This window comes from Apium graveolens, chromosome 2 (genome assembly GCF_009905375.1).
Source record: "Apium graveolens cultivar Ventura chromosome 2, ASM990537v1, whole genome shotgun sequence".
In the NCBI taxonomy this organism is placed as follows: Eukaryota; Viridiplantae; Streptophyta; class Magnoliopsida; order Apiales; family Apiaceae; genus Apium; species Apium graveolens.
In genome coordinates, this window is record NC_133648.1 from 315,721,991 (window position 1) to 315,794,079 (window position 72,089).

At 36.6% G+C, this 72,089-nt stretch overlaps 2 protein-coding genes across 2 annotated transcripts; one reads left to right on the forward strand and one right to left on the reverse strand.

The window, feature by feature from the left end:
* Positions 1-17,764: 17,764 nt before the first annotated feature.
* Positions 17,765-20,701, forward strand: LOC141708852 (uncharacterized). Its single transcript, XM_074512663.1, has 4 exons — positions 17,765-18,525; positions 19,220-19,290; positions 19,744-20,263; positions 20,378-20,701. The coding sequence occupies exons 1-4, from the start codon at positions 18,433-18,435 to the stop codon at positions 20,531-20,533; spliced, it is 840 nt and encodes a 279-aa protein (XP_074368764.1). The 5' UTR covers positions 17,765-18,432; the 3' UTR covers positions 20,534-20,701.
* Positions 20,702-21,490: 789 nt separating this feature from the next.
* Positions 21,491-26,391, reverse strand: LOC141708851 (shikimate O-hydroxycinnamoyltransferase-like). The gene is made up of 2 exons (XM_074512661.1): positions 25,872-26,391; positions 21,491-22,468 (listed from the first exon to the last, which is right to left on the reverse strand). Exons 1-2 carry the CDS (start codon positions 26,295-26,297, stop codon positions 21,584-21,586), a joined length of 1,311 nt encoding a protein of 436 aa, XP_074368762.1. The 5' UTR covers positions 26,298-26,391; the 3' UTR covers positions 21,491-21,583.
* Between the last annotated feature and the right edge of the window lie 45,698 nt (positions 26,392-72,089).

Here is a 72,089-nt window from a genome sequence, read left to right on the forward strand (position 1 = left end):
GACATATGAAGTATAATATATTCGCTAGACTCACAAAAAAATTCATTCAAATATATTCTTTAAAAAATTATAACGGACAGATGATTGGTGCAAGATCGTATTTGGTACCTAAGGCTGGACCTTTACAAAAACGCAAGTGGCCAGAAATTGTACATGAAGAGTACCAATTCCATGTATAAATGCTGTGTTAGTTTCAGAGTCTTTCGCTTAAATACGATTTATCTTGATTCACGTAGTTTGTAGGTTATTCAGTTAGATTTACTCAGCGCGCACCCAAAGATAAGGGTTACGGGTTAACTACGATAAAAAAAACATGTATAAAACCGAACAAACAAGTTCATTTTCTGACGTTTGCTTTCACCTGTTCTGTTGATTTAATATTAGCCATCTCTCTTCTTGGTAAAAAGAGCTAAGAACAGTTGAGACATTCATGTATTGAATTGAATTAAATAAAGTGGGCAGAGATGCACTTCACAAGTCAAGCACTACGAAATATGACAGTGTAGGCCGGCCTATATTTTCTTCACGAACTGGGGTCAAAATTTTCGGTCCAAATTATCTCAGCAAATATTTCTATATTACTTGCCTGTTTCGGACACCCATGGAGTATTTGTTGGGAGTTGTCCATATCGTTGGATGAGGGCGGTTTTCAGGTTAATAAGCGGTCGATTAACTCTTCATTAGTATGAAAATTTTTGCAATGTACCCAAAAATAAATTTGGACGGATTACATTTAGAGTGGACAATATAATATTATTGTGGAGTTAAACGTCTGTTTAGTAAAACCAACAAGTTTATTAACCAAAAACCGATTGACCATCAACTCCCAACAATTTTATATATAGGAGTATTTTCTAATTGGATTTTTCTATTATGTGCTCATGGATAAATACTACTCCCTCCGTCCCTAAAAACGTTTCCTCTTTGTGTTGGACACGTTTGTCAATGCACATTTTTTATCGTTAATATCTTTAAATTCGTATTAGTATTAAATATAAAAATTTCACTGTATTAAAGTACTGATAAATACGAATCTAACGAGATCACTCATGACTATGTTTGATATTATATATTAGACGTAAATTAGTAGTCAATCGCTTACCGTCAACAATACCGAAAGTCAAAAGAGGAAACGTATATTGGTACGGAGGGAGTAACAACTAGTGTTTGATGAGGTGTCCACAGAATATTGGTGAATAGCTCATTAATAATAATGAACCCTGCGTGAAGAAAAATCTCCACCAATAAAATTTTTACAACTCATCAATCACATTTTTTTTTACAACTCATCAATCACATTTTGTTATCATGTGCACATGGATACACGCCAGACAAACCATTTCTAATATATCGAACAGAAACTAACAACAAATAATTAGTAAATCTTTAAAACTAGTTTATCATATCACCCTACATTGATTTCAGTAATGACATGCATTGTTGTTTGATTTCAAGTCTTGAGCTTCCAGAGTGACAGAGTAGATCAAATATATTAACTCAGATCTAAATGAAAGCTGGCCATGATCTTCGAACGTTGTTCCTGACTTCCTACTTCTCCTCCTCCTCCTCCTCCATGTAATTTCTCATACAAATGAATGCAATATGCCATTACGTTGTTATGATCCCAAACTCCATGTGCATTAATTGGAGTATATACACAGTAGTTGTAGTAATATCTTGTTATTCAATCAAATCATTAATTATGTATACGAGAGTTGGGTCATGTACTCGTATATTGTATTAGTCAACTGAAATTAGGATAGATCAGAGAGATGCGTTTCTTCTTATCCTCCTTTTGCAGACCTAGAGCATTTCCTACTGGGTTATTAAAATAATACTTGCTTCGTGTCCCACAATTCTTTATATTATTTTGGATTGCGCTGGATTATGCCCCATCACGCGCTTTACGTCCTATTAAATATAGTTGTTTAAATTATTCTTTTTTAATTTTTTTATAAATAAAGTATAATTTTCAAATTTTTAGATAAAAACTAAAATTTTCAATATAAATTATAAAATTATAGTTTATAATAATTTTAAAATGTGTCATAGCATAGATAAAAAATTGAAAAAAATGAGTGAAATGGAGGGAGTATAGGATAATAATCGGGAAAAAAATTGCTCAACTTTAAATTAATATATTTCAGTAATTAATTACATTTTTGCGATAGTATGCGGACTTTTTTTAATTAAATAATACAAATGTAATGAGACAGAAGATTATGTGAGCTTGTTAACGAACCGAATCGTTCTTGAGCTTAATCGAACCGAAACGAGTTGAGTCGAACTCAAGTCTTTAACTACAGTTCACGAGAAATGAAGTTCAATTTAAAAAAATGTTTGAAATGCACTTGTTACAACCTATTATTAGTTTCGACATTACCGAAACTCTAATTTTAATCTATTATCCTTAAATAAAATATATTAATAGTAAATTAAATATTTGAGTGTAATTTAAGATTTTAAATGTTATAAATAATATTAAAAATTATAATATATTTATGTTTTTTTTCGAGTTTTAATGAGCCAAACTCGAGGCAAACCAATTCGAGCCGATCTTGAGTGGAGCTCAATCCACACATCTATAACTCGGCTCGAGCTTGTTAATTTTAACAAACCGACCGAATTAAGCCCCTAACTAGCCGAGTTTGAACTGTTCACGAACAGTTCGGTTCGTTTACAGCTCTATTCCGGAGTAAAGTTGGCTGGGTTGTAGACATTTTTACAACCTAGCCCAATTAAATCATTTAAAAAAAATTTAACCCTACCTATTAAATATGAATTCATAACCCAAACCTACTCATTATATATTAGGTTGGATTGGATTGGATTGGTTCAGTTTTAATAAGTTATAATTTTATAAAACGTCAAACGTAATTAATATTATGCAATATCGTGCATTTCAAAAATTCTACGTAAAACTAAAATATCTATAAATTATGATTTAGTGCTAATATATATTATTTTGGACAAGTATTATAATTTTAGTAATATATTATTGTGTAAGTAATATGCATACACAAAAAATATAACTATACATTTATAAATGAAAATATAATATATTGTATAATGTTGAGTCGTACAAAATATATTTGTGTATATATATATATTAAAATTATCAAACTATTTAAAAATTAAAACAGGTTGGGTTAAATTGTGTTGACTTAAAAAAATTGAAATCATCGTCCAATATGTTTTAGTTAACTGGATTTATTTTTTAACTCAATTAAGTTTCAAGTTTTTTTTTATATTTGGTCAGCCGAAAAATGGGGCGGGTTGACCGTTTGATGGGGTTAGCAAATTCAAGAACACCTCAATCCAACATTGACAAGATCGACCAAGTTTTCAATTAAGAATAATTTTGTTAGCCTTAGGCCCATCACAAGTCAAAGACTAAAGGCCCAACGGATAAAAACCCAATAACCGAAAGCCTATTGCGCCGAATGATCAACCCGTCAAAGACGAACAAATGGGTCGACCATTGTGGGAACGCAATGAATAAAAACGCCCCTTTTTCTCTCCAACGTTTGTTCGTATTTTCAGCATAATGGATGAAAATTAATTCCTGGATCTGATATATATATATATATATATATATATATATCTATCAGGAGAAAGTAAGAAATGCACAACTCTCTTCACACTCATATACTATACTAATTTCTTGTCTTCTCAAACTTATTTGCATCCAAATTACTGATTCTCACATCGGAGGTGAAACGGGGGACAATCCCTCGTATTATCTTCCTTTTCAGGCTCAGCTGAAGAGTGTTCCAGACGACTGAAGTATGTTCCTTCAGCCGCTGAAATCTGGGCGTAATATTTGGCACCGTTTGTGAAAAATACGAGAATTATTGCGAGTTAGTGAGAGTGTGACGAACACAAACACAGATGATATGCCGCCTGGCTTCACCCCTTACGACTGGGGCTAGACGTCAAAATAATCGTAGGTCGACACTGACGGCGTACTCAAGTCGAACCTCGATAAAGAAGCCTTGCTTCTTAAAATCAGGGCTGAGAAATTGGCAGCGGAAAAGGGAAAAGAAAGGAAGACTGAACAAGCGGGAAAAAAAGCCCAAGTCAAGGCGGAATGAAGGGAAGTCGATGCACTCCGACTGAAAGCTCTACAGCTCCAAAGGGGAAAAATTGAGCTACATGAGAAGGCACTTCGTGAAGCACTAGAGGATTACTATACGGTGGTAATCACGAAATCTAGGAAGAACTGAAGGGGGTACAACAAATAATATGAGTCTGACTCTGATTCGAACCCCAAGAGGAAACGCTCGAAGACCTACTATTCTTCGGATTCGATTGGTGAACCCGATGGATCCAGAATCAGGCTAAGTAGGTTGGAGAAAACTATATTTGACGATAGGAGAGTTGATCTAGAGTCGATTGTGACAGAGTAAATTGAGCGGTATCGGCCTCTGTCGGGTGAAGAGAGGCAATTTTCAAAAAATGAGAGAATTTAATGGAAAAGGTGATCCCGAAGATCATTGTGACAAGGTACGAGCTACTGATGATGGGGATGTGTCACAATGACATCATATTGTGTAAGATGTTTAAAATGTACCTAAAGGGATCAGTTTTGATGTGGTACAAGTCCCTAAATCCAAGGTCCATCGGCTCGTACGAACAGCTGAAGAGAAAGTTCTTAGAGTACTACTATCATTTGTGTTGAAAGGCCAAAGACACCGAAGCCTTGGTCCATTATAGACAAAGGGCGGACAAAGAACTTGGGGACTATGTAGCTCGGTTTAAGGAAGAAGTTTAGATGGTTACCAACCTCGACAAGTCAAGGCAATGAGTTTTCTTATGGCGGAGCTAGACCCCTATAAAGGTAAAAAGCTTCGCTCATCTCTTTACGATCCCCCCCCCCCCCCAAATCCCTTAATGATATTTCTGTAAGGGGAGAAAATATCCGAAGGAAAATGAAAAGTATTGGGGTTATAAAGACTCCCAAAGGATGACAGAGCGAAGAGATCGAAAAAATATGACTCCCTCTCCAGGTCTGTCAATGACCGAAGAGATTTTAATATTTTTGCCCTCAAGATGACACTATTATGTTTTGTTTATAACATTTGGATTATTAATATTTATTTCCTATCGATTATTCTTTTTATAATTTATTATATCTTAATTTAATGTGATGTCGGATTAATAAATGTCCTTGAAATATGATATGTATTATATCTAAGTATGTGACTTAGAAATGAGATTATGTGAATAGTATCGATATTCTTAAATATTCCTAGTCGAGTATTATTATTAAGGGACAATAATAATGCATTAAGACTAATATGTTTGTTGATCACATCTCATTGATCATAGGTATAGTGATACTAAAGTCGAAAACACAGGCAGATGAAAATATACATGGTGCTGGATAGGCCCAATGTGAGATACTGAGATTCTACATGTTTGTTGTGTCATAAGTAATTCTCACATTGATAATGATGTAATGGTCCTTCGACTTGAAATTATTATATTTTTATACGATGATTAATATACTTTGATTATATTAAAAGTTGTCTTTGATCGGGTAATGATAAAAGTGGACTTCGGGTATATTAAGAATCGTGTGAGAAATATGAATGATCTAGAAAGGATTTAACCCTCATAAATTTGGAGTGATATTATCGACCTCTTGTGTGAGATGGACTATGAAATGTTTGGCGACGCGCATAAATGTTGATTTAAAATTATAGTCTACTCATTTATCAAGGAAACCTGGATTAAATCATGAAGGATGACACATAGCATGCCTTAAGTTTAATCTATAATATATGGTTAAAGGGATTAAATCACATTGTACATTATTCACGAAGATTTAATCAATCACCGATTTAATTATTATTATTTTGGTAGCAATGATGTATTATTAGATGTCTCTCATTATTTATAATTTAAATATGATATAAATTCTATCTAAGTATATGACTTAGAAATAAGATTATGTGAATAGTATCGATATTCTTAAATATCCCTAGTCGAGTATTATTATTAAGGGACAATAATAATGCACTAAGACTAATGTGTTTGTTGATCACATCTCATTGATCATAGGTTTAAAGATACTAAAGTCGAAAAGACAAGCAGATGTAAATATACATGATGCTGAATAGATAATTCTCACAGTTATAATGATGTAATGGTCCTTCGACTTGAAATCATTATATTTCTACACGGTGATTAATATACTTTGATTACATCAAAAGTTATCTTTGACCGGGTAATGATAAAAGTGGACTTCGGGTATATTAGGAATCGTGTGAGAAATATGAATGATCTAGAAAGGATTTAACCCTCCTAATTTTGGAGAGATATTATTGGCCTCTTGTGTGAGTTAGACTATGAAATGTGTGGCGCCACGCTTAAATGTTGATTTCAAAATGATAGTCTACTCATTGATCAAGGAAACTTAGATTAAATCATGAAGAGGATGACACATAACATGTCTCGAGTTTAATCTATAGTATTTAGTTAAAAGGATTATATTACATTGTACATTATTCACTAACGGTTTAATCGATCACCGATTTAATTATTATTACTTGGGTAGCAATGATGTATTATTAGATGTCCCTCATTGTTTACGATTTTAAATTAGATTTAAAATTGTTGCCAACGTAATAATAACCTAAAGGGTCACACAAAAAATGATTGGAGGATTATTTAATTTAAACTCATATTTAAATTAAATGTAAGTAATTAGAATAATTTATTATTAATTAAGTAAAATTTAATTTAATTAAATAAATAAGAAATTCGAATTTACTATTAAATCCGAAATTGAGTTATTGGGTGATTAAGTAAGACTTAATTAATAATAATTAGGATTTTCTGATTTATTAAAATTTAAGTTAGTTTAGGGTTAAAAGTCTTTTTCTCTTGCCTATATAATATATTTTTAAGCATCAACTAGGGTTTGACGTTTTTATAAGATAAAAACACAAACCCTGGCAGTTTGAGAGAGAAAAAGAGAGAGAGGGAGAGAGAGAGAGAGAGAGAGAGAGAGAGAAGGCGGCTTCTGATTTACGAGTGCTAGTACACGCTCATGCTCCGTTCAATCATTCGCGTGGATACCTTCAAGACGTAGATCGTTTCGCGACGGGATACATGGTGATTGTTGAAAACTTCGTCCTCCATTAGACAACATAAATCGTAAAACTTCATAAGTTAAACATCTTAACCATGAATTAAATATTGTCTTTTAGCATGGATCATGCGATGGATTTCTATTTTTTTGGGTTTTACAGTTTTAAACTTTATTTCCGCTGCATTTTATGTCTCGAAACCCAACAAATAGTGCATCAAATGAAAAAAAAAGTAAAGACATTTACCACTACCCCATAAGCTGAATAACCAATCTTTACTTCGATACTCATTGAAGGTAAACTTAGCCATCTCGACATTTAGCAAGGCCGCGTAAAGCTCATGTTTTTCCATACTAAGTTCAGGATCATGAAGCTTAACAGGATCAACCTCCCGCCAAATGGAGAACTGGGTCAGCTTAGGATAACCGATGAAACACCAATAAGTATGGGCCGTCTTGTTGCTAGAATTGGTGGATGTCCAATCCGGACGACCAGCCCTTCGGGCAATTGTATAAAAGCCCAGGCTTTTAGGGTTCTTCATAAAATTATAATGGTGCCAGAAAAGGCGTGTGGTCGGATTACCACCCTTTTGAAAGCACCTATTCAGGTAACAATTGATATGGATGAACCCATTTGGGTCCATCTGGCCTCGGACGATGCACATTTGTTTGAAGAGCTTTTTCAAAATCTTCATTAAGGGCACCCGAAATCCACACTTGAACGCAGCCTCCGAGATACCCACTGCTCTATCTTCATAACCCCTCGAGACACCATGGGTGTCAAAAATTTACAAATCGCTGGATGCTTTGTACACCCACCAGGCCCGTCGGGGAACCTGAAAGTCCCCATACAACTATCCTACCATATCCCGCATCATCTCCGAGTGATTGTTAGCGCGAGATACAAGGCAGAAAAGCCGAATAGCTATCGCCTTGTTACTTGGGCGCTGGGTGTTCGAAGGGCCAGCTGCTTCATTCATTCGATCCATGTCCCTGCATTCGGAAATGAAGAGACAATCAACCATATACTCGGACTAACACACCAGAATATCATAACAAAAAAGAGAATAAGTAGAGTTTCATATATTCCAAGTTTTAAAAAAAAGCGTTAAAACTTACTGATTTCAAGATGGCGTGCAAGAGAAATGAGATAATCTGGAAATGTGGAGTTAACATTGCCCGTCTTGACGTGTTTGCCAGAAATCATAGAAGCTTGAGAAGAGTTTTAGATGATGTGTGTAATAAAAGGACTACCGGTGCTTATATAGGCGCCCAAAAAAATTTTGAGTGCTAAAAAATCATCCATAGGCATTTTAAAATTAACGGCCCAGATGGCGACGGTTGAAATTCAATGACCAAGATGGAACGTGGATCTCGAGACTTGGACAACTGTCCACCATCATGACTCACACCTCCCTAAGCAATCTCCGCGTGGCCAACCACGACTCAACACCATCAATTGAAGTACGAAGCATGCCCTGGGGTTTTGACCCGGAGATGGGCCAAGCTTTGTGTCTATCGACCGACCGAAAGATAGGGACATGTTATCCTTAGGCACATCACATGCCCAAAGACTGAATGTCCAACGGACAAAATCCCAATAACCGAAAGCCTATTGGGCCGAAGGACCAACCCGTAAAAGACCCATAAACTCAGAACAAATGGGTCGACCGTTGTGGGAACGCATGGAATAAAAACGCCCCATTTTCTCTCCAACATTTGTCCGTATTTTCAGCATAATGGACGATCATTAATTACCTAGGTCTGATATATATCAGAAGAAAGTAGGAATTGCAAAACTCTCTACACACTCATATATTCATGCTACTTTTTTATATTGTCAAACCTATTTGCATCCAGATTAGTGATTATCATGACGGAATTCAATTGGGAGGACAATCTCTCGCATTCTCTTCATTTTCAGGACCAGTAAAAGAGTGTTTTAGACGACCGAAGGACATTCTTGCGGCCGCAGAAATCCGGGCTTAACATGTACTAACATTGATTGATTTTTTTAATAACAAAATCTTCAAGTGCATATTTAATTTACTTAGACGGCCATTTAGCAAATTAAGGGTAGGAAGTGTACATATCACTTCAATTAGAGCAGTTGAGCAACTTGAAAAATTCCAGTAGTATTTGTTTCTCCAGTCTTCTTTCTGTCCCACATTCCCACCTATAAAATATATGCAAGTATCTTTTTAAATGTTCGGTTATGCTAATCTCTTTGATTAGAAGGATCTTAAGCAATATCCAGTTGACTTGCCGCCTCTTTTCTGGAAGTTTACTGGTAGTCGTTGTCCAACTGTTTATTTGACCGGATTTTATCTCGTTATTGTTAATTATTCTACAATTTTTTGAATATATGTACATAATCACATAATAAGTGCAGAAATTTACAAATTTAATATCTTTTTATTAATTAATTTTGATAATAATAATGGTTCCCGTACCTACATCTACAAAGATTATATTTATCAAAATAATCTAAAATTATAAATTTTCATGCACACGATATTCTATTATCGACCCTCGTTTACGTATAACTTTGTTGGCAAGTATAAAATTTACTATTATATTATTTAAATTAAAAATTCTTTTATAAATTTTATTGTTCAACATGTTATATAACAATTTTTTTGTTAATTTGTATATATATTAAAATTTGCAGGATATATGAGCAATTTTTTTTACAGGAGTAAGAGACGGGTTAATGATTAGGTTTAAATTGTGATTTTAGTCGATGCATGTGAAGCAATGAACTCGGTATCTTATAAAAATATTATTTTAATAAATTTATTATCTTATTAGAAGTAAACAAGTTTGCAATAATCATAAAAAATATTAATTTAATAAAATTATAATTTTATCAATTATTAATTAATCGAGGTCCAATTAACAATTGTCTCCATTTGGACCCCAATTAAAAAAAAATGTATGATATGTCCCAAATTAATAGGATATTTTATGAATATGTCCCTTTTTATTTGATTTTTATATCTATAAATATTATTTAGTAAATATGACTTACCTCTGGCTTCTGTGTTCTTTCAATTACGAAAAAATTATGAAAAAGGAGAAGATGCAAAAAAGTATATCATCTAATGGTAAGGACAAATCCAACAGTGATCCAAATATTCAAATTTGGGTCACATTACTCCAAATTTCATTCCAATAGTGATCCAAATGGTGATCCAAATTTGGATAAGTGAACATGATCCAAATTTGGATCACTTGATTTAATATAAAATAATGATTTTGTTATTTGTAGTTTATGTGATTTTAAATTAATTTTTGATTATTTAATTATATAATTAATAATATAATATAATTAATAGTTAACAAAATTTATTTTTAAAATAAAAATTAAAATAATGAGAAAATATAATTTCATTAAAATTTAAAATAAAAAATAAAAAGACACATATTACACTTAGAGATACATTAATTGAGATTTGTGGGAAAAATATACTAATTCGGAAAATTAGTGTGTACCAATAATAATTTGTATGTTAATTATTGCAATAAATGTGTTTTTCGTGAATTAAGTGCACAATTTTAATATTTTAATGTGTATTAATTTTGTTGATTTAATTAATTTATGAAATTTTATATAAATTGTTAATAATGATTAAATAATAAATTTAAAATAAAATTGCTTAATATGATATTTATATATTATTATATGTAAAAAGTAATTTGGATAAGATATTTGAATCACATTTATCTTTACAATTTTGGATGAATACAAATGATCGCCCTTATATTTAAGTATTTGATTTTTATAATTTATTGTTGATTCTGCCGAATGATATTAGTGTGCATATCTAAACCTAGTTTGGTGACAATTTTGAATTAGCAAATTTCTATCTGGTTGCTTTAACATAGTTATATATAAATATAATATTTAAGTAAAATTGAAATAGAAAGGTTATAAATGTCAACAAAAAAAGTGAAAGAGTGAGGTTAACTATAGTTAATATTATATTATAAAAAACATTGAATATGGGATATATTTATAATTATAATCATAAATGGGATATATCTATACCCTATATTTATTAATGAGTTTTTAAGATGGGATGTATGAGAAAAAAACCCATAAAAAAGTTGAAATGTTGGTGGCAACAGCCCTGTAGGCTAATGGATAAAAGTACTTTGTGGGTAATTTTGTTGTTTGGGCCGGAATGCTGTGGGCTTTTTATTTGGTACCAACAAAACATGGCCTGTAGTTTTTTTTTTGACTAATTTTGGCTTATAGCCTTACAAATGAGTATCTGTTCTCAACAATTCTCGGGGTGAGCCAGGATCGAACTCAGGATCTGGGACGACAGAGGATAAGCCCTTTACCACTTGAGCTATCCAACCGTGCTCTGGCCTGTAGTTTTGATGTCATATAAGGGCCTCGAATCATGTACTTGTCTTGTAATCAAAACTTCTTTCATAATTAAGAATTTTAACCTCTAAACCTTGTCTCGTTATGCTTGATAATTTATTTGCTAATATACCAAACTAAGAGATTTTGTTCTAAAATCAGTCTACTACGTGTAGGATAATCTAATATGTTCACAAACTGAATAAAACAAAGGAGATGCTCTGAACTCACACTTTTTATTCCAGCAAAACATTACAATATAAAGGAGAAAACTTGCAAATAAAGTGGCTAAAAACTAGGAAGAAAATAAACTATTCTGCTAATCAAATCTCTACTTCTATGTTTATTCCTCTGATTTGCTGCAATCAAGTAACTACCTTGAGCACCACTCCACATGTTTCTAAATTAAATCAAATGCATATTTAAATAAATTTTATTAAAGTTTAGATTAAACCCAACAAATTCCCCCGTAATCTAAACTTATCCATGTAGATCCTTTATTCCGAGTCGCCTGCGCATTTTCTCAAACTTGACCATAGTCAGTGCCTTCGTCAATGTATCTGCTCATTGCATATTTGTGCTAACATGTTTCACGATGATCTCCCCCTTCTTAACACACTCACGTATAAAATGATAGTGAATGTCAATATGGTTGCTCCTTCCGTGGAATACAGAGTTTTTGGCCAAATCAATAACTGATTTGTTGTCAATATAAAGCACCATTGGACCAATATCCTCACCTGTTATTTGAGAGAGTAGATTACGTAACCAAATTGCCTGACACGCGGCTGCGGTTGCAGCCATAAATTCAGCTTTACAAGATGATAATGCCACGCACATCTGCTTTTGGGATACCCATGTTATAAGACTTTCATTTAAGTAGAAAACCATACCACCCATGTTTTTTCCGTCTTCAATTTGTCCAACTAAATCGCTATCCGAGTACCCAGTTAGCACATTATTTCTGCTGTTCTTCGAGTAAACAAGAGCAAAGTTCAACGTCCTTTTGATGTACCTTAGTATACGCTTTGTTGCATTAAGGTGCACTATAGTAGGTTTCTCCATAAATATGCTTCCTATGTCAACCGAGAATGCGATGTATGGCCTTGTGTGAACTAAATAACGCAGTCCTCCAACTAAACTTTTAAACTGAGTTGTGTCCACCATTACACCACCTTCATCTTTGCTGATAATCTCTTTGGGGTCCATTGGGTATTTTGTTGGATTACAACCACCCATCCCTGCCCTTTCCAAGATCTTCTTAACATATGCTGATTTTTTTAGTTCGATATATCCAGCTCTTTGTTTGACCTCTATCCCCAAGTAATGTGAGACTTTTCTCAAATCAGACATCTCAAACTTCTTCTTCATCTGTTCTTTAAATTCATTAATTACGGCAACACTTGTTCCCGTTATATGCAAGTCATCGACATATACTCCAATGATCAAAATTTCTCCGCTGGATCTCCTAGTGTAGACGACATGCTCATACGGGCACCTCTCGAAACCCAACTCCTCAAGACACGTGCTCAATTTTGCGTACCACGCCCGAGGTGCCTGCCTCAGGCCATACAATGTTTTTACTAATTTGTACACTAAATGCTCTTTTCCTTTCTGGACGAAACCTTCAGGTTGAGATACATAGACTTCTTCTTGAATTTATCCGTTCAAAAATGCAGTTTCACGTCCAAATGATAAACTTCCCAGCTCTTACTTGCAGCAAGAGCAAACAACAATCTCACAGTCTCAAGTTGAGTAACTGGTGCAAAGATCTCTTCGAAATCTACTCCCTGCTTTTGTACATATCCCTTGGCCACAATTCTTATTTTGTACTTCAAGACCTCCCCATTTGTGTCTCTCTAATTTTGAATATCCATTTCAGACCGATAACCCTTTTTCCAGGTGGTAACTTAGTGATTTTTCATGTGCCGTTTTTCTCTACTGCATCCATCTCCTTCTTCATAGCTTCTTTTCATTGATGATGTTTCACAGCCTTCCCATAACTCACAGGTTCATCGATCCCCATGAAGAATAGTTCATCATCTTCGAGTTCAACCTCTTCGGTGTTGGCATAAATTTCACTCAATGATCTGAAATTTTGAGGTGGTTCGCTGCTTGTTTCAGAGTCTGCACTAGATACGGATGAGCTCGAAGAGCGTATTGACTCATTATCAGTTTCTGTATCAAGTGGTATATCAATCATTTCTTCCATCAAATTCTCTTCTGTCCCAAAAACAGTGAATGTCTTCGACTGTTCTCCGTGAATGTCCTCATCTTCCTTCCATGACCATTATTTTCTTTCCTTAAAAATCACATCTCTACTGACATGTACTGTTTGATTAACTGGATCGTACAACCTGTATGCTTTTGTACCAGGTTCTTTTCCGAGATGGATAACCGGTTTGCTTCTATCGTCTAGCTTTATCACTTTCTGGCTTGGCACCTTCATATGAGCTAAACACCAATATACCCGTATATGTCCAATATGTGGTTTTTCTACTGACCAAGCTTCATACATGGTTATTCCAGACACGGCACGAGTGGGTAGTCGATTTAATATATAAATCGAGTGGCGAATGGCTTCACCCCAGAAAGTATTCGGTAGTTGCATCTCTTTTAACAAGCTACGAGCCATTTCAATCATTGTTCTATTTCTTCGTTTGACTACGCCATTTTGTTGTGGCGAGTAGGGTGCGGTATGTTGTCTTGCAATGCCTGTTTCATCACAATAATTCATGAATTCTGTTGAGCAAAATTCGCCCCCCTATCTGTTCTGCAAACTTTAATTTTCTTTTCGGGGTCATCTTCAACTTGTGCGCGAAATTTTTTAAATGTTTGAAATGCTTCATCTTTTGATTTTAATAAATATGCCCACATGACCCTGCTATAGTCATCAATTAGAAGAAATATATATCTGTTACCTGACGGGGTAGGTGGAGAGAGTGGACCACACAGATCTCCGTGAACCAATTCGAGTACCCTCTTAGCACTGTAACTTGATTGAGAAGGGAAGCATTTCCTTGTTTGTTTTGCCATTAAACACCCCGTACACACTTCTTTCGGGTGTGTCAGCTTTGGTAGACCATGTACCATCTTTGTAGAATCCATCAACAACATTGCCTTGAAATTTACGTGTCCCAAACGAGAGTGCCACAACCATGTATTTTCAACCGCCTTTGACAACATACACTGAGATTCACTGTGTACAAGAATGATTTTGTACAACCTATTCAACGGTCTTTTCACTTTCATCAATAACTTCCCCCGTTTATCATGCACCCACAATAAATTACCGTTGACAGTAACCTTATTTCCTTCTTCCGATAATTGACCAAGGCTAATTATATTATTGCAAAGTGAGGGAATATAGTATACCTCTCGTAAAATTCGTTATTCTCTTGTCTTGCATTTGAATACTACTGAGCCTTTTCCTTTTATATGAACTACTGAGCCATCACCAAACTTGACTTGTCCTGTTATTTTTCATCCAATTCTTTAAAATTTGAGCGCTGCCCGGTCATATGGTTACTTGCACCATTATCCAGATACCACAAATTAGATTCCACCTTCTTTTCGCTCCCTGTTTTACTCAGCTTTGGTGCTACTATTTCTTCATTAACCAACACCATATTCTCGATCTTCCCCTCACATTCGGTCAGTAGTAGTGTTGGCTCATCATCTGAAATTCGTACAATGTTCACCTCTTATTTGTTTTCTCTGTCACGCCTTGGCCTCCTGCATTCAGCAGCGTGATGTCCTAGAATGTTGCAATTAAAACATCTTATTCTACTTTTATCACGCCCAACTCGACCAATATCTCTGCCTCGAGTTCTCAGTTCTGTTCCACTCCTGCTCGAGCGTTTGATCCACTCGTCTGTAGTGAGTAATAGTTTTTCTCTTCCCTTTCTCTCTTCAACCACTCTTCCTCGGTAAGAAGTAGCTGCTGGCTACCACTTCCTTCGACTTGTCCTCGTAGCCTCTCTTCATGGGCTTTCAATGATCCCATCGTCTCTTCAACTGTCATTGTGTCCAAGTTACCGTACTGCTCAATCGTGGATGCTATTTGTAAGAATTTTGGGGGTACGGCTCTTAATAGTTTCTTAACTACATACACCTCCGTTACAACTTCTCTGAGTGCGCGTATATTTGTCACCAGTGCTGTGATCTTCAAGTAGAAGTCATCCAACGAGTCTGAGTCCTTCATGTTCATGGACTCATATTCAGTTTTGAGTGTTTGAATTTTTGCATTCTTCACACGATCTGCCCCCTGGCACATCACCTTTATTCCCTCCCAGACATCTTTTGCAGTCTTATTCTCTGCCATTGACAAGAGAATATCTTCAGGAATTCTTTGATAGATCGCTGCCATAACAATCTTGTCAATCTTAACATCGATTGCTGCCTTAGGATCTGTGGGCACCACTGCATCCCAAACACCATAGGCTTGCATATACACTTTCATCTTTAAAGCCCATTTCATATAGTTCGTTCTCGATAGCATGGGATAGCTCAGGCTGACGGTTCCTTCTTTGTTCTTTCCTGGATCCATTGTTGTTGCCCTGGGCATATACTTGGGCATCAACTATTGACTTGTGCTCTGATACCAGATTGTAGGATAATCTAATATGTTCGCAAACTGAATAAATCAAAGGAGATGCTCTGAACTCACAATTTTAATTCCAGCAAAACAATATAATATAAAGAAGAAAACTTGCAAATAAAGTGGCTAAAAACTAGGAAGAAAATAAATTATTCTGTTAATCAAATCTCTACTTCTATGTTTATTCCTCTGATTTGCTGCAATCAAGTAACTAATTTGAGCACCACTCCACATGTTTCTAAATTAAATCAAATGAATATTTAAATAAATCTTATTAAAGTTTAGATTAAACCCAACACTACGGAATATTAATGTGACTCAACTCAAACCATGATCGATGACCATTCCACTAACACCCGTAAAAGATTCTCGGTTGATAAAACGTTTTAACGCACGTAGAAACTTGTAGTCGAACTCATAACTTCACTTAAGGAGGATACGAACTTGATCACTGCACAGTTGACAAAAATAACTTTGTTTTTTTAGTAATCTATAATATACACATATATTAGGGGTCGAACTCTTGATTTCTCGCAAGAAATATAAGAGTTCAACCACTTCAACGACACTTTGTTGACCAATCAACTTTGTTGCATATAGAAAGAAACCAGATGAGCAGAAAATACCCCACCTCAGCCTCTTGTAGCTTCTTCTCTTATCCTGTATAGTTTGTTTTGTGTCGATGTCAACTGTCAAAATACTCCACAGATGTACCAGCAAACCCTTGCTTATTTATTAGTAGATGGGGAGGCATCTCATGCCTGATGGCATCTTTCATTTAAATTAGGCTGCACCATCACACCCAAGTCCCAACTACATGTTTACTTACAATTTCCTACACACATCCATGTTTAATCTTTAATTGTTTATACTTCTTTTATGTGTGTAAAGGCTATATTCTCTCAAGTCTCTTCTGGGTGCTGCAACTGTTCATTCATAGTGTATGTTGTCAACATTCAATATTGTTATTGTCAACATTTCAACCCCCAGGGAGAAATGAAGTTTTCAACATGACAAAAATATTGATTTTATTTTTTCAGTAATAAATGGGGAATTTCCAAATACAGAGCTGTTTTTAATTTCCAGAGCTCTGAATGCAGTTCTTTTTTATTACCATGTATATTTCTAAAGATTTTCAATTATAAATATGTTACTAGTGCTTGAGTCTCTCTTTGTATATGATTTCCCACCACCTAAGTTGTGTCTTGGAAGGTGAATCCTGAAAATGGCAAGCTAACAATGCATGCTTGTTAATTTACCATATTACCCTCCTCATCAAGATAAGGGATATTATGGACCATAGTCAAGTGTCATTGTGTCAACAATGAACAAATGAGCTCAAATGTCATGCTTTACACATGCAGAGACTGATAATACAGTTTCAAAGTTCAGTGTAAAAAGAGATCTTGATCAATACCAAAAAAGAAGACAGGGGCATTCTAGTACTTAGGTCAAATGTCATGAAAATCACAAAGCAAAAAACAAGAAAGTCACAAACCCAGGCAGGCCTAAAAACAAGGCTACAACAACCCAACTGAAACACATCACTGAACACCATCCCACTACTCTCTCTCTCTCTCTCTCTCTCTCTCTCTCTCTCTCTCTCTCTCTCTCTCTCTCTCTCTCTCCTTACCTTTTCAGCAAAGCTTGTTAATATATTTACACAAAGTCAGTACATATCACTTTCCCTCTTTTTCCATTTTCTATATCCATAAATCAATACCCTCTTCCTACTATTCAATCTTCCAAGAATGCAAAAAAATACAAAGAAAGAAAGAAGAAAAAGGTGTAGAAGAAGAAACATAGAAACACCACACGCACCACCTTAGCCCTCATCATCATCATCATCCAAAAAAAACAATCAAAGAGTCCACACCCAACCTATTATAAATCCTATCTCTTTCTTAATGGCCCATCTGGACCAAAATTTAAGTTTCGACAAGAAAATCAAAACCAAATTCAAAACAAAAACTAAAAAGCAAAAACACACCTCCTCAGCTTCTGATCCAACAAAACACACACCTCACACAATCATCATGTTTCCTTTTTTACCCTTCTGCAACCCCCCAAATTATTCCCATCTTCATCGCTTCTTTGTCTCTAAACAATTATGTGTCTCTTCATATGGGCTTTTTGGGCTTTCTGATAAATACTTACATTCATACCTATCTACAAGAAACTTCTCCCACCTTCCCCCTATTCACCCCTTTTACTCTTTCTTGGTCTGCCCGTCTCTTTTATTTTCTCTCCCTCTCCTTAAAAAACCATCTCTCTCCCTCCCTCTCTCTCTCCCTCTCTCTCTATATATATATTTCTTCAACAATTTCTTGAGATCTGAAAAGGGTTGATCAAGAATTCAAGATGATGAAAAGGGTTGCTTATGGTTCATATGGGGATGCTAAGACCATGTCAAAGATTCAATCTTTGAGTCAAGATTATCAAGACTTGCAAAAGGTTTGATCTTTTTAACATCTGTTGTTCTGTTTTGATAAATAAATATATGATCTTGGTTTTTGTTGCTGGATGTGTATTTAATCTTGTTCAAGTTTGTATTTTTTAATGGATCTGATGTATTTTCTTTGATTATTGGTTGTTCTTGATAGAAATTAGATTTCAGCTTTTATGTTTGAATTTAGGGGTTTTCTACTATATATATGTGCTCTACTTTAGATTTAAGGTTTGATGATTGGTTTTGTTCATAGTGATTGTAGAATATATATGTGCCTATCTACTTAAGATTAGGAGTGCTTGATAAATTTGAGTATCGATTTGTGTAGCTTGTTGGATTTTGTTTGAACATGCTTCGAAATAATAATCTTCAACATGTATGTGTGCCTGTGTATCATTAGCATCAGTTGCCATAGTAACCGCGTTTTCTAGCTCCTTGTTTACAAAAGTTTAAATCTTTATCACTTCATTGTTTTCGCGTATTATTGGCTGTTAGACCCTAGCTCGGAGAAGTTGTTTGCGGGAGTTGAGATAAATCTTGGGTGCCAATTTCCGCCTTTAATTAAATAGTTTTTGGCAATAATTAATTATTAGGAATATGCTGTTTGATTTCTAGTATAAATACTAATTGCTGGTTATTATGGTGTTACTCTATTCACTACTGAAATTTAAGTAATTTAACAATGTGAGCTTATTACAGGAGGTTGAGTCCTCAAGAAACAAGTTGGAGAATATGAAACAGCGGAAAGGCACATTACGAGCGGAACTACGGTATGTTGTTTTCCCACATTAATATGTATTTTGTTAGTATATAGGCATAAATATTATTGGACATGAAAACTAATTATTTTGCATGGCAGATAGTTGTGAAAAATGGTATGGGCAATTTGTATGTTATTTTCTTTAATCATTTGTAGGTAGAAATTATGCATTGACCACATACATTTGATCTTATTTCCAATTCTGGTTATGGATATCACGATCTTGTTCCAATAATGAAGAAGGTTTTGATCTGGCACATTTATTGATATAATGCCCTAGGACCGAGTTCCATTTTCAATTCCTAATGATAAACTGTGGCCCAATCGATTGATTGGTATAACGATCTACGAGGAAGTTATATTTGTTCGTGCTTGTATAATACTTCAATCTGAACTCCACTGTTTTGCTGCTTTGTTTTGAACACTCAGTAATTTGGATATCTTCGTTTTCATTTTTATACAGATTTCTGCGGCGGAGATACAGACAACTAATAGGGAGCAAGTATATGACCCAACAGCGGGGAAAGGAACTTGTTCAACAACATAGTCTGGAAGAACAAAGAAAAATTGTTGTGAAGGTTAAAAATCCCAGCAAAAAAGAGGCTGCTTTAAGAGGAGTGCCCCCGGTTTTTAAACCAAACAGAATAAAATTATATAGCGGAAACGAGACTTCCCTCCAGAATACAATTTTAAATACTGATCCTATCCGTAAAGGAAAACATCACAGTGGAATGAATGCAACTCGCTTCAATCCGACAACATCAAAATTAAACCCAAAGGCGTTATACAAGGGAAAAGAAGTAGCTCCTCATCAAAGTCCAATAGCAATGATTGATTTAAACAAGCAGGAAAAAGCAGATAATGCAAATGGTCTTGCAGCGACTATGCATACCCCAGCTTCAGTTCTTGATTTGACTGAAAGTGATGCTAACCAACCCACAGATCAAAGTCGGGCTCCCGTTTTTGACTTGAACCAGAGATTGGTAAGTTATTAGGGTATTCTGCATTGTGAAATTAATGTACTCAACATTGTAGACTTGCTTGGTTATTATATTTCTGTTATTTATCTATTTTCCTTTGTCAATGAATTTCAACAGGTAGAAGAAGAGGAATACCAGGATAATTGCGAGATGGAAAGGCAAGACAAGCTATCGGATTTGAAGTTATCCCTTTGTAGAAATGTTGGAGACAGTTCAAATCGTGTGGTAAAGAGAAAGATTTCATGGCAAGATCCGGTTGCTTTGAGGGTGTGATTAGATATCATCTATATATTTGTTAGTCAGGTATAATGTAAAATGAAAGCAATTCTATAGATGATTGAAGTATATGAGAGATCAAAAGTTATGCTCTTTCATAGTCATTAAAAGCTGCTCAGATATTGTATGTTGGTTCATGTTATTAAATGCATTAGTGTTCATGTATGTTATTAGTAATCTTTATTAAACTGCTCTGAAACAAAAGATTTAAGTTGATCTCCCTGCCTGAAGGAACCCCCAGTCCCCTGCGAGTGCACAAGCACACATCCCCCATTTAAAGATTGTTCGAGGAGGTAAACAATGAAACTATTGTTTGTATTGATAATGTTAATGTCATTAGCAGCACAGGTTGGCTATTAGCTGTGAACTTTGATATTTATTTATTAGCCCTGATTCTGGCTTCTGGATGTGTACTATTCTGTAAATTATCAGCAGCCATCTTACCTCTGACAGGATGCTGGCGTCGGGTCGATATTTCAACTATCCAGGTTAAAGATTTTTTTTTTCTTTCCGCGGATATTTCTTTTTGCGGATATTTATAGCGGAAAGGAAAATGTCCTTCCCGAGGATTTTTATTGCGGAAGGTAAAAAAAATCTTTTAATCTGGTCCCTTAAAATAAAGATTCGAGGGTTTTGGAGTAGTGTGTTAAACAAAACTTATTTAACACCTGATTGCTAGGGATTAAGATCCACTTAAGATTTATATAATTTCGACGTATCTTTTCCGCTATCTTAATCGCAATTGTTTAATTTCAAGTAGGAGCATTGCAGGTTGAATAATTCTTATGCATGGTGCTTAGACTTGGAAAGATTATGTATTACACGTTTTTGACAATGTTTACGGTGAAACTTCCTGAAAATGGTTGTTTCAGTCTTTCAGACTAAAGTTTGATGCAGTCAATCTGAGAATGAATGCATTTTCTATTTTACCACTCATTTTGTTGACATATTCCATCATAGAAATTGCAGCTCATATCTTATTACAATATCTTAGGAATCGTCCGACATCACTTAAAAAGATAGCATTGGTTATTACATACTATAAGATTAGAAATCATACAGAAACTTCTTGAAGAGCTCTATGTGACTGGCTTCCAAGCACACTGAAAGTGTCATGCTCCTGTCATTTTTCGGGCTTGGTAAAATGTAGATGGTTCCTTCGTATAATATACTTGCAGGTCCCATGTGAATAGGCCTTCCCCACCCGAAATCTGAATCATATATTGGCAGCCGAACCCAGCTGTTGATGTTGAGGTTAGGGTTCGCGAAGTACTGTGGCCCTCGAACTAGTGCTGATAAATCAGGCTGTAATTGCAGGTGGTCAAGTGCTGATCTCAGATACTCATTGTCCATCTTTGCCAGACAATTGTGGATTCTGTTACAGGAATCTGTTAGTGGCTCCAATGTCAGGGCACCGGCTGCAGAAAGTGGCGTAGCTGTGAAGACTACATTGCCAACGTATCCCGGGGGAAGTGGAGGGCATAATCTGGACCGGCCATCAGTAGCTACAAAAAGTTTTGTCATTTGATCATCAGAAAGGCCACGAGCCTTTGTAGCGCAACGCCACAGGTGGGCTGCTAGGATTTCATATGTGCTGTGGTCCTTTGAGTTGCCATCAGTCTTTGCAGAGGACTTGAGCTTGTTGAGCTGATCTAGCGTGAGCTTTAGGACAGTGGTGGAAACATTATTTGTACTAGAGTTCTTGCGAGTGTTCAAGGAAGGAGGGGAGTGGTACTCGACATGGTCGAATGTAGGAGTGGGAGGATCACGAGCTCGAAGGAGTGTCCGATCAATAAATGGCGGCATTGCAACAGACAGTCCACGTGCAACGTCGGACCATGTGTTAATAAAGTGAAGACCTGCGAGACCATCAGCCAGAGTATGGTGGATCCCAAGTCCCAGACAAACTCCTCCACACTTAAAACGGGTCATCTATTCACCAAGACATAACATACTTTGTTAACATAATTAAGGTTCCGTTTGGGAGTCCATCGGGAAAATTAGATGACTGTTTGATATTTTTTGTAATTTATGCATATTTCGAGATATAATATATAAAAATAATATTTTTGAGAAAATTTGATGTTGAAACTGATAATTACTTTGTGTAAAAGCTGAAAACAATTTTTTTAAAAGTACGAGGGATATGATTTTGCTAACAGCTTTTAGACCAAAAGCGTTTTTGCAGACAACAACTTTTAGAAGCGCTTTTGCAGACAACAACTTTTAGAATTTATCAAACACCTCAGAAAAAAGTTGATATAACTGGGTGTAACAACAATAACAAACGGGCCCAACTCCGGGTCAGGTTCCTTGTTACAATAAGCCGGGGACTTTCTATACAAAATACTATTCTCTCCGTACCACAATACTTTTCTCATTTTGACTTTTGTCACTGTTCACGTTAAACGATTGACTATTAATTTACGGTTAATTTATAAGATCAAACATAGTCATGAATGATCTTGTTGTATTCGTGTTTACTAGTACTTTAATACAGTAAAATTTTTATATTTAATACTAATACGAAGTTAAAGATATTAACAATAAAAAACGTGCATTAACAAATGTGTCCGATACAAATGAGAAAAGTATTTAGGGACAGAGGGAATATTTCCGAGCAGCTTATCTAAGCGAGGGTATCTTGGTCTTTTCATGATATGGTACATTATGTAATTTAACTTCACTAGGATTTTTAATACCCGTCAAGCCCGGGCACATGAAGATAAGAACACCGGTATATGCACGGGTACACGTGTCCTCCTAAAATAAAATTTTATGTTTTTTTATTATTAATTTTTTTGATAATATATAAAAATGTCCCAGGAAATTAAAAAATATAAGGATGTATTTATAAAATATGATCAATATTCCCCGAAATTTAAATCCCAGATCTACCCTGAGTATAGGTATAAAAATTATGGATCCTAGTCCCTCACTATCGAGCAAATAGGCTTAACACCTTAAATTGACATGAATCAGGACGTCATTTTATTTGTACCTAATTTTTAAAACGAACAGATGATTTGTCTCCCATCAGTTGTTTACGAGCAATTTCTTGTTTACTAGCGGACCAGTTGCCTAAAATTAAATGTTTCTTTAAAGACTATAGGGTAGATCTGCTTTTAACTAGATAACTTTATTTAATCTTGCTAACTAAACAAGTATATATTGCCCCCTAAGTCATACTTTTGCTCATCTAAGCTACTGAATAAATAACAGTATTCCCATTTATATATGTCAAGGGACCATTAGATCTGGTAATACGAATATACGACACGTGAACACGGTACGAAACGATATGAATAATTAGTGTTTAAGTTCGATTATTTGGTACACGAATACGAAAGTACACGAACACGAAAAAACATAAATACAATTAGTGTCGGATTTGAATTTTCAATATAGGTACACGACACGGACCATAAAAAAACATTGAAAGAGGATGACATTTTGACATCTAGCAAGGTCAACTTCACAGCCCTGGAAACACGAATCCTGTCTTGGTTCATATTTCTAACAAAGATAGGATTAGTCTTGATCAGCGTATAATCCGTGTGGTGCATAAATATATCTAAAATCGTTTTCAATTGAGCGCTTAAGTGTTTAAGAGCTTATCTATTATTGTTTCAGATTCTGAGTTCAATTCTCGCTCACCCCGGACATTTGTTAGAAAATGTTATAAGTCAGTTTTCTCATAAATGAAATGACCGGCTATAAAAAAAAAGAATTAGGCGCAATACTTGGTTGTCATGAGCCCCGCGTAGTTGTTATAAATATATTTAGTACAACGTACTAAATATAATTAAGGTCACCCTTGATAACACCATCCCCAGTCCCCCCACATCTCTATCACAAATTTATAACTAGAACAAGTAGACCAGACTTACCCGTAAGTCACGACGTTCGTTATTAATATATACAATCAAAATTTTATTTATTTTAATGGCCAATAACTCGAATGATTTTAAATTTGTGTGTTTTTAGATTTGAGACAGAACCCGGACTATAAAAAATATGACTTTATTATTTGAGCTATCTTATCGGACTTATTGTACACTATTTTTCATGAATAACGTACTCGGAGGTAAGAAAGAAGTCAGAAGTAGGAAATAAATATTTACGATAAGGCTTTTCATAGACCTGACAATTTTGGACACGACACAAAACGACACGAAAATTTAGTGTTTATTTTTGCATTTTTAGTACACGACACGAAAATACACGAACACGAAAGTACACGGTCGAGGTTTAGTGTCGGTTTTGTGTTTAACCTTCAAGTACACGATACGACATAAATAAATATTATAGTTAAATTTTAATATTTTTTTATAAATATATGTAGAATTATAATATATGTATGCATATTTATTTTTAAAATATTATTTAATTTTATTATATTGTATTGAATTTAGATCTAAATATATATTTTTCATATATTTTATATTTTTTTTTACCTAAATATCTTATATTTTAATTTATATTAATACTAAATTTTATATATAATAATATTCAATTAATACGATATACACGACGCGAAATGACACGAAACGAAAGTACACGAACACGAATGTACACGAACGCTAAACATGTCGGTTTTGTGTTTGGCATTCAAGTACACGAAACACGAAAATACACGACACGAAAATATACGATACGAACGAATTGCCAAGTCTAGCTTTTCATCATGCTTAATACTATCACAAATTAGTAACTTAAAGTACACGTGAATAACATTATAGAGCAACTCCCATAGGGATGTCAAATCTTACATGATATGATATTCTTGGATGTCTCTTGTTACCCTTCTAAATGAAAAAATCTCAATACTTCAATTGAAAATAAATAAATTAAACATATCTATTATATTACATGTAGCTTTTTATATTATTTATTTGGGGACCATTTAGACACCTCATATTTGTTGTCAACTAGATTGAAAGATGCTAAAAGTGATATAAATAAAGAATTAAATAAAAAAATTATTATTTATAATGAGTTGGAAATATTTGACACCCCAAATAGTGCATCTATGGGATATTGGGAGATGCTCTAACACTTGCAAATATGTTTAATTCGATTTTTTTTAAATAAATGAGTAGTGTTAACCCAAAATTGGGTAAAAATAGTTCAAAATCATAATATATCATTTTGAGCTATTTTAATCCGTGAGATGGACGTGAATGCATAAGGTTGATCTTATTAATTGCATAACGACCAAGCAGAACATTTCAAATTCTGTAATTTTTTTGGATTCAATTTTGAATACCCAGCATTTCTCTAAATAAATTAGCAAAACAAAACAAACTAGAGCATACATAAACAGTGCATGTACCTGCGCCACAACAAGTGGATACGAAGAAACATCACCGGAATAATCAACGGCCGGTACAAGTCGCCGGAGCTCATGCGACGGCCGAAAGTCACCAAAATCATCAAGACTAGTAAACTCAGCTTCAGCATCCACAAACAAAGCACCTCGAGCATTACAATCAATCTCAACTCGACCTTTTTCATCTTTACTTAACCGTCCAGCCATAGGAAAGAAACATACAAGAACATTGCTCAGAGACTCTCGTAAAATTCGAGATTCGAAGAAATTACAAGCACCGTTTGGCTTGTAAAAATAAACGGTGAGGATGTGAATCTTGGCCACCACCAAGTCTAGGTTTGAGTTCCAGAGCTTTTTTGAAGGTGTTGGTTTTGATGGATACACCATTGATGACTCTTTCACTGTGATCTTCATTTTCTCGCTTACCATTTTTCAGGTCTGAGAAGTGACAAAGGAGAAATGAATTGGCGCTGAGAAGTGTTACGTTTTATGCATGTTTATAGCTTGAAATAGGGGTGTATTCACGGAAATAAATAAAAGTTGTCACAACAGTTTCCGAATGATAAGATGTTATTTTATATAATTTATTTTCTCTCCGTCAATGAAAAGAACATGTCATTTATGTGCATGAGTGCTAGAAATGAAAAAGAGTGTGTTTAAGTTTTGCAAATAAAAACATTTTGTCCATTTTGAAATAAAAACATTTTGCAGTTTCGTAAATTTAAACTTGAATTGATTAATTAGTTAAGTATGGTTAAACATAATATTTTATTATGTATTGTGGAATTAGCCTGTGTTTTCACGAAAACAGTTTCCTACTTTCATGCCGGAAACAAGATTACATATAATTTTACTGTTCTCATATCCTTTCCGATTTCCGCTCTAAGTAATATATACCGGATACGTTTAATTTGATTTATATGATTGTGTGACATATGACTTACATTTAGGTATAATTTAAAATGGGTAATTTATTGTGATGACGTTGCTTTAAACAATATTAATTTAGGGGCAAAACTAGACGGGGGTGAGCCTAAACATCCAATTGCATGTAGATGAATTCGATGATTATATATATAATTCTTGAAGAATAAATTATAATATCATGTTATAATATAATATATAGTATGCAGAACGATACACTAGTATAATATAGTAATAGTTAAAATTTTGTAGACCGACACATTATTATATAGTATGTAGCTAAGGTCCACTTAGCCTATTGACAAAATTATACTCCTACAAATCTTTATTTGTATCATATTCATGGTGTTGCGTAGCATATACGGTGAGAGTTTATTAAATTCGACCTGACTTTTCTCAAATCTCTTCCATGCATGGATCATGGATGTTTATCACCTTGATAAACAATAATTTTGGCTCACAATAGTTTTGCACTTTAGGATTGCGATGTGAGATCGAGGTAATCAAAGTCGGTTGAAGATTCATTAATGTTTATTGAACACCTTTATTTCTTTCAATTTCAGATATCCTTATTCCGGTAATGACTCATTTGTGTTACTGTTACCGGTCACGAGACCAAAACCTTTTACGCTAATAAACCGGGGTATCGAAAAAATTAAATTTTGAAGGGCATATTTTTATTATATACATAAAAAAGGAAAGAAAAATTTTGAAATATAAATATAAATACAAATATTTCATACTTAGCTGTACCGACATAAATACTATTGTTATTTTTTTTATTATTATTTTGATTTATTATCATCGGGCGCTAGGGATGGACATTTCCCCCGCCCCGCCCGACCCCTGCCCCGAATGGGGCGGGGAATCGGGAATTTTTTCGTGTACGAGGCAGGGATCGGGGAGATATCTGTAAAAAAATTCAGGGATCGGGGATTAGTGTCTCCCCGCCCCGTTCCCTGACCCAGAATCGTATTTTGAATAAAAATAATATTGTATATGTTATGCCCGCTTTCGGCCATGGGCCCTAAACAGGTCCCTGTAGGTGCACTGAATAGCTGGACTCTCGTGTGTGGGCTAGAACCATGGATTAATGCAACTTGTGCCAGCACATGCGGGCGGGGCTCATGGCATGCGAGTTGAGCTCATGGCATGCGAGCTGGGCTCACATGTGTAGGATGGGCTCACACTTGCCATCTGGGCTCTCACATGTGAGGTGGACTCAGGTGTCCACACGCGAGGTGGGCTCAAGTGTCCATACGCGAGTTGGGCCCATGAGCCCACATCTTATGAAATCAAAGGTAACATTGTATTTATTGATTAAAAAGGAAGGCAGTGTGGGCTGAGGTGACCAGGCCGGCCCGCATTAGAGGACTTTGTGTGCAACATGGAAAGTGACTCATAGATGACTAAGTTGCTCGTAAATTTCGGGGCCGACACGGGTTATTCCTATAATTACGGGAAGAAATACGGAGATGCCGTGAGATTATAGGAAGCGTATGGAGCCGGTCGAGATTTACGTGACTAATTGGCTGAAGGCCTGACTCTCATGGGCTTGGGCTGCACGGGCTGAAGAGTCCTAACCTTAGCCTATATGACTTGTTTCCTAAGAACTACGTGAGGCTTGATCCCTATAAATATGGTACGTAGGCACTTGTATGAGACATGAGTCGACACTTGATAGAGAATAACAAACCCTATTTTTTCTTAAGGAGTCAACATACAAGCTCAGTCACCACCATACATAACCTTCCTCCGCCTTCAAACACCGTCCTTGATCCTTGTTCCCCTATTAACCTCCACAACACTGTTATACGAAATTCTCCCTATTATATTTGGCGCTAGAAGGAGGGGCCCCTCATTCATCTTAGGGAGAAGAGATGATCAAAGAAGGCAAACAAGCGGAGACACCAGGGAGCGGGGGCAAGAAGAAGGACCAAAACAAGGTCGAGCACACTCCCCCAGAGAATCAGGCGCCACCTCGACCAATCGCAATCGTGGATGGGCAGGCGGTCATGACATATCTCGAAGGGCTAGCAGATCTGATGAATCAGATCAACGCCCGGATGTCAAGGGTAGAGAGAAGCTCGGTCCAGAACGCCAAGCGTAAGGCGCGTCGCCTCAAGGTCTTTCAGCGTAGCTGGAAGGGCAAAGGTCCTCAAAAGAGGCTGATCCACGATTTTGATGACGCGAAAACTGAGACCAAGCAGAAGAAAGAGACATCACGTGAAAAGGAAGATATACCCCAAGATCATGATGAGCGGGGCAACCATATCTCTAAGAGATCGGGGCAGAAGCTAGCTTCATCTGAGGCAAGGTCGACCGACGTGCTAGACCGTGTGGGTAAAAAGCTAAGCGAGCACAACCTCAGGCTTAAATTAGAGAATTGCAAGAATGAGAGATAAGAGAAAGAGCCCGTGGATCAGAGAGGCTCGAAGAGAGAGTAGACAGCGACCCCTCCGGAAAGACGTCAACACACCTCGCCCAGGAGGGAGGAGTGATGTAGGCGCAGAGACAATCATGAAGAGGAGTCGCAGGTGCGAGCCGGAGGAGAGGGACGCCGCGAGCGACCTCAGGGCTCACACCATTCGAGCAATGCGGGTGGTGACAGAGAAGGGAAAGTTAGAGTAAGAGACCTGAGGAGGATCTTAGATGAGATGGAGCGAGAGAAGAGGGGGCCCTCGACCTCAGCTGCCCCCTTTCCGTTTCCGGCTGCTATCCGATCATCCCTTACCTCGGGTATTTAGGCACAATCCCGACCTTCTATTCAACGGCGAAGCCAACCCGACGGAATACCTTATATAATTTAACACTGAGATGGAAGTCTATCAGGTGCCGGAGATGACCCGATTCAGACTCTTCGCGGCATCACTCAGAGGTAGTGCCCAATAATGGTTCTCCAAGTTGGGTCCGGCTAGCATAAGGACGTGGCGGCAATTGAAGGACTTGTTCGTCAGACAATTTCAGTCCACCCTCCACTACTCACCTCCTGTGGCCACATTAGCCAACATCAAGCAAAGGGAGGGGGAGTCCCTGACAGAATACTTTCGTCGGTTCAACACCGAAGTTCCCAAGGTAAAGGGGGCCAGTGAGGAGACCATCGAGAATTTCTTGATTGCAGGGTTGAAAGAAGGGTCGAAATTCTGGAAGAGCCTCCAGGCGAGTGAGCCGAGAACCTTGGCCGAATTCTATGAGCAAGCTGAACCCTTTAAGAGGGTAGAAAAGTCGATGAGAGAAATGAAAATCAGCGAGAACTATCGAGATAAGAGAGACCGGTCTTCGAGCCCTGATGAGAGGACGAAGACGTATCGGCGTAGCTCAAGCCCTAAAAAATCTGCCCGAGGTAAAGAGGCAAACAAAGATTCGGGGAGGCCTTATACAAGCAAATGGCAGACACACACCCCTCTGGTAGCCTCTATTGACCACATATATGCTACCTATGCTGGGAATGGGGTATTCAGGAAGGCAACCCCTCTCACAGACAATAATAAAAGGGACACTTCGAAGTATTGCGCATACCACGAGGCCACGGGGCACGAGACAGCTGATTGCAGACAATTGAGGGATGAAATTGAGACGTTGATACTGAAAGGAATATGTCCTAAGTCCAATCGTGTATTAGGATTTAAGAATAACTTTTATGTAATCTGTTTTGATTTCATTGATATTAATAAAGACTTGTTTTGTTTTTATTACGGGCTCTATATATTTAAGTGTTTAAATAAGATATACCATAGTTTAGAGTAAAACTTTTTATAGATTATGATGAGATCATAATAGTGAGACCTAAAAAGATGATAACTCTAAACTTAAATAGTTCCTGATCATAGAATTACTAACTAGTAATTAGTAATCCGCAAAGATCGGTACATACTATGCTTGCTTCATTATGAAGGATGTCTGTTCTCATAGACATTTGTGTGGTGACACTATAGCTAGTATGTAGGTGCTTATTATAGAATAAGTTCACTGAACATGACTCGCACAGCTGAACAACTGATGGAGTTCACTCACGTGTCAGCAGTTGTTCACATAGTGATAGTTGTACAAGTATCCTTAGACTTGAGGTCATCATAGTCATCTTGTGTACACTGAACTATGCTTTGGTTTAGTTCTTAGTCTCCAGGAACAATTATTAGGGCTCTTCTGGGTATAGGAATTTGTACACGAAGATAGTGTATGATCAATAAAGGATCTACCCCTTCCAGTGAAGGAAGCGAATGTTCAAGGCTGATCCACTTATGCTAGTTTAGGAATCTCTGGCCAGAGTGAATGAAATTAGAAAGGAGTTTCTAATTTGCATAGAACTACGCATAGTAAATGGTAAGCAAGTGATTGAATTAGATAGGCTTGACACGAGATCCATGCCTTGTATTTAATCGGGACATTGTAGGGTATAAGGAGTTTATTGTACGGTAACTATTCACTGACAGGTTCTTGGTATTCTAAGCAGTGAATTCATATTATCCGGATAGTCGCGATATGTTGAGAAGCATCACTCACGATGTAGAATAAATGTGATTAATTAATTAATCATATTTAATAAATTAGAGAATTTATATAAATAATGATAAAATAGTTTTATTATTATTTTATTTCTACTACCGGCTTAATATTGAACCTACAGGGTCACACCATAAAAAGAAAATGATTTTATGGTGGAGGAATTAATTAATAATGGCTAATAATTATTTATTTGTGAAATAAATAATTAATTGGCAAATTTAATAATTGATTAAATGAGATTTAATTGATTATAAATTAATTAAGAAAAGTTCTTAATATTATTAATTAAGGATTTAATTTTTGGAAATTAAATCAAGAGAGAGGATTATTTCTAAAGTGTTTAGAAAAAGGATTAATAATTAAAAGGTGTTTTAATTATTAATGAGAATAATAAATGGGATAATAATAATATTATTTATGGGAAAATTTTAGCTGAAAATTTTGCCTATAAATACACTATTATAGACCCTATTTTATTCTAACCCACATCGAACCCGAAAACCCAAAAAGTTTGGAAAACCCAATTCTCTCCACCTCCTTCCTCCTCCTTAACATCGTTTTCTTGGTGGATACCGGTGGAGTGCTTCACACTTGAGGAGCAACTGCTATGGATCTCTGATCGTTGTCTCCGAATTATTTTAAAAGGTTAGATTCGATCCCTCGAATTTTTATTCACGATTTATATGCTTTTATTTGGATTTTGTATGTGTAAAAGTGTTTTTCGACGCCCCGCTGCGTTTAAAAATCCAACAATGGTATCAGAGCATAGGTTGTATGCATATAGATCTGTGGTAAAAATTTCAAAATTTTATGTGCTTGTATGAATTAATTATGATTTTTACAAGTTATATTAGGGATTAATTTTGTCTGATGAGAAATCGTTTCTCAGAATAATTTTGAATGTTGATCTGGGTTCTACAAGTGTTGTAGATCGTCTGGGTATTTTTTTCATAATTTTATGATGTATAGATTATTTATTATGAATTTTTGAAGTTGTTACAATTAAATTCGTAATTAAATAAATCATATTTATATATTATTTGTAAGTATGTATGTATATATCTGCACTTTTGCTGCTGTGTATTTGTCTGTTGAGTGCTGCTGCACGGAGAAACAACAGGTACAGGTCTGACATGCACGCAGTTCGAGGAGAGAGAAGACGGCGGCGGCTGAAAAAAAAATAAAAAAATATAGGGGTGTAAAGCATTCCGGCCGGAATGCGTTACACCTTTTAAATGGCTTAAAAGGCTGTAACGCATCACCGGAATGCGTTACAGGGCTTGTAACGCGTTCCGGTAATGCGTTACAGCCCGTCTGTTGATTTTAAAATTGATTTTCTGGGAGTTTCGTGACTCCATTTTGGGCGTGCAATATACCGTTGGATTCGTTTTTCTGAGACGGATCTAATGGAGTGATCAATTTTAGTTTATATAAAAGTTTTGAACTGTTTATATTTCCATGAAGTGTTTTAAAGCTATTTTTTGACTGCTTTAATTGCTTTTAAATGCTTCATGTGATACATAGAGATGTATAATGCTTAGACTAATGTGCTAGATGATATAACATGCCTATCTTGATGTTTATTCATGTTAATATATGTGATATATGCTTAGTTTATCATACGATGATAGATTTAGGTGAACTTAAAGGAACATAAGGCGTTTGTTAGACAACCTAGTACAGTGAAATTATTTCATAACCTTAAGAACAATATTATGAATACAATCATGAGATTCTTGTGTTTGTGAAACACCTAATTGAATATGAATTTTCGATATGAGAGAAAGGATGATTCTGTCAACAACATATTTCTATCTCTAAGAAAGGGTTATTAAGTGACGCCTCTTGACAATGCTCTCTGGGAATCGTCTAATTATTGATTATTGATTTGAAATATTTAATTTAAAAGGAAGAATTTCTTTATAATATGATTATGATTGTAACGTAATATAATCCCTCTAAAATTAAATAATATCAAGTAGTAATTGGCCAATGATACAACGGGCTTGTGTCGGTCATAGCCTTCCAACATGATAGAAAAGTAGTTCTTATTTTTGAATCATTACCGGTTCGTGCTACAGCCGAGGGCTTTGATTTCGAAATAAGAAATACTTGTCTATTACATAGAGATGTGTACATTGAATAAAAATCTAAAGGTCGGTACGTGCTACAGCCGTGGGCCTTTGGGGACTGATTCAACTGTACGGAATGTTGGGTTAGACTTGACTTAGAATATTGAGTTTGTCGTGCTACAGCCGAGACTCAATTATTCAAGAGGCTAAAGTTTGATTAGGGAATAACATGAGATGTAATTGACAAGAGTTGTCTGCCTATTGAACATTACGTGGTGGTTCGTGCTACAGCCGGGGTCGTGTAATGGAATGTAGGATCCCTATTCCCACTAGCATTATGAATGCTTAATTTTTCACGTAGGGGGTTGAATAAATTAGGAAAACTAGTGGGAGCCACTTATGAATAAAGACCCGCTTCATATAGTGTTTTAAAATGAAATCGAATATTTGCTAAGTGTTGTTATGTGTTTATCATTTATAGGTTTACAATATACATTAAGTCTTCTGCACTATCACTTAGGAGCATACTGGATGCTCACAAATTGACTGGTCCTAATTATGCTGACTGGCTTCGAAACTTGAGAATTGTTCTCAGGATTGAGAAGCTGGAATACGTGATTGACTCACCTAAGCCTACTGAACCTGCTAGTGATGCACATAATGATGAACATGTTGTGTATCGTAAGTGGATAGATGATGCAAATGTTGCTCAATGCATCATGCTAGCTTCCATGAACATTGAGCTACAGAAGCAACATGAGCATATGGATGCTCACACTATCCTCATGCATCTACAAGAGTTGTATGATGTGGCGGGGAGGACAGCTCGAGATGAGATATCGAAGGAGCTGTTCGGTTGTAGGATGTCTGAGGGATCATCTGTGAATGACCATGTACTTAAGATGATCAATTTGATTGAACGTCTTGGACAACTTGGTTTTGCCATGGATGGGGAGCTGAGCCAAGACTTGGTCTTGCAATCGCTTCCGAGTTCGTTCTCGCAGTTTGTTGTGAACTTTCACATGAATAAGTTGGATGTCAGCCTGCCTGAACTCCACAACATGTTGAAGACTGCGGAATCGAATTTTCCCCCTAAGAAGAGTTCTGTTCTTCTAATTGGTGAAGGTTCCAATCCTAAGAAAAGGAAGAGGAACTCTTCCAAGAAGAAGAAAGTAGGTGAGAAAACGCCGGTTCCACCAAAAGCTGAAGACCCCAAGAGCAAAGTTGTTTGCTTTCATTGTAACAAGGTGGGGCACTGGAAGAGGAACTGCAAGGTTTACCTTGCAGAATTGAAGAAGAAGAAGGGTAGTGAGACTACCGCTTCTGATTCAGGTATGTTCATGATAGAAGTGAATATGTCATTTCTACTTGGGTATTAGATACCGCCTGTGGTTCTCATATCTGCAATTTGTTGCAGGGACCAAGGAGAAGTAGGACTCTTGAGGAAGAGGAGGTGATTCTACTGATGGGAAATGGAGCAAGAGTTGCTGCTGAAGATGTAGAATCATTTCATTTACATAGGCCTACGGGCAAGACTATTGTTTGAAATAATTGTTATTTTGTTCCCTCGATTGTGAGGAATATTAGTCCCATGTTAGACTTGGATGGATTTTCATTTATTATTGAGAATAATGAATGTTCTATTCTTAGAGATAATATTCTTTATGGACGTGGTACTTTAAATAATGGTCTGTATATATGTGACATAATTTAATTCAGATTGAACAAACTAATAAAAGAAAAGGGATGATGAAAATCTCACTTTATAGGGTCACTGCAGTCTCCATTTAGTAGACATGGAGAGAGGGCTGCAAATTTGCTAAGAATGGTACACACAGATGTATGTGGACCAATGTCTAAGCAAGCCATGGGTGGATTTTCATACTTCATTACTTTCATATATGATAGATCTGGATTCGGATATGTGTTTGATGAAACACAAGTCTGAGGCCTTTAAAAAGTTCAAAGAATATAAGTATGAAGTGGAGAAACAAGCCAAACATAGTATTATAACTCTTCGATCAGATCGAGGTGGTGAATACTTTAATGGAGTGTTTCTAGATTATCTCTAAGTAAATGGTATAGTCTCCCAGTGGACTCCTCCAGATTGGTATCTGAAAGGAGAAATCGAACTTTGTTAGACATAGTTCGGTCCATGATGAGCTATGCGAATCTTCCAGTATTCCTATGGGGTTATGCATTGGAAACCTCAGCATATTTACTGAATATGGTGCCTTCCAAAATCTGTTCCTCAAACTTCGTATGAGATATGGAAAGAAAGGAAACCAAGTCTTAAACACGTTAAGATTTGGGGATGTCCAGCTTATGTCAAGAAAGTTGACCCAGATAAGCTGGAATATCGATCCGTAAAATGTAGTTTTGTGGGATATCCTAAAGAGACTTTAGGGTATTACTTTTGCACCGATCATCGGGTGTTTGTCTCGAGACATGCTACCTTCTTGGAAAAGGAGTTTATCCTTGAAGGAAACAGTGGGAGCCAAAATTGAACTTGATGAAGTTCAAGAAGCACAAACTACTATGGATCAAGTGGAAACACCTGTTCTGACTGAACAACCTTTTGTGGAACAGCCCATTCGTAGGTCAGGGAGAGTGTCTCGCCAACCTGAGAGGTAATATGGCCTTGTCATTGAGAATGATAATGAGTTGTCAATCATTTGATGATGATGACCCTGTGACCTATAATGAGTCTATGAGTAGTGTTGACTCAGAGAAATGACATAGTACCATGAAATCCAGAATGGAATCTATGTATACGGTATACAAAAGATAGATTATAGCAGATGGCCAGGTGGAGACCTATAAGGCCAGGCTTGTGGCAAAAGAATTCAAACAAAGGCAATGGATTGACTTTGATGAAGCCTTTTACCTGTAGCCCTGTTATAATCAGTTCGGATTTTGCTTGCGAATGCTGCTTACTATGACTATGAGATCTGGCAAATAGCCAGATGGTTTACTTTCCAAGGGAAATGAAAATCTAGTGTGTGAGCTGCTGCGAACCATATGTGGTTTAAAGCAAGCTTCTCGTAGATGGAACATCCGTTTTGATGAGACAATCAAAGAGTTTGATTTTATCAAAAACATGGATGAACCATGCGTCTACAAAAGGGTTAGTGGGAGCGCGATAACATTTCTTGTATTGTATTGAAATAGAGTTGACACACATAACAACATAGTAGACCCACTCACAAAGCTACTTTATGAAAGTCACTTTGATCGTCAAGATGGGTATTAGATACCAGAGTGATTGGCTTTAGTACAAGTGGGAGATTGAAAGGAATATGTCCTAAGTCCAATCGTGTATTAGGATTTAAGAATAACTTTTATGTAATCTGTTTTGATTTCATTGATATTAATAAAGACTTGTTTGTTTTTATTACGGGCTCTATCTATTTAAGTGTTTAAATAAGATATACCATAGTTTAGAGTAAAGCTTTTTATGGATTATGATGAGATCATAATAGTGAGACCTAAAAAGATGATAACTCTAAACTTAAATAGTTCCTGATCATAGGATTACTAACTGGTAATTAGTAATCCGCAAAGATCGGTACATACTATGCTTGCTTCGTTATGAAGGATGTCTGTTCTCATAGACATTTGTGTGGTGACACTATAGCTAGTATGTAGGTGCTTATTATGGAATAAGTTCACTGAACATGACTCGCACAGCTGAATAACTGATGGAGTTCACTCACGTGTCAGCAGTTGTTCACATAGTGATAGTTGTACAAGTATCCTTAGACTTGAGGTCATCATAGTCATCTTGTGTACACTGAACTATGCTTTGGTTTAGTTCTTAGTCTCCAGGGACAATTATTAGGGCTCTTCTGGGTATAGGAATTTGTACACGAAGATAGTGTATGATCAATAAAGGATCTACCCCTTCCAGTGAAGGAAGCGAATGTTCAAGGCTGATCCACTTATGCTAGTTCAGGAATCTCTGGCCAGAGTGAATGAAATTAAAAAGGAGTTTCTAATTTGCATAGAACTACGCATAGTAAATGGTAAGCAAGTGATTGAATTAGATAGGCTTGACACGAGATCCATGCCTTGTATTTAATTGGGACATTGTAGGGTAGAAGGAGTTTATTGTACGGTAACTATTCACTGACAGGTTCTTGGTATTTTAAGCAGTGAATTCATATTATCCGGATAGTCGCGATATGTTGAGAAGCATCACTCACGATGTAGAATAAATGTGATTAATTAATTAATCATATTTAATAAATTAGAGAATTTATATAAATAATGATAAAATAGTTTTATTATTATTTATTTCTACTACCGGCTTAATATTGAACCTACAGGGTCACACCATAAAAAGAAAATGATTTTATGGTGGAGGAATTAATTAATAATGGCTAATAATTATTTATTTGTGAAATAAATAATTAATTGGCAAATTTAATAATTGATTAAATGAGATTTAATTGATTATAAATTAATTAAGAAAAGTTCTTAATATTATTAATTAAGGATTTAATTTTTGGAAATTAAATCAAGAGAGAGAATTATTTCTAAAGTGTTTAGAAAAAGGATTAATAATTAAAAGGTGTTTTAATTATTAATGAGAATAATAAATGGGATAATAATAATATTATTTATGGGAAAATTTCAGCTGAAAATTTTGCCTATAAATACACTATTATAGACCCTATTTTATTCTAACCCACATCGAACCCGAAAACCCAAAAAGTTTGGAAAACCCAATTCTCTCCACCTCCTTCCTCCTCCTTAACATCGTTTTCTTGGTGGATACCGGTGGAGTGCTTCAAACTTGAGGAGCAACTGCTATGGATCTCTGATCGTTGTCTCCGAATTATTTTAAAAGGTTAGATTCGATCCCTCGAATTTTTATTCACGATTTATATGCTTTTATTTGGATTTTGTATGTGTAAAAGTGTTTTTCCACGCCCCGTTGCGTTTAAAAATCCAACTGATACGACAAGGGAAGCTTACAGAGTGGGTCGTCAAGGAAGTTCGAAAGTATATGACTGATTATCATACCGTCCCTCTTCCACCCCCAGAAGACAAAGAGAGGGTACCCCGGGCTGGTAGCATTCATATTATTCTAGGCGGGTCATATATTGGTGGAGACAGCCGGAAGGCGATGGACAGGTATGCCCGGAAAGCAAAGGACAAGCCCCTCACCAACGTCAACCACCTGAGCCAGAGGCCACCAGAACTCTTTGAAAGGGAGGCTGATGACATCGTGTTTAGGGAGAACGATTCCAAATGGGTACATTACCCTCATACAGATGCCCTGGTCATTAAAATGAAGATTGGGGCGGTTAATGTTAACTGGGCAATGGTGGATACCGGAAGCTCAGCTGACGTTTTAACTTATGATGCCTACAAGAAGCTAGGATTGTTGGATAGAGAGCTAATCTCGACAGGGGGACACCTGTACGGGTTCACTAGAAACTCAATCGGGGTGAAAGGGACAATTTGGCTCCCGGTGACCATAGGAGAAGAGCCTTATGTGGCCACCCATATCGCTATGTTTATAATAATAGATCAGCCTTGTGCCTACAACGTTATAGTGGGCAGACCCCTTATGAGGGCAATGAATATGGTGACCTCGATCCATCACATGACGGTAAAATTCCCAACCCCCAGGGAGTAGGCTTCTTGAAGAGCTGTCAATATGAATCGAGGGTCTGCTACAACCAGGCACTCAGGACGGCGGAATCAGAAAATACATCAAAGGAGATGGTCCAACCGGGTGAAGACGATGTCCTCATGGAAGAGGCAGAGGGCAGGAAGAAAGTGCGTCCTGAGGGACACGAGACTTGTAACCTGATTTTAATCGAGGAGTTGCCCGAGAACTATTTTGAGCACATGGGGATTCAGGTGGAACCACACCCAGCGCCCTTGGTGATGGAAGCCTCTCAGCCTATCATGTTGATACAATAAGGAATTGTGGAAGAGGCAAGTGATGAAGAAGAGAGCCCAGAACAAATCACAGCAAGACTCAGGAAAAGGAAATGGGCACGCGAAGAAACGACCACAACTATGGATCTGCCCAACGGAATCACTCGCACTGTCACTATGACCTCCGAGCACTTGATAAATCCGGCCCGAGCTCACCGCCCCGAGCTCGAGGACACGGAAGGCTTAACAATCACGGAAGTGGGAGAATCTAGTGTGGCTCGAGCAGACTTAGATCCGAGAATGCCCCCAATGATTGAGAGGGATGGGGCCGCAGAAGACACAATCCCGATCCTAGTAGACCCAAATGATCCCTCAAAGGTACTCAGAATAGGCTCTAAGCTAAGTCCTGACTTAAGGGAGGATCTCGCCCGCTTTCTGAGAGGAAATTTGGATGTCTTTGCATGGTCACACTCTGATATGATAGGGATTGACCCGAATGTCATGTGCCACCGGCTCAACTTGGACCCGAAAAAGAAGGGGGTCAGACAGAAGAGACGGCCAATTAGTGGAGAGAGGGCAGAGGCCCTCAGAGAAGAAGTAGATAGACTAATGGAGGTAGGGCTCGTGAGGGAAGCCTTCTACCCCATGTGGCTGGCCAATCCCGTGCTTGTCAAGAAGCCCAATGGAAAATGAAGACATGTGTGAACTTCACCGACCTAAACAAAGCTTGCCCAAAGGATAGTTTTCCTCTACCCCGAATCGACCAGCTGGTTGACTCTACAGCTGGGCACGCGCTACTTAGTTTTATGGATGCTTATACGAGATATAACCAAATCCCAATGTATGGACCAGATCAGGAGCATACCTCCTTTATCACTGATCGGGGCCTCTATTGTTATATCGGGATGCCTTTCGGGCTCCTTAATGCGGGGGCAACTTATCAAAGGTTGGTGAACAAAATGTTCAAAGATCAGTTGGGGAAGACCATGGAGGCCTATGTAGATGACATACTTGTGAAGTCAAAGGGAGCAAAGGATCATGTCCGTCACCTATCGGATATGTTCCAGATCCTAAGGGAGTACATGATGAAGCTCAACCCACAAAAATGCGTGTTCGCGGTCGAGTCAGGGAAATTTTTGGGATTTATTGTCAACCATAGGGGCATTGAGGCCAACCCTTCCAAGATACGAGCCCTACTCGAGATGAGATCCCCCCCCCCCCGACGGGTGAAGGAAGTCCAAAGCTTAACGGGCGAGTGGCAGCCTTAAACCGCTTCGTCTCAAAGTCTTCCGACAAATGCCATGAGTTCTTTAAAGCGATTAAAGGAGTTGGAAAGAATTTTGAGTGGACAGAAAAGTGTGAAGAAGCCTTTCTGAACATAAAGAAGCATCTCAACAGCCCTCCAATGTTGTCCAACCTAAGGGAAGGAGAGACTCTGGTCCTATACTTGGCCGTCTCTGACTTTGCAGTAAGTGCGGTATTGGTTCGAGAGGAGGATGGTATCCATCTACCGGTGTATTATGTGAGTAAAATGTTGGCTGATGCGGAGACTCGGTACACAAGCCTCGAGAAATTAGCTTGTGCCTTGATCATGGCCTCCCGAAAGCTCAGGCCCTATTTTCAGGCGCACAGGATAGAAGTGTGAACCTCCTACCTCCACAGGCAAGTGATGCACAAATCGGAGTCTTCTGGTCGAATGCTGAAGTGGATGGTTGAGCTCGGCCAATTCGAGGTGGATTATAAGCCAATGACCGCAATCAAAGGCCAAGCCCTGACCGATTTTGTGCTAGAATTTCCTCCATATCAAGAAGTGGAGCCGAGAGCCCTTGTTGTCATACCTAGTACAGAAGAAGTCGGGCTAGAGAGCCAAAATAGTGCCCCATGGTGGAGCCTATTTATGGACGGAGCCTCTAATGGTGATGATGCTGGAGCTGGAATTGAGATTAATCAGTCCGGAGGCGCACAAGATCAGACGCGCGATTCATCTGACCTTTCATGCAACCAACAATGATGCTGAATACGAGGCCCTGATCAACGGTCTTAAGCTAGCTGTGGAAATGAAGGTGAGAATTTGAATGTGTTTAGTGACTCTATGATTGTGGTATATCAGATAAATGGGGGGTATCAAGCTAAGGATCCGAGAATGGAGCTTTACCTGAAGTGTGCGCAGAGGATAATCGCGAGGTTCAACGAGGTGAGGCTTGAACTAATCCCGCGCGGGCAGAATGAAGGCGTGGACGAGCTAGCTAAGCTCGCCTCGCGCCGCGAGGCCACTCTGCTAGAAGTCGTGCCCCTTGACATACAGAGGCATCCTAGTATGCCCGAGCACGAGGTGGGCAGCCTCAATTATAATCTCGGCCCCACATAGATGACACCTATCTTAGCCTACATAAAAGATGGTACACTCCCGGACGAAAAGAATGAGGCAAGGAGGATAAGATACAAAGCATCCCGCTATGTGATATACGATGGGGTCTTATATAGAAGAGGGTTCAGCGTGCCCCTCCTCAAGTGCATAGTTGGGGATGAGTGCAATTATATCCTAAGGAAAGTACACGAGGGCATTTGTGGCAATCACTCGGGGGTAGCTCTCTAGCTCAGAAAATCCTCCGCCAAGGTTACTATTGGCCAACAATGAAAAAAGATGCCTTTGAATTCTCCCGAGCCTGTGATAAGTGCCAGCAATATGCCAATTATTTAAACAGCCCTGTGGCTCCTCTCACATCCTTAATGAGCCCTTGGCCCTTCACTATGTGGGGGGATTGATTAGATTGGAGAACTCCCGAAGGCCAAGGGAGGTGTCAAGTATGCGGTTGTAGCGGTAGATTACTTCACTAAGTGGGCAGAGGCCGAGCCTTTAGCCACTATCATAGCAAAAAAGCTCAAGAAATTTGTGCACAGGACTATTGTGTGCCGTTATGGCATCCCTTACAAGTTGATATCTGACAACAGGAAACAGTTCGATAGCAAGGAAATACGGGAATTTTGTGAGCAGCTGGGGATTCAGAAGAGTTTTAGTACAGTTTGCTTTCGGCCATGGGCCCTAAACAGGTCCCTGTAGGTGCACTGAATAGCTGGACTCTCGTGTGTGGGCTAGAACCATGGATTAATGTGACTTGAGCCATCACATGCGGGCTGGTCTCATGGCATACGAGCTGAGCTCATGGCATGTGAGCTGGGCTCACATGTGTAGGATGGGCTCACACTTGCCATCTGGGCTCTCACACGCGAGGTGGGCTCAGGTGTTTACACGCGAGGTGGGCTCAGGTGTCCATACGCGAGCTGGGTTCAGGTGCTAACACGCGGGCTGGGCCCATGAGCCCACGTCTTATGAAATCAAAGGTAATATTGTATTTATTGATTAAAAAGGAAGGCGGTGCGGGCTGAGGTGACCAGGCCGGCCCGCATTAGAGGACTTTGTGTGTAACATAGAAAGTGACTCATAGATGACTGAGTTGCTCGTAAATTTCGGGACCGACACGGGTTATTCCTATAATTACGGGAAGAGATACGGAGATGCCTTGAGATTATAGGAAGCGTGTGGAACCGGTCGAGACTCTATCATGGGCTTGGGCTGCACGGGCTGAAGAGTCCTAACCCTAGCCTATGTGACTTGTTCCCCAAGAACTACGTGAGGCATGATCCCTATAAATAGGGTACGTAGACACTTGTATGAGACATGAGTCGACACTTGATAGAGAATAACAAACCCTATTCTTTCTTAAGGAGTCAACATACAAGCTCAGCCACCACCATACATAACCTTCTCTGCCTTCAAACACCGTCCTTGATCCTTGTTCCGCCTATTAACCTCCACACCACTGTTATACGAAATTCTCCCTATAACAGTATATATATATATATAAATATCTCAAATAAATATTGAAATATATAAAATAATATTATTATTTTCAATTTTGCATCTCCTAAATGATTTAAATTTACTTATCGTGATATTATTTCATTGTTATAATATTTTTTTGTTTATTATTTTACTAGAAATAAATATTAATTCAAATTAAGGTTAAAAATTAATATTAAATTTTACAGAAAATATATATATATATATTATGATTTACTATGTGAAATTTTATTGAAAAATATTATTTAAAATTAATTTTTATTAAATGAAAAATAAAGAAATCCCCCGAATCCCCGCGGGGATCCCCGTTCCCCGTTTGGGGCGGGGAACAGGGAGTAAAATAATCCCCGTTCGGGGATCGGTTTTGGGTTCGGGGATCGGGGGCGAGGATAGCACTCCCCGACCCCGAAGTGACCCGATGGCCATCCCTACCGGGCGCACAATTTTTTTGGCTTGGAGCTTTATATATCTTGGTGATTCAAGAAACAACTAAAATATAATGTTATTATTCGTTGACAGTTTAGAGGTTTGTACCACTTAATATTAATATTTGATAAATTTTTTGCTTATTCGTTAAAAAATAAAAAGAATAATTGTAACACCGATGTTTAACTTATTCTTTAATTTGAACTTAGAGCATCTCCAATGTTTTTTGGCTAAAATGATTAGCTAAATAGTGTGAAATACTGATTAACTAAAATTTACTGAATTCGTAAGGAATTTTTCTTGAATGGAGTTAACTACAATGATTAGCTATATTTTGAAAATAGTATATTATCATCATTTCAAGTGTTATAAATAGAATGTTTTAATTTTAGATGAGAACATATGATGTGACATTTGGCTACATGTTTTTAAAGGCTCAACAAATTTAGCCAATGTCAAGAGGTTTGTGATATTTTTTAGATAACACAAATGTATCATTAGAACATATTTTTTTATAAAATCTTTATAATTCATATTTATGGTATACCACTTATACTTTTAACTAAGGGATTTTCAGCACCGGAGATGCTCTTAAGAGCCTGAACTGTGTAGCCTAGTGAATTTGCTATTAAAATCTTACATTAAGAACCCAATCTTTGGAGACTTAATTGTACGAAATGACCTCAATTATAATTTTTTTACAAAAAATTGGCTGACTTTTAATAATAGACACCCGCATGACTCTTTTTTAATTTTTTTAACACGCGATTGTATTTCATCAATTTCATCTAACAGACGTTAAATCAGAGGGATAAATTAGGAAATGCCTATTTTTAACTACTATTATTCTCATATACAGTGTATCTCTATAACCAAATAATTTTAGTCATTGGTCTTCTTTCCTGCATATTATACTGACATCTCACTAGAAGAACCTGACAAATTGAAAATTTTCTCCAATATCCAATATCTTCACACACTTTATGGGTAGACATCAGGCCTAACCAGAAATAAGTACTCATCAGCCTTAACAACTATTTGGGCTTCACAGCAATGCTAGAAATTAGTATGAATTCAACCAATACAAGCAGATTTAATTTAGACATAAATGTTACAAAATCGCAAGAAATCTTTGTAATTAGGACCAAGGAAATGTTTTTCCTTTGCTGAGCTAAAAAAGCAATGCAGTATTTCAATAACCCATTTTCATTTGATCATATCATATTGTAAAATAGCACCTTTTAAATTGGATTGGTGCAGTTGGGAGGGTTTGTGAAGGATGTGAGGTTTGTGAGTGGTGTGCATTGTTTGGGGGTGAGGGTTGGGGTTGAGAGTGATGTTTCGGTTGGGAATAATTTGATTGCGTCGTATGCTAAGTGTGGGGATTTGGGGTCTGTGAAGAAGGTATTTTTATAAGATTGGGTTTGGTTGTTTGAGTGTTGTGCCGTGGAATTCTTTGATTGCGGGGTGGGCTTATGGAGGACAATTGTTTAAGGCGGTTGGGTTGTAACATATGATGCTTTACTATGGATTTCGCCCCAATGGTAGCACTATTCTTAATTTTCTTACGTAGTGTGTTCAACGTGAAGCATTGAATTGTGGGAAGAGTTTACTTTCATACGGGATCAAATGCTAATGTCTCTGTGCTTAATACGTTGATTTTTATGTATTCACATGTACAAGCATATGAACTTAAATTCACAGGGAGCAATAAAAAAGAACATAATTTTACGTAATTATAATGAATCACACACAGGGGGGATGAATGTGTTTTTGTGTTTTTATGCTTTTCTTGAAGTGTTTATGATGATGAACAAAGTAATTAAAATCTTGTAGTTAATTGTGTTAGTACTGAATTTAGACAGATAAAATAGTGAACTCAAATCTTTCAAAACTCACTTAATATTATATTAACATTAAGAATGTTTTCCTATAAAATTTCTAGGCTCTTTGTTGATAAAGAGTTTAGCTTCTTCCTTGAGAGAATACAAGATTTTTCTGATCTAAATTGTTACTTCTAACAAAGCATCCAATATTTACTTTATAGAAAAGTAAACACTGGTTATTACACAGCATGCATTAGCATGTACTAAACCCTATTTTTGGATAATCAAATCTTTCTATTTATGACTTAGTGTATCTTTGCTAATCTTGCACGCCTGTGACTTTACTTTGCCAGTTAATCTTGGCTTTTGATCTTGTACTCTTCAAGCTGCTTTTGTAGACTTGTCAATCCAATTGATTAGATTGTTTGTTGATTGATAATCTTGGATATTGAACTGGTTTGCACTTTGTAATTTGAGTTTTACCTCGAGATCTCCAGTTTGGTATATAGAGAACTTGACATCTCGATAAGTATATTGGCTTATTGAGATCTCTAATCACTCTAAAATTGTTTTGACTTATCGAAGTCTTTGAGTTCTTTATAAGAGAATTTGGCTAGTCGAGATCTCTCATCTTCATGTCTTCACTTTGGCTTATCGATAACTCTGAGTTCTCTAATGACAAGTTGACTAATCGATAACTCTAAGTTCTCTAGTGACAAATTGCCTTATCAATAACTCTGAGTTCTCTAGTGACAAATTGGCTTATCGATAACTCAGAGTTCTCTAGTGAAGAAATGACTTGTCAATATCTCCATTCTTCATGTCTTCAAATTGGCTTGTCGATATCTCTGAGTTCTCTAGTAGCTTTTCCTGACTTGTCGATAAGTCATTCTGAAGTTCTCGAATGACTTCTCTATAACACTTAATCTGTGACTTGTAGAGATCTTGACTTCAAATATTTTTTCCAAAATAGATTTATTCAACTCCAAGCTTCTTTATAATTCTCCTGAGGCATGATCTTCTTCCAGATATAATTCTTAGGCTTGATACCGTTTACAAAAAAAAACTCCAGTCTGACCTTGAACATTTTTACAGACTTAAGTGGTACAATATAAAATGCAAACTTAGTTATAATACTACTTACTTAGGGTTGTCAATTTGACTTAGTCTTGTTATTATACAGGCATGTCTTGCACAACAATCTCTCCCAATTTGTGAGAAGATTCCTTATCACAAATTCATGCATGCTAACAAGACTAACCCCAAGCTTCAATGGAAAATTAGACCAATACATAAAAATTGACACATATACATCATTTATACATTAGGTGATTTCTTGAGTTTAAACAGTTACATACATCAGACAAAGACTGAGACTTTTGACTCTTCTCTAATGAGGTCCTTTTGATATACAAGAATTTCAAGTTCCTCTATGATTGGTGTCCCTGTTAGAGCTTCCACAAGTTTGAGTCTGTCTTGCTTTGAATAACCATCTAACAACTCAATCCTAAACTTTGAGAATGCGCCAGCTTTTATATTTAGAAATCTTCCATCCTTGGAAATTCAGCTCATCCCTTTTGCCTTGACTTCTTCTGATCTTTTAATATACATTTCAATCTCCTCAGCATACTTCCTTTTCTTCTCCTCATATTCAGCTTTATTCCTTGCTCTTCTTTCCTCCCTTGCAGTCAACCATTCAGCTAAAACAGATCTCCATGCTCTTGTAGCAGTATCCTTATCCTTCAGTAAACTTATCACTCTCTTGATTTCTGTGGGTGAAAAGGTGTCCATTAAGGTACTGCCAAGAAATGTAAAGGACCCATCTTCATAGTAGATTATTACTTCCCTTAATGTTACAACCCAAACTATGACTGTTTCCTCATCTAGTTGTTGAAAGTAGTCTTCATATGTGATGCACCAATTTAGAGGTATAAAATCACTTTGCTCTGTAACAATTCCAGATGGCCCTCTCAGTAACTTGCACTTTTTTAGTATGCTTGGCTTTCTTAGGTTTCCTCCTAACAGATTTGTTGTTAACTTTGAGTGATGGCTTTACAGAATGTAGGTTTGTGATTTTCTCGAGAAATGTTTGGCTTGAGGTGATTGGTATTTTCAGAAAGGTATTAGCAGTTTGTTTTATAGGAATTTAGGCTTTGAGATAGGAGGTGGTTCAGTGTATGAGTTGGTTGGCTTTGAAGGTTGAGCTTGATTTTTTTTTATTTTTAGGGTTTGTTGTGGTTCTGAGCCATCTTGCCTTTTCTTGCTTCTCTTTTCTTCTCCTCTTTTCTTGTCACCATCCTTCTTCTCATCTTGTTCCTTATCATTGCTACTAGTTGCTCTTGATGATTGACTTAGATTTGAGCCAAAAGGTTTTTGTTCATCATGTTTCTGCTCATGATCATCCTTGTCATTTCTTAGATTGAACTGAGTGGGTGGCAACATGGTGTTAGCATTTATAAGATACCTTTCAAGAATCCTGATCATTTCTTCATCTTCAATTTTTTTGGTCTTTTTATACTTCAAATCAGATTGAAGAGTCATGATCAGCCTCATATTCCCTCTCACACAGTTCTTGGGAACATTAAAGATTTTGTTGTTCTTGGTCTGTGGACAGATGTAGGACACCCCCTTACTTGGATATATATAGGCTTCGGGGAAGGCTGCTATCTGTGCATTCTTAAGCTCATGAAGAAGCCGAGTGTCCTCTGTGATGACTACACGAACTTTGTCAATCACAACAACTAGCTTAGATGCTCTTAGAGTTCTGAGATTTGAAAGTGAAACTTGAAGGCATCTATCTACCCCACCATCATTGATGTTAACAACAATTCTCTTCTGTAGATAGTTCTCAACATTCACAACTACTGCCCTGACTGAGTTGATAGTCTTGCCCAATGCTCTTTTGTATGTGATGAAGTTATTTTGAAGGGATATTCTCAAGACTGCAAGAAGTTAACTGAATTCTTGATCTTGATTTCATCCTTCTGCAACCTTGATAAGTATTTCTTTTCCTACATCTTGGACTTGTTGCATTTATGAATAGCTTTGGCTAACCTGAATAGACTCCTTACATTTAGAAAAAACATTCCCTAGATTCTTGAATCCTAGCCTCAATCTCCCCATTAGTCTTGGTGACAGACATAAGTAGAGGAGTTGGTAATTATGGCCGTATTTCTTCAGGTAGTGAGGGCAGCGGGATGTTGAGTTTCCCAATGATGGCTCCCAAAGCAACATAATTATGCATTTGGAGATGATTGTGAGAGTCCACCAGGGTTTTGACATCTGATTGTTGACTCTTTACTAGAGAAGTCAAAGCCTGAACTTGAGCATTGAGGGAGGCATTTGAAGTCTCTAGAGAAGCAACCTGTGCCTTGAGATCTTGAATATCTTGAGTAGAGGAGCTTGAAATAAAGGTTGAGGTAGATGGTCCAAATGAAGCTTACACATACTTTTGTATTTCATCAATGACCAAAGGGGAAGAAGTGTATCTTGTAGTGTGCATTTGATCAAACTTCCACCTTGTATTATTAGAATTTGTTATATGATCTTGAACTACCTTGTGCAAGGCTACAAAGGATTCCTTGAGCTGTGTGACATTCTTATCCACCTTACTTATATCATACCTTGACATTTGTTCTGAAAAGGTTTTGAATTGATTCTTGATCTCCACCTGTGAGGGGATTATTTCATCCATCTTTCTTCTCACCATTCCCATTATTTTGTCTTCATGACTAGTCAACTTGATTGCTAGAGCTTTTCCAAAGAGATGGAAAGCTTTGAGTTGAGCTTTGGAGACTTCATTTATTGCATCATAAACCTCACCAGGAGTTAGATTTCTGGCATTGCTTCCCAAAATGGTTAGATAATATTCCCTGAATTTAGCCAAAACATCATCCATCTCCATACTGTAGGTAGTCCTTGTTCAACCAAGCATCACAATTGCCATCCTGTTCTGCTTCATTAAAAATTTTATCTTGTTGTTCTTGGACATCTGTTTGATATGAGAGCGTGATGGCTTGGTAGTCCTGGTTAGACATATCTAAGGTTAACAGCTGTTAGAGATGTGAGCAAGTCCAGACAACTGATCTAATAGAAAATCATCCACAGTTTTTGGTTGAGCTTCAGTTGTATGCAACCATTGAGAGATGAGGTGAGGTTATTGAGATTGAGAGGTTTAGGGTTGAAGTGTAGGGTCAGAACCACCTGTGACAGGAGTCACAGTTTGTCTCACAGATTTCTCTGTGTTCATGACAGGGTGTTGTTCCTCACCAGCCGTGAGAACCTCTATTTGAATTGGAGGGAATTTGACTGTGCTACTGTCATTTGCAACAACCTCAAACCCTTGTGTGTCTTGCACCATATTGTCACTTAAATGTGCTATAATTTCCTCCTCTATGATAGGATTATTAGAAATTGTACTCTCAGCTTGTCAAAGTAATTTCAGCCAGGGTTTTGAGGGGAGTTGTTCCTGGAACAGGAACCTCCAATTAAATTGGAGAGGATTTAGATAGCTCCCCCTCAGGAGTACTACCCTCAAACCTTACAGTCTGTGAAGACTAATTTGCATATGAAGGTGCATTTGTGACCTCCATGGGGTCTTCAGTAAAAACTGATGAATCCCTCATGGTATTGATGGTGTCATCAAGGTCTACCCCAGATAGTATCCTCTCACCATCTGAATGAGGTGTCTGGGTGGTGATCAAGGTTTTTTGAACCAAGTCACTTGATTGGGGAAACACTTGAGAATTTGATTCAAGTGCTTTAGTATAGGAAGAAGAAATGTTAATATATAAGAGTTTGAAGTTTAGGACTGAGTGTTGGCAGCTTTCCCTGAATGGATGAGGGAGCTTCAAGGGATGTGCTCTCCTTGTGTGTGCCATCCTTATTTCTCCTACCATACACTTGGATTTGTTCAAGTGTTGGTTGTGCAGACTCTTTACAAGATGCATTGGGGAGAATGCTCTTTTCAATAGAAATATCCTGGTTGAGAGGATGTCTCTAGAATCTGTTTTGTCCCTATTTGTACAACTGCATCCTTTTGGGAGGATACAAAGGTGGCTTGAGTGGTCAACTCAGTTTTCTTAGCCTTCTTTATTTTTCTGACCATGGGTAACTCAGGTTGTATTTGTTCCTCACCACTCTCATTCATTACTGTAAGGATTATCTCCTTTCTTTTCTTTTTACTCACTTCATCCTTTTGAGAGGATGAAGTGGTTGGTTTCCTAGATGCTATTTTTTTTGAAGAAGTGGTCTCAGCTTGGGAAGGCCCCTGTTGGTTTTCCTGTATTTTAAGCTTCTACAGGTTGGAGGATCATAGCAGTACTAGATTGAGCATTTGATCTCATATCAGGCATAGGATAAGGGTAAGTCCTAAACCTCTCCATCATGAATGGAGTAATTTTCCGACTTACATTTACCTTATTCTTTGTAGTAAGTGAACCATATATAATTTTGGACACTTGCTTATAATTGCCTATTTTAGTGTTGTCTATACCATTCAACAAATGTATGTTTGATACCTTATGATTTAAGGTAGACATAATAAATCTAGGAAAAAAAATTTCCTTACCTCTAGCAGATTGAGGCATGGTCAGCCTGGTTGCAAGTTCTTCCAGGATCAATAGACCAATATTCAAGTGTCTATTGTGGGCTATTGAGAACACCAGCTTCTGCACCATACTTGAAATGTTGTAATACCCTGTCTTCCTGCATGTGAAGGCCCTCACTTTTGAATCAAACACAAAGGACCACTCCTTCCTTAGGTTTGTTCAGTTCAAACTTGCCAAGTTGATTCTTCCACCATAGTTGATGAAGTCCATAAACTCAGTTCATCATGGGTTGGCATCTCCACTAGATTTGCAGTTGGAAGACCCAAAGCTGCATTCACATCTTGCTCATCTGTTGGCCTCAAATTGAGCATGTCACCACCAAGGACACAAAGTTGTCAATCATAACAGTTCTCACCACTGCTGTTGTCCAGAATTCATGCAAAACATCCAAGTATAGGACCAGGTTAGCTGTTAAAGCACCTGCAAGATAGGATTCAGACATAAATTTCACAAACCCCTTGAAACTGTCAGGGGTTTGGTTAGCATCAGTGAAAGCGATGTAGTTGGTTTCTTTCTCTGGGATTACAGCTTTAACATTGTTGAGTGCCACTATTGTTGAGTAAGAGTGAATGGATTAGAAAAATTTGTGAAAAATAGTTTAAAATGAGAGAGAAATTGGTTTGGAATTTAAAAGGCTAGGTCACTTAGAGTTCTCGAAGGCGTAAGTATTTGTGTATCGAGATGTCTGGGTATTTATAGTAAAAGTGAATGACTTGTCGAGAACTCAGAAATAAATATTTGGAGTTTGTCAATCGAGAAGTCATTTTGGAAGTGAAAAATATATCAATAATTCATTTTGTTTTATTTTTGTAGAGAACTAAAAATAAACTTATCGAGATGTCAAATAAATGCCCATTTTGTCCAAAAATGGACTGAATTGTTTCTAATTTTTATTTGAATAAATCAAAATAAAATCAGAATAATTTTGTCAAAAGAATTTTACTAAAATAAATTATTGGATTAAATTATTTCAGTTCTGAGTTATTCATAAGTCTAAAATTATACTTGTAGAGAACTCTATAAGTTAACACTTATAGAGAACTCTACAATGACTTATCGATAAGTCATAATAAAGCTTATCGATAAGTCACTCGAGAAGTCAGTAAATTGACTTATCGAGAGCTCACTCGAGAAGTCTTAAAATGACTTGTCGATAAGTCAATTAGACTTATCGAGAACTGTTCTCAATATACTTTTGATCACTTTGATTTTGTCTTGTGTTAATTTTACATATTAAAAATGTAAATCAACAATTTAGATAGTTTTTATAGAATTTAAACATTTCAAGATGTTTTTTTTTGAAAAATAAATATACAGAAATTTCTGAAATATTTATAATTTATATTTCAATTAATTTCTAATTAAATCAAATTAATTTTGATTTACTAGAAATTAATCTGCTGCAAAAGATTAGCTAAGTTCTTGCCTTGGGATGAAGAATTAAGCATTCCAATTTCACCTACAAGTCTAGTGAAAGTTGTTTTATCCAAAGGTTTAGTAAAAATGTCAGCTAATTTTTTTTCAGTTGGAACAAAAATGAGCTCAATGGTACTATTTGCAACATGTTCTTTAATAAAATGGTACCTTACATCAATGTGCTTTGTTCTAGAATGATTAATTGGATTAGCCACAATAGATATAACACTAGTATTGTTACACGTAATTGGAATTTTGTATAACACTAGGCCATAGTCCATTAGCTGATTTCTAATCCAAAGCACTTGAGCACAGTAACTTCCAGCAGCTATGTATTCAACTTCAGTTATGGAAGTTGATACATATTGTTGTTTCTTGCTATACCAAGATACAAGTCTTTGTTCAAGAAACTGCCAGCTTTCACTAGTACTCTTTCTGACCCTGCATCCAGCAAAATCTGCATATGTGTATCCAACAGCTTCAAAACCAGTTTCCTTAGTATACCATAATCCCAAATTTGGAGTCCCCTTCAGGTATATAAAAATCATCTTCACAACCATCAAATGTGATTCTTTTGGATTGGCTTGAAATTCTGCACACAGACGTATTGCAAACATGATGTCTGGTCTACTTGCAGTCTAGTAAAGCAATGATCCAATCATTTCTCTATAGCTTGAAATATGCAAACTCTTGCCCTTTTTATCTTCATCCAACTTTGTTGCTGTAGACATAGGTGTAGATGCAGGTGAATAATCAACCATACCAAACTTTTTCAATAAATCTTTAACTTACTTAGTTTGGCTGATGAAGATTCCATCACTTCTTTGACTGACTTGAAGTCCAAGAAAGTAACTTAGTTCCCCCATCATACTCATTTCATATTCACTTTGACAAAACTTCTCATTAGTATAACCAAAGATGATATCATCCACATAAATCTGAACTATGATCATATCTTCACCATATTTCTTGTAGAAGAGAGTCTTGTCTATAGTACCTCTAGTGATACCATGTTTCAGTAGAAATTCTAACAATGCATCATACCAAGCTCTAGGTGCCTGCTTTAGTATATATAGATCCTTGAGTAACTTGTACATAAAATCTGGAAATTCTGGATCTTCAAAGCCAGGTGGTTGTTGCACATAAACCTCTTCTTCTGACTCACCATTTAGGAAGACACTCTTGACATCCATTTGATAAACTTTAAAGTTTTAATGTGTAGCAAATGCTAGAAAAATCCTTATTGTTTCAAGTCTTGCAACTGGAGCAAAGGTTTCGTTATAATCAATTCATTCTTCTTGTGAGTAGCCTTTTGCAACCAACCTTGCCTTGTTTCTGGTAACTATACCATTTTCATCCATTTTGTTCCTGAACACCCATTTTGTTCCAATAATGCTTCTATTCTTTGGCGCAAGAACTAACTTCCAAACTTTGTTTCTTTCAAACTGATTCAGTTCTTCTTGCATGGCAGATATCCAATCAGGATCCATTAGAACTTCTTCAGTTTTCTTAGGTTCTACTTGAGACAGAAAGCTTGCATGTAAGCATTCATTGGCAGTTGCACTTCAAGTTCTCACACCAGCAGTAGGATCATCAATAATTATTTTTCTAGTGTGACTTCTATCCCACTTTCTTGTGTGAGTTTGTTGACTTGTGCCTTCATCATTTTCTTCATTGTTGGTATGACTGTTAGATCCTTCTTCTCTTTCTCCCCCTGAGTTTGTGCTATGAAATTCAGGTTTTTGAGATGAGTTTCCATTCCCATGATTTTCCTGTTCAGTAGTCTCTTCATTTATCATCTGTTGTGCATCAACTTCCTCTTCACCATCAGAATCACTATCAATGTTAAGGTTTTCAAATGCAAGGGTTTCAGCTTCATTTTTATCAAGACATTCCAATCCTAGACACTTGTCATCATCAAAGGTCACATATGTGTTTTCCATAATCTTCTTTTGATCATTCACATAGACCTTGTAGGCAGTTCTCTCCAATAAATATCCCAGAAAAATTGCTTCAAAAACTTTTAAGTCAAATTTTCCCACATATTCAGAGTTATCTTTCAAAATATAACACTTGCTTCCAAACACATGAAGATGATTTACAATAGGCTTTCTCTTAGACATGATTGAGTATGGTGATTTGTCATGAGCCTTGTTAATGAGATATATGTTTTGAGTGTAGCATGCAGTGTTAGCAGCCTCTTCCCCGAAACTTGTTGGCAACTTGGCATCTTGCAGCATTGTTCTAGCAACTTCAACTAATGTCCTGTTCTTCCTTTCAACTACTCCATTTTGTTGAGGTGTTCTAGCAGCTGAGAATTCTTGAATAATGCCTTTGTTTTTGCATAATTCACTCAATGTGTCATTCCTGAATTTTGTTCCATTATCACTTCTCAATCTTTTTACACAATTATGATCTTCAGCCTATTTTCTATCTTCTTGATGTGTTCAATTATGATGCGTGAAGTCTCATCTTTGGAGTGCATGAACTCTACCCAAGTGTATATTGAGAAATCATCCACCATCACAAGTGCATATTTATTCCTTGAAATAGATAAGACATTTACTGGCCCAAACAAGTCCATATGAATAAGTTGCAATGGTGTACTTATAGAATTCACAGTTTTTGACTTGTGACTTGATCTTTTAATTTTTCCTTTCTGACAAGCTTCACAAACTTCAACTTGAGCAAACTCAAGTTTAGGCATGTATTTTACTAACTCCTTTTTGACCAAGGTGTTAATTGCTTTGAAGTTCAAGTGAGACAACTTCTTAAGCAACTTCACCAGTTTTCTTGCTGATAAAAGTGCATTCTTCTTTGTTGAATAAAACTTCAAAGCCTTTGTCTGCAAATTGGCTAACACTGAGAAGATTCACTTCAAGACCAGCTACCAGTGCTACATCGTGAATGACAACATTTTCAAAAATAATCTTGCCGTGTCCTATTATGAATCCTTTGTTGTTGTCTCCAAAGGTCACCAAAGGGCCAGCCTTCTCCTCAAATTGTGATAGTAGAGCCTTATCACCTGTCATATGTCTGGAACACCTACTATCCATGATCCATATGACCTTCTTTATTTTCCCCTGCAAACAATGAGTTTTAAGTATGTTTAGCAACCCAAGCAGTATTGGGTACTTTCCTCTTGTTAACTGATTTAGCAAAAGTAGAATGGGTTGTTTCAGATAAAATAGAATTCAATGACAGTTGTGCATTTTCCCTATCTACTATAGACCCAATTTTTATTTCTTTAAGGTCTATTATTAGTTTATGAGAACTCTTCATCACTTTCAAGTTGCAAGGGATGCAATCAAACTTGTCACAGAATGAGTAGGAATCATTTGCATCTGCTTCATTGTATTTGCAGGCTCCTTCAGCTGACTTGCTAACAACCTTGTTACAAAGGTGAGTTAAGTGATTCACATAGCCACATTTTTCACATTTCTTTATTGGAGCATCTGCAACATAAGCAAAATTATTGCTTTTGTTTATCCCTATTTTCCCATTTCTATTTTTCTTTTTCTTTCTTGCATCTTCAGTTTTGGTTTCTTTGACAGGTGTCTTGGAACCTTGATTATCCATGAGCTTCTCTTTAGTTTTGAAAGATTGAGTTGCTTCTGCATCTTTCTTCTTATTGTCTTCATCAACAATTTCTTGCTTGATAATCAACTCTTTTTCACTGAAGTTAAATTCACATGCCTTTGTTAGGTACCGAATTATCGTAAAAGGGGGGAGAGTTGAATACAATAATCAGTAAATTAAAAATTCTTTCAAATCTTTAGCGGATATAAGATTTAGTGCTTGTTTAGTGGTTTCGTGTTCTTGAGGTGAATAGTGCTTGCAACAATAAAATGAGGAACACAAGATATTCGGAGAAATATATATTCATATATAAATTCTCGAGGGGTGTTGCTACACTCCGGTAAATAAATTAACCGACTACAATCTAAGAACAACAAAGTTCCTAGATTCTACAAAGATCAACAAATTAAATCCTATACAATGATCTAGCTTTTGTTTGTCTAAGGATTTAATTATCGGGTAACGATTATAATGCTCTTATTAATATACAAGAGTTAAATCGGGCATTATACGTTACTCCGGTGAGAAGTTAAACGGATATCAATATGTTGAGCTTCTTTGTATTCTCTTTATTTCTTGTTTTCATTACCTCTCGTGAGAGAGAAGATGAACAGAACTGATAATAATAATAATTATTGATTGCTATATATTCTGCTTCTCTGTGTAGAGTTTCAATTCATTTGGATAGGTGGCAGCTTAGTGTCCACAAATATCCTTAAATTGCTGCTGTATAATTCACTGGAAAATTAACCAAGTGTTCTATGGCGTCTGGAGTATCCTTTGGCTTTTCTTCCATGGAGACCACCATCTGTGTGGCTCTATGGCCACCAATTGAGCTCTATGGTGACCAATTGAGCTCTATGGCGACCACTGGAGCTCTATGGCGACCACTGGAGCCCTATGGCGACCACTGGAGCTCTATGGAGACCACTGGAGCCCTACGGAGACCACTGAAGCCCTACGGAGACCACTGGAGCCCTAGAGCGACCACTGGAGCCCTATGGCGACCACTGGAGCCCTATGGCGACCACTGGAGCTTTATGGAGACCATACTTACACTTCTATGGCGACCAGAGTGAAGAGTCTTCTGCCTTAGAATATTTTACTTCTGTTTTGCCATTCTTCACTGTATCAACACTTTCTTCTATAATTGAATTAAAATCTCTTCTTGTTTACTGATGTTTGGTGCACTGGTCTAGTTTACAAACAACTAGCATTGAGAGAACCTAATTTAATTTGTCTTGTATTTCTGAGTTGATACAGATTGATTGAATATCCATTGCTTCTAACACTGACCGTCAATAAACAACTGTACTTTCACTGGAATCCTTTCTGGTACTTTAAACATCGTCTTCATTGCTACTACAATCTTGAACACTTCATTCACTGTTCTTCACCGACGCTTGAATATATAAATGAGCTCCTGCCAGTGAGTATAACTTCAAGACTGCAGCTGTCTTCTTTAACCTCTGTTTATACCAAGTCTTCAATTTTTCATATTCCTATGCTTCATACATTGTCTATCTTCAATTAATGCCAATATACTGAAATCTTCTGGTAGCATTTTATATACTGAATCTTCATCATTTCTGAAACCCTGAAAGTCTTTAACCTTTATTCTTCACTGAGGCATGAACATATTAATGAACTTCTTTCAGTGACCTGTAAACAGACTTCAAGCCTTCTTCTAATCTTTTGATTCTTTGTATTTGCCTTGTCTTCATTCATCCAGATTTCTTGTGTAGTCGTAGTATTATTAGCCTGTTATGTTCTAATGTTGTTCTCGTGTTGAGTTATCATGTAACTGTTCATACAGCTACGCAGTCTCACCAACAATCTCCCCCTATTTGATTGTTAAACCTAACAAACAAATTAAATAGAGAGGATAACTCAACTAACTAGAAAAAGTAATGTACCAGGACTTATAGAGAACTCAGTTCTCTATACACTTTGATTTTTGTAATTCTGCCTTGTGTTAATTTTACATATTAAAAATGTAAATTAATAACTGAGCAGTTTACCTAGAATTTGAAAAATTCCAAGTTGAATTTTGAATTTTTGAAAAATAAATATGCAGAGATTTCTGAAATATTTATAATTCATATTTCAGTTAATTACCAATTAAATCAAATTAATTTTGATTTACTGGAGATTAATCTGCTGCAAAACATTAGCTGAGTTCTTGCCTTAGGATGAAGAATTAAGCATTCCAATTTCACCTACAAGTCTAGTGAAAGTTGCTTCATCCAAAGGTTTAGTAAAAATGTCAGCTAATTATTTTTCTGTTGGAACAAAAATGAGCTCAATGGTACCATTTGTAGCATGTTCTCTAATAAAATGGTACCTTACATCAATGTGCTTTGTCCTAGAATGATTAACTGGATTAGCCACTATAGATATAACACTAGTACTGTCACATATAATAGGAATTTTGTGTTACACTAGGCCATAATCCACAAGCTGATTTCTAATCCATCAAATGTGATTCTTTTGGATTGGCTTGAAATCTTGCACATAGACATGTTGCAAACATGATGTCTGGTCTACTTGCTGTTAAATAAAGCAATGATCCAATCCTCCCTCTATAGCTTGAGATATCTACACTTTTTCCCTTTTTATCTTCATCCAACTTTGTTGCAGTAGACATAAATGTAGATGCAGGTGAACAATTAACCATACCAAACTTTTTCAATAGATCCTTGACATTCTTAGTTTGGCTGATGAAGATACCATCACTTCTTTGACTGACTTGAAGTCCAAGAAAGTAACTCAGTTTTCCCATCATACTAATTTTATATTCACTTTGCATAAGCTTGGAGAATCTTTGGAAAAGCTTCTCATTTGTAGAACCAAAGATAATATCATCCACGTAGATTTGAACTAGGATCATATCATCACCATACAGCTTGTAAAAGAGTGTCTTGTCTATTGTTCCTCTAGTGAAACCATGTTTAAGTAGAAAAATTGTCAGTGTGTCATACCAAGTTTTAGGTGCCTTCTTTAGTCCATATAGAGCCTTGAGTAGCTTGTACACAAATTATAGAAATTCTGGATCTTCAAAGCCAGGTGGCTGTTGCAGATAAACTTCTTCTTATAATTCACCATTTCAGAAGGCACTATTGACATCCATTTGATACACTTTGAAATTTGAATGTGCGAAAAATGCTAGAAAAAATTCTTATTGCTTCAAGTCTTGCAACTGGAGCAAAAGTTTCATCATAATCAATTTCTTCTTCCTGTGAGTAGCCTTTTACCACCAACCTTGCCTTGTTTCTGGAAACTATACCATTTTCATCCATCTTGTTCCTAAACACCCATTTTGTTCCAATTACACTTCTGTTCTTTGGTGCATGAATTAACTCTCAAATTTTGTTTCTTTCAAACTGATTAAGCTCTTCTTGCATGGCAGATATCCAATCAGGATCCATTAGAGCTTCTTCAGTTTTCTTAGGCTCTACTTGAGACAGAAAGCATGCATGTAGGCACTCATTAGCAGTTACACTTCTAGTCCTTACACCAGCATTGAGATCACCAATTATTGCATTTTGATTGTGACTCATATCCCATTTTTTAGTGTGAGTTTGTTGACTGGTGCCTTCATCATTTTCTTCATTATTGGTATGACTAGTAGATCCTTGTTCTCTTTTCCCCGTGAGTTTGTGCTATCAAATTCAGGTGTTTGAGATGAGCTTCTATTTCCATGATTTTCATGTTCAGTAGTCTCTTCATTCATCATTTATTGTAAAATGACTTCAGCTTCTTCATCAGAATCACTTTCAATATTGAGATTTTCAAACGCAAGGGCTTCAGCTTCATTTTCATCAAGGCATTCCAAGCCAGGACACTTGTCATCATCAAAAGTCACATCTGTGCTTTCCATGATTTTCTTTTGATCAATTACATAGACCTTTTAGGAAGTTCTCTCCAATAAATATCCCAGAAAAATTGCTTCAAATCCTTTGAGTTAAATTTTCCCACATATTCAGAGTTATCTTTTAAAATATAACACTTGCTTCCAAACACATGAAGATGATTTACAGTAGGCTTTCTCTTAGACATGATTGAGTAAGATGATTTGCCATGATTTTTGTTAATGAGATATTGTTAGGAATATGTTGTGAACTTGATGATAAGTTAAACAAAACACCTTAGTAAATTTATCTTAGTGAATTTTGTAGCTCTCGACGGATGTTCTAATATAGTCCTGATGGATGAACTTTATAGTCCCAACGGATGACAATTTGACATCCATCGAGAGTGTAGCTTATGTAACAAATAAGTTATGTAGCACATTTCTGCAAACAACATATTTTAGTCTAGATGATTGTGTAGGATTCTCTAAATCATGTTGACTACTAGATTGATATGCATAATAGGTTGGCTAATTGTAAATATGAGATGTCTTGTAATTCTGTATAAGTGAAATAGAGTCAAGTGACAGATAGACTCCCGACGGATGATCATATTTAAAATAGTTGTTGATAGTGACAACACAATCACATGCGTCGGGTGTTTGCAAAAGGAATGTGGCAGCCTGTTAAGCAAGATTTTGAGAACAAAGAAGCATTACAATTTCCATGCAAATGTGAAGATATTCAAAGATGCTGGATAGAGTAATGTTGTAGTATGATATTAGACTAGGTTTTATTTTGTTTTATTATCTTGTCTTACTGTCATGTAACTTGGTGGTATATAAACCAAGTGTAGCAAGTGAGAACAACTAACTAAGCAGGCATATTTTTTCAGATAGATAGATAAAGTTGTACTTGTTAAGAATTTCTCTATAGTTTGTTTATTCACTTGTAAAGCAGCTGTGTGCTATTCAAAGTATCACAGAGTTCTCAATCTGATATATATATATATATCTGGTGGATAATTTCAAATCCACCAGAAAGTTTTAAAGCTTGTCTTTTATTACTTAGTGTTTTAATTTCTATTACTTCTTCATTCCACATTACAGTAAATCAAACACTGTTATATATATATATTAAGTTAGAACATTTTAAAATCTCAAAAGTAGCCAGAATTACATTCAACCCCCCTTCTGTAATTCTTGTTGTATTGTTAGGGAATAACAATTGGTATCAGAGCAAGCTCTTGAAGTACAAAGAGTGTAAAGTTTACAACAATCAGCAAGATGAACAAAAAGGATGTTGGAGTTAAAATTCCATTTCTGGATAAAGACAAATATCACCACTGGAAGGTGAAGATGCACCTACATCTTCTTTCTCAAGATGAAGCTTATATGGATTGCATTGAAAGAGGTCCTCATGTCTCTATGAGAGCTGCTACAGGGAATGAACCATCAGTTCCAAAACCTAGGCATGAATGGTATGATCCAGACATTGAACAAGTCAAGAAAGATAAGAAGGCCATGAGCATACTGTTTAATGGTGTTGATGGTGATATGTTTGATAACATCATTAACTGTAAAATAGCCAAAGAGGTTTGGGACACAATACAGATTATTTGTGATGGTACTGAGCAAGTAAGGGAGAATAAGATGCAACTCTTGATTCAGAAATATGAGCACTTTCACTGTGAAGAAAGTGAGTCACTTACTAACATTTTTAGTAGGTTTCAGAAACTACTGAATACTCTAAAACTGCATGAAAGAATCTATCAGACAAAAGACTCTAACCTCAAGTTCCTTAGATTTCTCCCAAAGGAGTGGAAACCAATGACAGTCTCATTGAGAAATTCACAAGATTACAAGGAGTTCACCTTGGAGAGACTATATGGCATCCTGAAAACCTATGAGCTTGAAATAGAATAATATGAAAGGATGGAGAAAGGAAGAAAGAACAGAGGATCCATTGCACTAGTTGTTGAACTAGAGAAGGAGAAAGAGGTGAAATGGGAAGCTGTTAAATCAACATCAAATGTCTGTGAAAGCAAGGGTAAAGGGCTGATAGCTGAAAATGAAGAACAGTTCACCCAAGATGACATGTATGATATTGATGAGCATCTAGCATTCTTATCTAGGAGATTTTCCAAGCTCAAATTCAAGAAGAATTTTAGAGCAGCCAAGCTAAACAGAAACATGGTTGATAAGTCAAAATTTAAATGTTTCAAATGTGGTTTGGAAGGTCATTTTGCTACTGAGTGTAAAAAGTCTGATTCCAGCAAAAAGAAGTTTGAGTCTGTTGATTATAAGCAGAAATAATTTGAGTTGCTCAAGCAAAAGGAAAGGGCTTTCATCACACAGGAGAATGACTGGACTGCAGATGGACTGGATGAAGATGAAGATATCAACTATGTCAATCTAGCCCTAATGGCCAAGTTAGATGAAACAAAAACAAGTTCATCAAGCAATCAGGTAATCACAGCCAATCTAGCTCATTTTTCTAAAGCTGAGTGTAATGATGCAATAAATGACATGTCTACTGAATTATATCACCTGCGTATTACACTTAAGTCCCTTACCAAGGAAAATGCTAAAATTTAAGAGAATAAATTTTTTTTAAGTGAGAGGAATAATGTGCTAGAGTCTCAATTTATTGAGTTTGAAAAATTGAAATTAGAATGCAAGGTTGCTAAGGATGAATATAAAGAATCCTTAAAGAAAGAGGAGATTTTAAGAAAGCAACTTGAACAAGAACATGAAGTAATTAAAGCATGGAAATCATCTAGAGATGTTCATGCTCAAATTACTAAAGTTCAAGGTATAGAATCCTTTTGTGATGCAGCCTGGAAAAAGAGCAAAGAGAAGCTTGATTCCAATATGGTTGAAGGACTCTTTACAGATGTGGACTCGACGGATGATGAAATTCATCTGTCGGATAATCAAAAGGATTATCCGTCGAGAGACAAGGAGCCACATCTGTCAGCTGCGTGTAAACCAGTTAGCAAAGCTAAGTTAGTTAAATTGAATGAGAAATATGGATCGGTTTTTAAAAACTTTATTTCAGGAGAATCAAGTCAAGTTAGAAAAGAAAAGAAAGTTAATGTTGGTCATATGTCTATCAAGCAATTGAATGACAGACTGGAAAAGATTGAGGTTAAAACAGAAGCTAAAAGGAAAAACAATAGAAATGGGAAGGTAGGGATTAACAAACATAACAACTACACACCTGGTAAATATGCACCAAGAAAAATCTGTGTTAAGTGTGGTAGTGTTAATCACTTGTCTGTTAATTACAAGATTGATATGCCTACTCCCATGTCTGCACCTTCTCCTTTTTCCAACATGATTGCCATGTCTGCAATGCCTATGAATGTTACGCCTGCTCAGAAATAAATGCACAATTTGCTAATATGCCATTTGCACCTAATCCTTATTATGATGCATTTAGTATGCCTCAAATTCCATTTGGCATACCTTACTGGAATAACATGTTTGCAAATAGCATGCCTTTTCATGTAAACCAAAATATGCATGATAATTTTGTTTCAATGACTGGTTTCAAAGGTCCAACTCAAATGACTAAGGATGAATCTCAGATCCCCAAATCATATGGGGACAAACCTAAGAAACCAAAGAAAAAGACTAACAAGGCAGGACCCAAGGAAACTTGGGTACCAAGATCAACTTGATTTGGTTTTGATGTGTGCAAGGAAACAGAAAGAATCTTTGGTATCTAGACAGTGGTTGCTCAAGGCACATGAATGGAGATTCTACCCTGCTCACTAAGTTCAAGGAAAGAGCTGGCCCAAGTATCACTTTTGGAGATGACAAGAAGGGTTATACTGTGGAATATGGCTTGATTTCAAATGATAATGTCATCATTGAAGAGGTTGCCCTAGTGGATGGACTCAAGCATAATTTATTGAGTATCATCCAGCTTTGTGATAATGGCAACTCAGTCACTTTCAAATCAGAAGCCTGTGTTGTGACCAATAAAAAGAGCAACAAAGTGGTTCTCACTGGAGTGAGAAAAGGAAATGTGTACCTAGCTGATTTTAACTCATCAAATACAGACTCAGTAACTTGTCTTCTCAGTAAAGCAAGTCAAGAAAAAGTTGGCTATGGCACAAGAAGCTGTCCCATCTAAACTTCAAGACCATGAATGAGCTATTCAAGAAAGAGTTGGTCAGAGGTATTCCTCAAGTGGAGTTTACTAAGGATGGATTGTGTGATGCCTGCCAGAAAGGAAAGCAGATTAAAGCATCATTCTGAAAGAAGCTTGATTCAACAATTGAAGAACCTTTGCAATTATCGCACATGGATTTGTTTGGACCAATCAATGTGTTGTCCATCTCATGGAAAAGATATTGCCTAGTAATTGTAGATGATTTCTCAAAGTTCTCTTGGACATATTTTCTAAAGTCCAAAGATGAAGCTAGTGAAATCATCATCAATCACATAAGGCAAGTCAACAATCATCCTGACTTCAAAGTAAGAAGAATCATGAGTGACAATGGAACTGAGTTCAAGAATTCTGTGATGAGATCATTTTGTGAAGAAATGGGATTATGCATGAGTTTTCTGTAGCTAGAACTCCACAACAAAATGGAGTGGTCAAAAGGAAAAACAAATCTCTCATTGAAGCTGCAAGAACAATACTAGAAGAATCAAAGTTACCAACATATTTTTGGGCTGAAGTTGTGAATACTGCATGCTATACTCAGAATATTTCTTTGGTTAATCATGCAAAATGCATGACACCCTACCAATTGTTCAAGAATAGGAAGATAACTATGAATTTCTTACATGTCTTTGGCTGCAAATGCTACATCTTAAGGATTCAAACTGATTAACATGGAAAGTTTGATGCCAAAGTAGATGAAGGAATTTTTGTTGGATATGCCGTGGGAAAAGCATATAGAGTCTACAATCTAAGAACCAACATTGTTATGGAATCTATACATGTTGTTTTTGATGATAAAAAGATTGAAGGACTGCAAGATGCAGATTTCCGTGAAAGCCTCAAATTCGATAATGTTGAGATGGTTAGTGAAGACAGTGATGATGAAAGTGATCAAGAAATAGTGGCTAAGGACAATACAGAAAAATCTACACCTAATGAAGCACATAACTCAACATCCGTCGAGTTACATAATGCTTCATCTGTTGGTAGACAATCAGCTTCATCCGTCGAGATACAAAGTACATCATCCGTCAGAACAATAAGAGAAGCTGGGAGTCAAAAAAGATCACTTACTGAAAGAACCCTATCTTTAAGTCAAAGATCCACAAACTCAGGGGGAGTTTCTTATGATCAAAACTCAGTCACACATCAAGACAACAATGAGGCCTCTTCATCTAAAGCTAATCTACCACAACATAGAAATTAGACTAGAGATCACCCTTTTGAGCTCATTATTGGTGATACATCTTCTAGAGTTCAAACGATAAAAGCAACTCAAGAAGAATGTCTGTATAACAGCTTTATTTCTAAGGAAGAACCAAAGAAGGTAAAAGAAGCTATGTTGGATGCTGATTGGATTTTAGCTATGCAAGAAGAGCTAAACCAATTTGAAAGGAATAAAGTATGGAAGATGGTACCCAAGCCTAAAGGAAAGAATCCAATTGACACCAAGTGGGTATTCAGAAACAAGATGGATGAAAATGGAATAGTTGTCAGGAACAAAGCTAGATTGGTTGCTAAGGGCTACTGTCAACAAGAAGGAATAGATTTTGATGAAACTTTTACTCCTGTTGCAAGACTTGAAGCCATCAGAATTTTCTTAGCTATGCAGTTCATGCCAATTTCAAAGTCTATTAAATGGATGTCAAAAGTGCCTTTCTGAATGGAGATTTAGAGGAGAAAGTCTATGTCAGTCAGTCTCTTGGTTTTGAAGATCCAAATTTTCAGAATATGTCTACTATCTTTTGAAAGCACTTTATGGAATGAAACAAGCACCTAGAGCCTGGTATGCTACTTTGTCAAAGTTTCTCTTAGAAAATCACTTCACAAGAGGTACTGTTGACAAAACTTTATTCTTTAGAAATGTTAACGGCTCTAGTATACTTGTTCAAATTTATGTAGATGATATTATATTTGGCTTTACAGATGAAAAACTTTACAAAAAGTTTGCCAAATTGATGCAAAGTAAGTATGAAATGAGCATGATGGGAGAACTAACTTACTTTCTTGGATTACAAGTTAAGCACGTTAGTGATGGATTGCACATCTGCAAAAACTCCCATGGCCACTACAACTAAGCTTGAATTAAACACTACTAAAAAGTCTGTGGATATTTCAAGTTATAGAAGCATGGTTGGATCACTTCTGTACTTAACAGCTAGTAGGCCAGATATAATATTTGCTACTTGTCTTTGTGCTAGATTTCAGGCTGATCCTAGAGAATCTCACTTAGTAGCTATTAAGAGAATTTTCAGATATCTCAAGGGAACACCAAAACATGGCATTTGGTACCCAAGAGATTATGGTTTTGATCTAACTGGTTATTCAGTTGCAGATTATGCAGGTTGTAAAATAGATAGAAAAAGTACAACATGAACCTATCAATTTCTAGGAAACAAGCTTGTATCCTGGTTTCGTAAAAAGTAAAATTCAGTTTCTACTTCTACAACTAAAGCTGAATATATTGTTGCTGGTAGTTTCTATGCACAAATTTTATGGATGAAAAACCAACTGTTGGACTATGGTCTACAAGTGAACGAAATTCCTATTTTCTGTGATAACACAAGTGCAATTGCCATCACTGAAAATCCAGTACAACATTCAAGAACAAAGCACATAGAAATCAAGTACCACTTTATTAGGGAACATACGATGAATGGTACTGTGGAACTTTATTTTGTTCCAAGTGAAAAGCAGCTTGCAGATATCTTTATCAAGCCACTTGATAAATCCACCTTTTCTAGGTTGGTAAGTGAGTTAGATATGCTTAATTATTTTTAATTATTTCTGTTAATTTTGCAAGTTATGATGCAGCCAGAAACTTAATTGATTTTTAATAGTTTTAGATGGAATTTTGGCTAAGTCAAAATTTACAAATCGACGGATGCTCATTATCCATCGATTTTGATCATCCGTTGAAATATAATATATTAATAAAAATCAATTACTTTTCTGGATTATTTTATACCCGATGGATAACTGTTTTATCCTCATCCGTCGAATTGTCTACATCTTAGCCGTTAAAAGTACTGAACATTATCCATCGGATATACTTACAATCTGTAAGTATATCACGACGGATAATTGACAGAATTTTGACAGTTTATTTTATTTTAAACGGCTATTTTAGGCTATTTTGATTGGTTACTTTATTTTACTTTATTACTTTTGACAGTTTATTTCTGAGATAGTATAAAAGCTAAATTCATTTTCATTCTTTTCTTTTATCATTCTCAAAGCAATTTATCTAACTCTCTTCTTATCCAAAGCAAATACTCTCTCTCCCTCTCTGCAAATTTCCTCACCTTAACAATGGCACCAGTAGTCAAAATCATGTCTCAGTCTGGATTCATCTATGAGAAAAATAATTTCGTAGCTCTTGTGAACAAGGAAATTCCGGCGTCTGAAGATTTTCACAAAATGATGGACTTTTTGAAGGGATGAAAACTCAGTTATGCTATGCTGGAATCACCCACAATCTACTGTGAAGTTGTGGAGGAGATATGGACAACTGCTGTGTACCAGTTTACTGGCAATACCATAACTTTTACTCTCAAAGGTAAGCAATACTGCATTAACAGTGATGTAATTCAAGCATACTTTAAGATTCCTGAGAACACTACTACTAAACCACACACAGATGTTAATTTAGTTACCATGCTTAATTCTATTGGCTATGCTCTTCCTACCACTAAGTTAAGTGAGATTAGAAGGATAGGTCTTAGGAAATAGTGGATTTATTTGTGTGATGTAGTTACCAAAGTGTTTTCTGGTAAGATAAGTAACTTTGATTATGCCAACACTGCCATGCTTTATATTCTAGTTACTGATAAGTACCATAATTTTAGTGACATGATCATGTTTGAGTTAGGTTAGAAGTTATGGGAAATTAAAAAGAGAACTAAATTTTTTTATTATGCTAGATTATTTATGATTCTTGCTAACCATTTTGTTGAAGACATTGTTTTTAAGAACCCAACCAACAAACTGGATTGTTGGGTTCAAGAAAGGAGAGTGCTTGCAGATCTTAACAGAGCAAGTCATCACAATGAGGTCCCCCTTTTCTATTTTCCAATCATGGAGGACCCTCAGGTAAGTGAGGTAAGCACCACTGTCCCTACTATTCCAACCTCTCAAAGTTCTTTGCCTTTGAGTGTGGCTATGACATCTGTTTCAATGGCCAAACAGATGCCTACCCAAGCCACCAAAACAAAAATTTCAAAAACCAAATCAAAGAAAACCCCTTCTGGTTTCTCTAAAAAAACACCAGTTAAAAAATCTACCAAACACCAAGAGGGGAGTGTGGAGGTGAGTGAGTTAGGAGAGGGACATGGTGACCATCAAAGAAGCCCTAAGGATAAGGTTGGAGAGGTGAGTGTTTCTCAGCCTAGTCTCACTGCAGTTTCCCAACAAACTGTAGTGCTTAAAAAGGACCTAAGCTCATTGCTAGTTGCATCCTCCCAAAAGGATGTGACTATTGAACAAAGCTCTCAGCCAAGAGCACATGCCAAGAGGGTAAGGGACACTAGCTCACCCTAAACATATGCTAGAAAGAAGAAAACTAAACCAACCGGGGATACACAGGGAGCACACCCATTGCCTACTGTAGTCAAAGACAGTACATGTACCATCACAAAGTCAGCTTGATGTGGCTCCAACAAATGTGGAGTCACAACCAAATTCTTTAACAATAGAAGCACCCAATACACCAAATTCACCCACACACTCACTGGATGTAGATATGATTCATACATCACTTCCAAATTCTCCATCTTTAACTCTCTTGGAGAAGCCAAAAATCCAAACAAGTGAGCATCATCTTTTAGATGATTTGTTGGCTCACTTGCCTTTCTTTCTGAGTCTATTGAAACATATGTACAAAATCTCAAATTAATAACCACAGATGCAACAGTAGTATCCACTCCAAACTCATTCATTTCTTCTATTCCGGTGGATATTGTTCATCCATCGGTTAATGATTGTATCCCGAGTGATTGTATCCCGACGGATGTGCCTAACAACAGTCATTCGTCGGCTATCCTAACTACTACCCCGACGGATGTTCCTCATCCATCAGTACTCACTACACACACTGAAATTTCGTTACAAGTGTAGATGAGTTAGTACTTGTACAATCACTCTTAGGACTGAGGGAAGGGAGTGAATTGAGTAAGAGGCTGAGTTTCTCTCAGGAAAAAGGAGAGGAAAGGAGTGAACAATAGGCTATTTCTTCCATCCTAACAAAAGAGAGTGAAAGGAGTTCCACCTTAGTAGGTGAAGGTGAGGGTGTGAGGGTGGTGAGCCAAGGGGAGCCCTTAATGCAAGAAAATAGAGAAAATGAGAGAAAAATAGGTACAGCTGAATGGGAAGAGCCCATTGTAAGTGAGTTAATGGATGTCAATGAGGCTGACAAGAGACAGCTAATTCAGTAAGAATATCAAGCTATTTTAGACTCTGTTTCTTTTGAAGCTGAGGCATTTACTCACCCTGTGGCAGCTTATCAAGTTCTAGCTGAACTGGACAATGTGGCTGTAGAAAAGATGCTTAACTTGGTGCATACAACTGCTTCAATGCAAAGAGCAAAAGATGCCATCACATCCATACCACCTAAAGCTGGTGATGATGTTGACTATGGAACTGGTGAGTCTGAAGAGTTCTTTGGAGATGAAGATGGTGATGAAGAACAATTCATGGACATAGGGGGAAAAGCAGGCCCCGACTCTAGATCAAACATTCAACCTTGGGTGATTTCTAAAGAGTGTGATGAGCAACATTTCAAGATGACTTTTTTTCATATCATTCAACAGACACACACTACTTTTCAAGCCACTACTAATGCTAGCATCAAGAAGCTTCTACAAGCACACCTCAACTCTCTTCAACTAAATCAAATACAAGCTCTTCAACACAATCAAGATGTCACTTCAATCAAAACTGAGATTGACCAAATCAAGAAGGATATCTCTGAAAGATTGGATGCAAAATTCCCAGATACAACAGTACTTAAAATTAGCAGACAGTTGAGGAAGAATTCTACTCTTGCAACTAAAGTGGATTCCCTAGACACAAGAATGAAAGCTGTAAAAGCCTCTCTCACAACTATTCATCTACATCAAGCATAACAAACTCAGCTGCTACAAAAGCTGGTGGCTGCACAAACTTCCACCTCCACTCTACTTGATGATAACAAAAAGGGGGAGAAAGATTCAATCATCCCAGCTAGTCAAGGAGGCCAAACCATTGAGGGTAAGCATGCGATAAATGTTCAAATAAGTCAAGTAATAGTTCCAGAATTTACCTTGCCAAAGCCACCGGTATTGGACAACATTGATCTGATCCAAATAGCAGTTGCTAAACTGAATTCAAACTTCAATCTCAAGATGCTTGATGTTGCAGCTGTTGAGAAAGAATTGGATGACAAGTGGAAGAAAATAGATGAAAAAATTTAGAAGAAATTTGGTCAGATACAGAAACCAGACAAGATCTTTCATCACCACTCACAAGTCAAATAAATCTCTGTGAATGAAATGAGTCTAGGTAGCTTGGAAAAGGGCCAATCTTCATCATTAAGTCTCCAAAGGCCAATCTGGTTTTGAAGCCTAAAAAGAACTATCCAAAGTTATCAGTCAAAAATCCTATGGACCTTGTGTTTGAGACACCAAGGCTAGATGAAAAGAAGCTGTTGGCAAGGTCAATTGCATTCTTCAAAGATCCAACTGATTCAGTGCTGAAAAGAAGAATTGCCAATATCTACATAAATGGTAAAGAAATCTGTGTGGTGGCTGGACACCCTCACTTTGTAGAAGCCAAGAAGGAAGAAAAGGAAAGAATTAAGCAAGAAAAGAAGCAAGCTACCTCATATGCTAAAAAGCTAAAACAAAATAAGAAGCAAGCTGCTATCTTGGCCAAACTTCAAGCTGTGAAAACTATAACTGAAACTTTTGAGAAACCACATCTGATTATTGAAGTCAATTTTAGAAAATGCAAAATGAACCTCAACAGAAAAGAAAATTCAGATACAAGCTTCATTCTAAAAGAAAATTGGACTTTCCCAAACAGTCTACAACTTCAACTCAAACATCCAAGCCCTCAGTGGTACATGAGGAATTCAAGGTGGATCCAACAAAGAATTTTCATGGTGATCCTATAATTCCCAAGGATGAACCAATAGATTGTGAAAGTTTGCCAATTCCTGAACTCAATTTACCTATCTTCAACAAGCCAAAGAAAACAAAGATAAGAGCAACCAAGAAGGTCAAACATGTGACTCTCAGAACCAAAGCCTTAGCCAAAATTCAACCAACTATCAACAAGGGAGATCTACTCTACATCTGTGACATCAAAGAATTTTTTGATATAAATCTGTACTTGGATGAATTGGAAGAGGTAAGAGGAATTGATGCTCACAGACATCTTTCTGAAAGACTAGTTTTTAAGTACAAGGGAGGGAAAGAGATCCCATGGCCTCTTCACAGGATTCTTCAAGAAAGTCGGTCTATACTGATAAAGGTCTTTTCATCCTTCAAGAAAAACTTTGGTTTTAATGTAACTGCAAGAAAATTGGTCCTAAAGAAGATAGAAGATCTAAGGAGCAATAAAGCCAAAAATGCACTCCCAAAAACTCTATCAATTCCCTTCACAGGAAATAGAGTACATTTGAGGCCTTATTGGCTGATGGAATTCATGGAATTCATGGATAACAAGGGTGTTAGAAGATTTTTCAGACTGGATAACCAATTGAGTATCTCTAGCAATGAGACTCTATTGGAAATACAAGAAAAGCTGGATCTGTCAGATGCTAAAGAACTTGAATTCCACTGGCAGCTCTAAAATCAAATAGAGGAAAACAACAGGAAGCTAGGGAAGAAATCCATACAATCAAGGAAATAGATACTATATGCTCAGACTAGAGGAGCACCTTGATAATGATTGTGAGAACTCTTTGTGCACTTTTACTTTGTTCAATTTTAAATAAAATTGTAGCACTTATCAGTTTTATCTACTATATTTTAATCTGTACATTCAGGGTATTTTATTATTATCAAGTCTCTCTTAATTTATGGCTACAATTCCAGT

Coding starts and splice junctions, on each gene's coding strand:
- LOC141708852 (XM_074512663.1), top strand. CDS start 18,433: ATGATGAAAAGGGTTGCTTATGGTTCATATGGGGATGCTAAGACCATG. Junction 18,526..19,219: donor ATTATCAAGACTTGCAAAAG/GTTTGATCTTTT, acceptor AGCTTATTACAG/GAGGTTGAGTCCTCAAGAAA. Junction 19,291..19,743: donor ACATTACGAGCGGAACTACG/GTATGTTGTTTT, acceptor ATTTTTATACAG/ATTTCTGCGGCGGAGATACA.
- LOC141708851 (XM_074512661.1), bottom strand. CDS start 26,297: ATGGTAAGCGAGAAAATGAAGATCACAGTGAAAGAGTCATCAATGGTG. Junction 22,469..25,871: donor ATCCACTTGTTGTGGCGCAG/GTACATGCACTG, acceptor CTTGGTGAATAG/ATGACCCGTTTTAAGTGTGG.